Source organism: Apium graveolens, chromosome 7 (genome assembly GCF_009905375.1).
Source record: "Apium graveolens cultivar Ventura chromosome 7, ASM990537v1, whole genome shotgun sequence".
NCBI lineage: Eukaryota > Viridiplantae > Streptophyta > Magnoliopsida > Apiales > Apiaceae > Apium > Apium graveolens.
Genome location: NC_133653.1, coordinates 122,647,553 through 122,719,641, shown reverse-complemented (window position 1 = coordinate 122,719,641; position 72,089 = coordinate 122,647,553). Strand labels below are relative to the sequence as shown.

At 35.1% G+C, this 72,089-nt stretch overlaps 1 protein-coding gene and 1 non-coding gene across 4 annotated transcripts; one reads left to right on the top strand and one right to left on the bottom strand.

Moving 5' to 3' along the window:
* Nucleotides 1-30,642: 30,642 nt before the first annotated feature.
* LOC141671248 (phosphatidylinositol 4-kinase alpha 1) lies at nucleotides 30,643-58,860 on the bottom strand. 3 transcript variants are annotated; one of them, XM_074477413.1, is made up of 27 exons: nucleotides 58,713-58,859; nucleotides 57,515-58,514; nucleotides 57,063-57,404; nucleotides 56,800-56,967; nucleotides 54,585-54,755; nucleotides 54,201-54,359; nucleotides 53,711-53,838; nucleotides 52,900-53,206; nucleotides 50,882-51,050; nucleotides 50,457-50,674; nucleotides 49,585-49,743; nucleotides 49,286-49,468; nucleotides 48,368-48,907; nucleotides 47,924-48,283; nucleotides 46,901-47,115; nucleotides 46,084-46,267; nucleotides 45,796-45,932; nucleotides 45,529-45,682; nucleotides 44,378-44,644; nucleotides 42,746-42,823; nucleotides 42,518-42,583; nucleotides 36,523-36,695; nucleotides 36,092-36,287; nucleotides 33,619-33,759; nucleotides 32,667-32,875; nucleotides 31,532-31,693; nucleotides 30,643-31,147 (listed from the first exon to the last, which is right to left on the bottom strand). In XM_074477413.1, the coding sequence occupies exons 2-27, from the start codon at nucleotides 58,415-58,417 to the stop codon at nucleotides 30,889-30,891; spliced, it is 6,048 nt and encodes a 2,015-aa protein (XP_074333514.1). In that variant the 5' UTR covers nucleotides 58,418-58,514; nucleotides 58,713-58,859; the 3' UTR covers nucleotides 30,643-30,888. The 3 variants fall into 3 exon arrangements, with proteins under 3 accessions (XP_074333514.1, XP_074333515.1, XP_074333516.1); XM_074477414.1 differs by having other exon boundaries at nucleotides 52,900-53,203; XM_074477415.1 differs by lacking the exons at nucleotides 30,643-31,147; nucleotides 31,532-31,693; nucleotides 32,667-32,875; nucleotides 33,619-33,759; nucleotides 36,092-36,287 and having other exon boundaries at nucleotides 36,558-36,695; nucleotides 42,518-42,591; nucleotides 58,713-58,860.
* Nucleotides 58,861-70,334: 11,474 nt separating this feature from the next.
* Nucleotides 70,335-70,441, top strand: LOC141675740 (small nucleolar RNA R71). Its single transcript, XR_012556376.1, has one exon. It is a non-coding gene; the product is annotated as a small nucleolar RNA R71 (small nucleolar RNA).
* The last annotated feature ends 1,648 nt before the right edge of the window (nucleotides 70,442-72,089 follow it).

Genomic DNA, 72,089 nt, shown 5'->3' with positions numbered 1-72,089 from the left:
TATCAGAATTTGCGTCTTCATTTTCATATCTCAGCTGATCATGGTCAATAAAATCTTCAAGACCAGTAATTTTCTTGTCATCAAAAGAGACATTGATAGATTCCATGACCACTCTTGTTCTCAAATTATAAACTCTGAAGGCTTTTGTGGAAAGTGGATATCCAACAAAGATTCCTTCATCAGCTTTTAGATCAAATTTAGATAGCTGTTCAGGATGCGTCTTGAGAACAAAACACTTGCATCCAAATACATGAAAGTACTTCAGATTTGGCTTCTTTTTCTTCACCATCATATATGGTGTTTTTCCTTGCTTGTTAATGAGTGTTGCATTTTGAGTAAAACAAGCAGTCTGCACAACTTCAGCCCAGAAATAGGTTGAAAGCTTTGCTTCTTCAAGCATTGTATATGCAGCTTCAATGAGAGTTCTATTCTTCCTTTCAACAACTCCATTTTGCTGTGGAGTTCCCGGAGCAGAAAATTTCTGCTTAATTCCATGGTTTTTACAGAACTCTTCCATTATCAAATTCTTGAACTCAGTGCCATTATCACTCCTTATGGTTTTCACAGAATCTTTGACCAATTTATCCAGATGTTTGACATGATCAATCAAGATAGATGCAGTTTCACTTTTTGTGTGCAAGAAATACACCCATGTGTATCTGGTGAACTCATCCACTATGACCAACGCATATTTCTTCTTTGCAATAGACATGACATTCACTGGACCAAATAGATCAACATGTAGTAGATGATAAGGCTCAAGAATTGATGATTCAATCTTGCTCTTGAATGAAGATTTTATTTATTTGGCCTTCTGACAAGAATCACAAAGGCCATCAGGAGAAAATACTGACTTTGGCAGTCCTCTCACAAGATCTTTCTTGACTAGATCATTTATATTGTTGAAACTTAAATGAGAGAGTTTCTTGTGCCAATTCCAGCTTTCTTCAATTGATGCTCTACTCATCAGACAGATTGCAGAACCATCAGTACTTGTTGAAAGCTTAGCTTCATAAATGTTACCACACCTGTATCCTTTCAGAATAACTTTGCCTTTGGATTTACTCATAACTTCACAGTGTTCTTCAAAGAAATCAACATGATAACCTCTGTCATAGATTTGACTTATACTCAGCAGATTATGTTTAAGTCCTGAGACCAGAGCTACATCTTTAATGATGACATTCCCTAGATTGATATTGCCATATCCCAATGTTTTTCCAATGTTGCCATCTCCATAAGAAACATTTGGGCCAGCCTTTTCCACAAAGTCTGATAGCAGGGCTTTATTTCCAGTCATATGTCCTGAACATCCACTGTCCAGAACTAGAATATTTTTCATGTTGCCCTGCAATCACAAAGACCACTAATGATTAGTTTTAAGGACCCAGACTTGCTTGGATCCTTTGGCCTTATCAAGTTTGTTAACATTTGCAGCGGATTTAGCATCAGAGTTTATGTTAACATTTTTTTTATCAGAACTTACACTATCAGACTTTGAATCAGAATTTACACTAGTAGGAACAATGGAAACTTTCTTCAAAGAAGGTTTTAATTGATAATAATCATAGTACAAACTATGATATTCCTTACAAGTATAAATGGAATGCCATAAACTACCATAATGAAAACAAGGATTTTGTGGTTTATATCTAACAGACTGACTCTTAACTCCTGATTTTGAAGGTAAGGAGTCAATGTTCTAATTCTTCCTGCAAAAAGAAGCCAGATGGTTAGAACTTCCACAGTTATGACATGTTTTCCTAGGAGCATCAGGAACAGGTTTATAATCATTGCTTTAATTCACACCTTCCTTTCCATTCCTATTTTTCCTAGGTGATTTTACCTTGTTTACATTCTTAACATCTTTCAGCTTATGCTTAAGCTGCTTCTTAGTCATTAAGCCTATGTTTACTTCAGCTGTCTTTTCCTGTTTTAGTTTGTCAGAAGTTAATCCCTCTCTAACTTCTGATTTATCATTATCAGACTTTACAATTACAAACTTAACAGGTTTTAACTTTGGCTTTTGCTTAACAATAGGCTTAATTTCTATAGTCCCTTTATCATTCTTATCCTCTCCATAACCTAAGCCCTCTTTCCAATTTTCACTACTTAGCAAATTTTGAGTTGTTCTGCCAGAGTTAGTCCAAGTCCTGATTATCTCTCTTTCCTTTTCTAACTCGGTTTTTAGAGATTCATTCATTTTTAGCACTTCATCCCTAACATAAAAAGCATCATCTCTATCCTTCTGAGTTTGATGGAACATAACTAACTCTTTTTCTAAGAAATCATTTCTTTTCTTAAAAGCAAGATTTTCAGAAGTTAATCTTTCACATGTTAAAGTTTGATCTCTATAACTAACAAACATGGTTTTAAGATATCTTTTCAACTCATTAATATCATCAGTATGAAAAGCATAAGTAGTCTGAGGTACCTTTGTTTCAGCAGCTTCAGAACTGCTCTCAGCACTTTCTTTATCAGCATTTGCCATCAATGCATAGTTCTCCTCACTTTCAGAGTTGAGGTGTCTGTCCAGCTTTTCTGCTTTGTGACAAGAGCCTTGCCTTTGTCTCCCTTTACCTTCTTGCAATCAGGAGATATTTGGCCTTTCTCACCACAGTTATAGCATTTGACATTGGTATAATCTCCTCTATCAGAATTTCCTCCTCTGCCTTCAGATCTTCTGAAATTCTTCTTATCAGAACTTATGCCTTTCCTGGAAAACTTCTTTCCCTTCCTGAACTTCCTGTATGCAATCTTTGTGATCCCTTTCACCATAAGAGCACACAGCTTCATCATCTCCTCATCAGCATCAGTCTCAGGCAAGCTTTCAGAATCTGAGTCATCATCACTTTCAGAACTTGATGACTCAGTATCAAACTTTGTAAAAAGAGCTTTACCCTTGTCTTTCCTTGAGGTAGCTGCCTTGGGGGATTCTTCTTCAGCCTTAAGAGCAACTATCCTTGACTTTCCTCCTTTCCTCTTGCTTCTTTGTTCCATCTCAAGTTCATGAGTCTTGAGCATTCCATAAATTTCATCAAGAGTTGTTTCATCAAGACTGTAGTTGTCTCTTATTGTTGTTGCCTTCAAATCCCAACATTCAGGAAGAGCTAACAGGAATTTAAGGTTTGAATCTTCAAGACCATACTCCTTATTAACCAGTGACAGATCATTCAAGAGTTTGACAAATCTATCATATAAATCAGTCAATGATTCATTAGCCTTTGAGTCAAAGTGTTCATACTCTTGAGTGAGTATTGTCTTCCTGTTCTTCTTAATTGTATCAGTTCCCTGACACCTTATTTCCAAAGCATCCCATATCTCCTTAGCAGCCTTGTAGTTAATTACCCTATTTGACATTACATTATCAATGGCACTATGCAGTAAGTGTCGTACATTAGCATCCTTAGCAATTGATGCGATATCTTCAGCAGTATAATCACTCTTTTCCTTTGGTACGGCCTTTGCTGCTTCACCTGCAACTGCAACTGCAACAGCGAGCTTGGTTGGTTTGTGAGGCCCTTCCTTGATTCTATCAAGATATTCTGGATCTGTAGCTTCCAGAAACATGGGCATCCTCACCTTCCATATGGCATATTCAGATGGTCTCAGTATGGGAACTCTGATGGTTTCATACCGACTTTGAATTTGTGTCTTTGGAGGTTCTTCAGTTTTGGTAGGCTTAGTTGGAGTTTCTGTGTCAGACATGATTGTGTTTGGATCTTTAACTGTATGTGTGTTAACAGATAGGCTCTGATACCACTTGTTAGGTCACACACACTGTAGAGGGGGTGAATACAGTGTAAAATACAATCAAATCGAACTTTTAATATTTCAAGTAACAGAAAACAAACTTTATTGAAACAATAAACTCTGTTACAGTATGGAACTGTTACCTCTCAGTGATGAACAAATATCACGAGAGCTGCTAGGGTTACAATGAATAATCTTCTCAAATATGATAATACTTATAGTGTAAACCCTATGTCTGTGTTTATATACTACAAAGTTACAAGATAATCGCTAATTGATATGGAATATAATTCTGCTTCCTAAAAATTATCAATCAGATATCTTTTCTTCCAAGTATTCTATTCTTCATAGAATTCCTTATTCATGCATATCACTTCTTATGTTTATCTCGATCTTCTTTCCTTTAATCAGCTACTGTCCTTATTTGAACGTCCTTCAGCACCTAAGTTCTGATATCTATCTTCTGATGATTATTTCCTGATAATATAAGTACCGATATCCTTAAGTCCTGACTTCCAGTATAAGTACTGATTCCCAGTTAAGTACTGATTTGTCCTGTTAAGTAAGATCTGAAAACTAAACATAAATCATATTAGTCATGACATTATCAAATATATCTAACACAGAACTTAACGGTCATCAGAACATAATTTCTTAACTCGAAAAATGAATGCCTATATTAGTAAGTCCTCACACAAATTCTGATTTAGATTCTTCAGAACTTAATCATCAGAACTTGTCCTCGGAATTTGTGCAATATGACACAGAAACTGTTCATCTAAAATAACATAGATCACCACAGTTATTTTCATCATTCATATGGAGTGTTGAGTGTGTGCATTAAGCTAAATAGTAGACAAAGAGTAAAGTCTGATTCACTTCAGTACATCTTAGAAATAAGGCATAACTAAAACTTTACTAAAAACTTGTCATTATTCTGAAACCTACTGTTGAATGAGTTCATGCTGGAGTCCACCTCAACTATTTTGTGCTAATTTTGTGCATCTTTTTAAATTCCATTTTACAGTGGCTTCTCAGTATAAGTGAGTCACGACTGCTTATCAGAATTTTTGTTATTATCAGAGTATTTCTCCAGTAATCATAGAGTGTGAAAAGTCACCAAGAAAATATTTTGCTTTTCTGATGCATATTTACTTAATACCAGCAATGCACTTGGGTCGTTCCTTCCACATTTGTACTCTAGATCTCAAAGGAGTACCTGAATTTTAATCCTTGATTTTATTTCTTTTTCTTTTGATAAGTGAGGTTTATCAGCACTTAGTACATCCAAACAGATTTACTAGCATCAGAACTCAACAGATGAGAAGCATATTCTAGTTTGTGACTTAGTAATAAGATAGACAAAGTAAACTCAACTAAGCTCAATATCAGAATTTGCTTGTCAATGAATTTCCACAAGAATAATTACTTCTAACATGGGATCCCTTGTTTATTGAAGACTACTAGGTCAGCATCTAGCACAGGTATCCTCATAGGATTGAATAGTTACCTAAACAGACATATCATTATCAGATTTTAGAAAGTTACATCAGACAACAGTCAGTACTTAAGCAAGTTTTCAATTAAGCACAGAATACACAAAGAGAGTAATTTCTGAAAATACTGATCATAAAGTCTGATTCATCATAACAAAACTAAGCAAATTTAGAAAGAGAACCTGAAACCATTCCAAGTTCATTTACCAATCTTGTAAAAGTAGCTACACACAATGGTTTGGTGAAGATATCTGCTAGTTGTTGATCTGTTGGAACAAAGTGCAATTCCACTGTACCTTCATCCTCATGTTCCCTGATGAAGTGGTACCTGATGCTGATGTGCTTTGTCATAGTGGGTTGAACTGGATTACCTGTCATAGCAATAGCACTTTGATTATCACAGTAAATAGGGATTTTGAAATATGTTAACCCATAATCCAGTAACTGATTCTTCATCCAAAGAATCTGTGCACAACAGCTTCCTGCAGCAATGTACTCTGCTTCTGCAGTTGATGTGGAAATTGACTTTTGTTTCTTGCTAAACGAAGAAACCAATCTGCCTCCAAGAAATTGGCAGCTTCCACTTGTGCTTTTCCTGTCAATTTTGCAACCTGCAAAATCTGCATCTGAGTAACCTATTACTTTAAAATCTGATTCTCTGGGATACCACAATACCAGATCAGCTGTTCCTTTAAGATACTTGAAAATTCTTTTCACAGCTGTTAGGTGAGGTTCTTTTGGATCTGCTTGAAATTTTGCACAAAAACAGGTAGCATACATGATATCAGGTCTACTAGCAGTTAGATAGAGTAGAGAGCCAATCATACCTCTATAATCAGTAATATCTACTGATTTACCAGTATCCTTGTCCAGTTTTGTTGCAGTGGCCATGGGAGTGGATGCACTTGAACAATCTTGCATTCCAAATTTCTTCAGCAAGTTTCTGGTGTACTTAGTTTGACAAATAAAAGTTCCTTCTTCATCCTGCTTGACTTGAAGGCCCAGAAAATAGCTAAGTTCCCCCATCATACTCATCTGAAACCTTGACTGCATCAGTTTGGCAAACTTTTTGCAAAGTCTGTCATTTGTAGATCCAAAAATGATATCATTAACATAAATCTGGACCAGAAGTAAGTCCTTTCCATGGTTGAGGTAGAACAGTGTTTTGTCTATTGTTCCTCTGTTAAATCCACTTTCCAGAAGAAACTAAGCTAAAGTCTCATACCATGCTCTAGGAGCTTGCTTAAGTCCATAAAGTGCTTTATCTAGCCTGTAGACATAATCTGGAAATTTGGAATCTACAAAGCCTGGAGGTTGTTCAACATATACTTCTTCCTCCAATTCTCCATTGAGAAAAGCACTTTTTACATCCATTTGAAAGACAGTAAACTTTTTGTGAGCAGCATAAGCCAAAAATATTCTTATGGCTTCTAACCTAGCAACTGGTGCAAATGTTTCATCATAATTAATTCCCTCCTGTTGAGAATATCCTTTTGCAGCCAACCTTGCCTTATTCCTTGTAATTATGCCATCATTGTCAGTTTTGTTTCTGAATACCCACTTTGTACCAACAACAGATCTATTCTTTGGTCTTGGCACTAGGGTCCATACTTTGTTTCTTTCAAATTCATTTAACTCTTCCTGCATTACTTGCACCCAATTAGCATCTTGAAGAGCTTCTTCCACTTTCTTTGGCTCAGTCTGAGAGAGAAAAGAATTGTAAAGACATTCGTTTGAAGTACCTGTTCTAGTTCTGACACCTGCATCAAGATTTCTAATTATCAAATCAGGTGTATGTGATTTAGTCCACTTCCTTGCAGATGGAAGGTTTTCTCTAGAACTGGATACTCCCCCATGATCCATGCTGTCTTCATTTTCATTTTCTGATGATCCCCCTGAAATTATGCTCTCTGAGTTGGATTCTTCGGAATTTAGATTTTCAGAACTATCAGAACTTGGCTTATCAGAACTTGACGAATCAGAACTTGAAGAGCCAGATGTATGTTCTAATGCTTCTTAAAATATGGTAAGATCTTGAGTATGCTCCCCCTGCATAGATGCATCTTCCTTTGGCGTAGTCACCACAGTTTCAATAACATCAGAGTTTAATCCATCAGAGTTTACAGTATCAGGACTTAGACTGTCAGGATTTTCAGTATCAGAATTTGAGTCTTCATTTTCAAATCTCAGCAGATCATGATCAATAAAATCTTCAAGTCCAGTAATCTTCTTGTCATCAAAAGAGACATTGATAGATTCCATGACCACTCTTGTTCTCAGATTATAGACTGTGAAGGCTTTTGTGGAAAGTGGATATCCAAAAAAGATTCCTTCATCAGCTTTTAGATCAAATTTGGATAGCTGTTCAGGAGGAGTCTTGAGAACAAAACACTTGCATCCAAATACATGAAAATACTTCAGATTTGGCTTCTTTTTCTTTACCATCTCATATGGTGTCTTTCCTTGCTTGTTAATGAGTGTTGCATTTTGAGTAAAACAAGCAGTCTGCACAGCTTCAGCCCAGAAATAGGTTTGAAGCTTTGCTTCGTCAAGCATTGTACGTGCAGCTTCAATGAGAGTTCTATTCTTCCTTTCAACAACTCCATTTTTCTGTGGAGTTCCAGGAGCAGAGAATTCCTGCTTAATTCCATGCTTTTTGCAGAACTCTTCCATTATCAAATTCTTGAACTCAGTGCCATTATCACTCCTTATTGTCTTCACGGAATCTTTGACCAGTTTATCCAGTTGTTTGACATGATCAATCAAGATAGATGCAATTTCACTTTTTATGTGCAAGAAATACACCCATGTGTATCTGGTGAACTCATCCACTATGACCATAGCATATTTCTTCTTTGCAATAGACATGACATTTACTGGACCAAATAGATCAACATGTAGTAGGTGATAAGGCTCAAGAATTGATTATTCAGACTTGCTCTTGAATGAGGATTTTCTTTATTTAGCCATCTGACAAGAATCACAAAGGCCATCAGGAGCAAATACTGACTTTGGTAGTCCTCTCAAAAGATCTTTATTGACCAACTGATTTATATTGTTGAAATTTAAATGAGAGAGTTTCTTGTGCCAATTCCAGCTTTCTTCAATTGATGCTCTACTCATCAGACAGATTGCAGAACCATCAGTACTTGTTGAAAGCTTAGCTTCATAAATGTTACCACGCCTGTATCCTTTCAGAACAACTTTGCCTTTAGATTTACTCACAACTTCATAGTGTTCTTCAAAGAAATCAACATGATAACCTCTGTCACAGATTTGACTTATACTCAGCAGATTGTGTTTAAGTCCTGAGACCAGAGCTACTTGTTTAATGATGACATTCCCAAGATTGATATTGCCATATCCCAATGTTTTTCCAATGTTGCCATCTCCATAAGAAACACTTGGGCCAGCTTTCTCCATAAAGTCGGATAGCAGGGCTTTATTTCCAGTCATATGTCCTGAACATCCACTGTCCAGAACTAGGATATTTTTCTTGTTGCCCTGCAATCACAAAGACCACTAATGATTAGTTTTAAGGACCCAGACTTGCTTGGATCCTTTGGCCTTATCAAGTTTGTTAACATTTGCAGCGGATTTAGCATCAGAATTTACACTAGAAGGAACTATGGAAACTTTCTTTAAAGAAGGTTTTATTTGATAATAATCATAGTACAAACTATGATATTCCTTACAAGTATAAATGGAATGCCATAAACTATCACAATGAAAACAAGGATTTTGTGGCTTATATCTAATAGACTGACTCTTAACTCCTGACTTTGAAGGTAAGGAGTTTATGTTCTTATTCTTCCTGCAAAAAGAAGCCGGATGGTTAGAACTTCCACAGTTATGACATGTTTTCCTAGGAGCTTCAGGAACAGGCTTATAATAATTGCTTTTATTCACACCTTCCTTTTTATTCCTATTTTTCCTAGGTGATTTTACCTTGTTTGCATTCTTAACATCTTTCAGCTTATGCTTAAGCTGCTTCCTAGTCATTAAGCCTATGTTTTCTTCAGCTGTCTTTTCCTGTATTAGTTTGTCAGAAATTAATCCCTCTTTAACTTCTAATTTCTCATTATCAGACTTTACAGTTACAAACTTAACAGGTTTTAACTTTGGCTTTTGCTTAACAACAACAGGCTTAATTTCTACAGTTCCTTTATCATTCTTGTCCTCTCCATAACCTAAGCCCTCTTTCCAGTTTTCACTACTTAGAAAATTTTGAGTTGTTCTGCCAGAGTTAGTCCAAGTCCTGATAATCTCTCTTTCTTTTTCTAACTCAGTTTTTAGAGATTCATTCATTTTTAGCACTTCATCCCTAACATAAAAAGTATCATCTCTATCCTTCTGAGTTTGATGGAACATAACTAACTCTTTTTCTAAGAAATCATTTCTCTTCTTAAAAGCAAGATTTTTAGAAGTTAATCTTTCACATGTTAAAGTTTGATCTCTATAACTAACAAACATGGTTTTAAGATATCTTCTCAACTCATTAATATCATCAGTATGAAAAGCATAAGTAGTCTGAGGTACCTTTGATTCAGCAGCTTCAGAACTGCTTTCAGCACTTGCTTTATCAGCATTTGCCATCAAAGCATAATTCTCCTCACTTTCAGAGTCTGAGGTGTCTGTCCAGCTTTTCTTCTTTATGACAAGAGCCTTGCCTTTGTCACCCTTCTCTTTCTTGCAATCAGGAGATATGTGGCCTTTCTCACCACAGTTATAGCATTTGACATTGGTATAATCTCCTCTATCAGACTTTCCTCCTCTGCCCTCAGATCTTCTGAAATTCTTCTTATCAGAACTTGTGCCTTTCCTTGAAAACTTCTTTCCCTTCCTGAACTTCCTGTATACAATCTTTGTGATCCCTTTCACCATAAGAGCACACAGCTTCATCATCTCCTCATCAGCATCAGTCTCAGGCAAGTTTTCAGAATCTGAGTCATCATCACTTTCAGAACTTGATGACTCAGTATCAGACTTTGTGAAAAGAGCTTTACCCTTGTCTTTCCTTGAGGTAGCTGCCTTGGGGAAGTCTTCTTCAGCCTTAAGAGCAACTGTCCTTGACTTTCCTCCTTTCCTCTTGCTTCTTTGTTCCATCTCAAGTTCATGAGTCTTGAGCATTCCATAAATTTCATCAAGAGTTGTTTCATTCTTAATAGGTTGACTTTACAGTTACAAACTTAACAGGTTTTAACTTTGGCTTTTGCTTAACAACAAAAGGCTTAATTTCTACAGTTCCTTTATCATTCTTGTCCTCTCCATAACCTAAGCCCTCTTTCCAGTTTCCACTACTTAATAAATTCTGAGTTGTTCTGCCAGAGTTAGTCCAAGTCCTGATAATCTCTTTTTCCTTTTCTAACTCAGTTTTTAGAGATTTATTCAATTTTAGCAATTCATCTCTAACATAAAAAGCATCATCTCTCTCTTTCTGAGTTTGATGTAACATAACTAACTCCTTTTCTAAATAATCATTAATTTTCTTAAAAGCAAGATTTTCAGAAGTTAATCTTTCACATGTTAAAGTTTGATCTCTATAGCTAATAAACATGGTTTTAAGATATAATCTCAACTCAGTAATATCATCAGTATGAAAGGCATAAGTTGTTTGAGGTACCTTTAATTCAGCAGTTTCAGGGTTGCCATCAGCATTTGCCATCAAGGCATAGTTCACCTCATCTTCAGAATCTGAAGTGTTTGTCCAGCTTTTCTTCTTTGTGACAAGTGCTTTGCCTTTGTCACTTTTTCCTTTCTTGCAGTCAGGAGATATGTGGCATTTCTCACTATAATTATAGCATTTGACATTTGAGTAATCTCCTATGTCAGACTTTCCTCCTCTGCCTTCAGATTTTCTGAAATCCTTCTTATCAGTACTTCCACCTTTCTTGAAAAACTTCTTTCCCCTTTTGAATTTCCTGTAGGCTATCTTTGTGATACTCTTCACCATAAGAGCACACAATTTCATCATCTCTTCATCAGCATCTACTTCAGGTAAACTTTCAGTTTCTGAATCATCATCATCAGAACTTGATGATTCTGAATCAGACTTTGTGATGAGAGCTTTTCCTTTGCCTTTCTTTGAGACAGCCACTTTGGGGAATTCCTCCTCATCCTTAAGAGCAACTGTCCTTAACTTTCTCTCTTGTCTCTTGCTTCTTTGATCCATCTCAAGTTCATAAGTCTTGAGCATACCATAAATTTCATCAAGAGTAGTTTCATCAAGAGCATAGTTATCTCTTATAATAGTAGCCTTCAAATCCCAACTTTCAGGAAGAGCTAAAAGGAATTTTAGATTTGAATCTTCAAGATCATATTCCTTGTCCACCAGTGACAGATCATTCAAGAGTTTGAAAAACCTGTCATATAAGTCAGTTAATGACTTATCACTTTTTGAGTCAAAGTTCTCATACTCTTGAGTGAGTATAATCCTCCTGTTCTTCTTGATTGCATCAGTTCCCTGGCATCTTGTCTCCAAAGAATTCCATATCTCCTTTGCAGTGTTGCAGTGAATTACCCTGTTTGACATGACATTATCAATGGTACTATGCAGCAAATGCCTTACCTTTGCATCCTTAGAAATGGATGAGATATCTTCGTCTGTGTACTCACTTTTCTCCTTTGGTATGGTCTTTGCAGGCTGATCTGCAACTACAACAGAGAGCTTGGTTGGCTTATGCGGTCCTTCATTAATTCTGTCAAGGTATTCTGGATTTGTACCTTCCAGAAATATAGCCATCTTCACTTTCCATATGAGGTACTCAGAAGGTCTTAGTATGGGAACCCTTATAGTCTCATATCGACGGTGGATTTGAGTCTTTTGAGTTTCTTCAGTTTTGGCGGGCTTGGTTGGATTTTCTGCTTCTTCAGACATGATTATTTTGGATCTTTACTATATGTGTGTTAACAGATAGGCTCTGATACCACTTGTTAGGTCACACAATGTTAGATATATTTGATAATGTCATGGCTAATATGTTTTATATTTAGCTTTCAGATCTTACTTGAACAGGTTAAATCAGTACTTAACTGTTGATCAGTATTTATACTGGAATTCAGGACTTAAGGATATCAGTACTTATGTTATCAGGAGATAATCATCAGAAGATAGATATCAGAACTTAAGTGCTGAAGGACGATCAGATAAGGATAGTAGCTGATTAAAGGAAAGAAGATCAAGATAAACATAAGAAGAGATATGCATGAAGAAGGAATTCCGTGAAGAATGGAATACTTGGAAGAAAAGATATCTGATTGATATATTTTAGGAAGCAGAATTATATTCCATATCAATTAGCGATTATCTTGTAACTGTGTAGTATATAAACACAGACATAGGGTTTACACTATAAGTGTTATCATAATTCGAGAAGATTATTCATTGTAACCCTAGCAGCTCTCGTGATATTGTTCATCACTGAGAGGTAACAGTTCCATACTGTAACAGAGTTTATTGTTTCAATAAAGTTTGTTTTTAGTTACTTAAGTTCTTAAAGTTCGATTTGAGTGTACTATACACTGTATTCACCCCCTCTACAGTGTGTGTGTGACCTAATAAGTGGTATCAGAGCCTATCTGTTAACACACATACAGTTAAAGATCCAAACACAATCATGTCGGACACAGAAACTCCAACTAAGCCTACCAAAACTGAGGAACCACCAAAGACACAAATTCAGAGTCGGTATGAGACCATCAGAGTTCCCATACTGAGACCATCTGAATATCCCATATGGAAGGTAAGGATGACCATGTTCCTGGAAGCAACAGATCTAGAATACCTTGATAGAATCAAGGAAGGCCCTCACAAACTAACCAAGCTCGCTGTTGCAGTTGCAGGTGAAGCAGCAAAGACCGTACCAAAGGAGAAGAGTGATTATACTGCTGAAGATATAGCATCAATTGCTAAGGATGCCAAGGTACGACACTTACTACATAGTGCCATTGATAATGTAATGTCAAACAGGGTAATCAACTGCAAGACTGCTAAGGAGATATGGGATGCTCTGGAAACAAGGTATCAGGGAACGGAGACAATTAAGAAGAACAGGAAGACAATACTCACTCAAGAGTATGAACACTTTGACTCAAAGATTAATGAGTCATTGAATGATTTATATGATAGATTTGTCAAACTTTTGAATGATTTGTCATTGGTTGATAAAGAGTATGATCTTGAAGATTCAAACCTTAAGTTCATGTTAGCTCTTCCTGAATGCTGGGATTTGAAGGCAACGACAATAACAGGCAACTACAATCTTGATGAAATAACTCTTGACAAAATCTATGGAATGCTCAAGACTCATGAGCTTGAGATGGAACAAAGAAGCAAGAGGAAAGGAGGAAAGTCAAGGACAGTTGCTCTTAAGGCTGAAGAAGAATCCCCCAAAGCAGCTTCCTCAAAGAAAGACAAGGGTAAAGCTCTATTCATAAAGTCTGATACTGAGTCATCAAGTTCTGAGAGTGATGATGACTCAGATTCTGAAAGCTTGCCTGAGACTGATGCTGATGAGGAGATGATGAAGCTGTGTGCTCTTATGGTGAAAGGAATCACAAAGATTGCATACAGGAAGTTTAGGAAGGGAAAGAAGTTTTCCAGGAAAGGCATAAGTTCTGATAAGAAGAATTTCAGAAAATCTGAAGGCAGAGGAGGAAAGTCTGACAGAGGAGATTACACCAATGTTAAATGCTATAACTGCGGTGAGAAAGGCCACATATCTCCTGATTGCAAGAAGGTAAAGGGTGACAAAGGCAAGGCTCTTGTCACAAAGCAGAAAAGCTGGACAGACACCTCAGACTCTGAAAGTGAGGAAAACTATGCATTGATGGCAAATGCTGATAAAGAAAGTGCTGAGAGCAGTTCTGAAGCTGCTGAAACAAAGGTACCTCAGACTACTTATGCTTTTCATACTGATGATATTAATGAGTTGAGAAGATATCTTAAAACCATGTTTGTTAGTTATAGAGATCAAACTTTAACATGTGAAAGATTAACTTCTGAAAATCTTGCATTTAAGAAAAGAAATGATTTCATAGAAAAAGAGTTAGTCATGTTCCATCAAACTCAGAAGGATAGAGATGATGCTTTTTATGTTAGGGATGAAGTGCTAAAAATGAATGAATCTCTAAAAACTGAGTTAGAAAAGGAAAGAGAGATTATCAGGACTTGGACTAACTCTGGCAAAATAACTCAAAATTTGCTAAGTAGTGGAAACTGGAAAGAGGGCTTAGGTTATGGAGAATATAAGAATGATAAAGGAACTGAAGAAATTAAGCCTGTTGATAAGCAAAAGCCAAAGTTAAAACCTGTTAAGTTTGTAACTGTAAAGTCTGAAAATTAGAAATCAGAAGTTACAAAGGAATTAACTTCTGACAAACTAAAACAGGAAAAGACAGCTGAAGTGAACATAGGCTTAATGACAAAGAAGCAGCTTAAGTATAAGCTGAAAGATGTTAAGAATGCAAACAAGGTAAAATCACCTAGAAAAAATAGGAATGGAAAGGAAGGTGTGAATAAAAGCAATAATTATAAACCTGTTCCTGATGCTTCTAGGAAAATATGTCATAACTGTGGAAGTTCTAACCATCTGGCTTCTTTTTGCAGGAAGAATAAGAACATTAACTCCTTACCTTCAAAATCAGGAGTTAAGAGTCAGTCTGTTAGATACAAACCACAAAATCCTTGTTTTCATTGTGGTAGTTTATGGCATTCCATTTATACTTGTAAGGAATATCATAGCTTGTACTATGATTATTATCAAATAAAACCTTCTTTGAAGAAAGTTTCCATTGTTCCTTCTAGTGTAAATTCTGATTCAAAGTCTGATAGTGTAAGTTCTGATAAGAAAAATGTTAACATAAACTCTGATGCTAAATCCGCTGCAAATGTTAACAAACTTAATAAGGCCAAAGGATCCAAGCAAGTCTGGATGCTTAAAACTAATAATTAGTGGTATTTGTGATTGCAGGGCAACAGGAAAAATATTCTAGTTCTGGACAGTGGATGTTCAGGACATATGACTGGAAATAAGGCTCTGCTATCAGACTGTGTGGAGAAAGCTGGCCCAAGTGTTTCTTATGGAGATGGCAATATTGGAAAAACATTGGGATATGGCTATATCAATCTTGGAAATGTCATAATTAAAGAAGTAGCTCTGGTCTCAGGACTTAAACACAACCTACTGAGTATAAGTCAAATCTGTGACAGAGGTTATCATGTTGATTTCTTTGAAGAACACTGTAAAATTGTGAGTAAATCTAAAGGCAAAGTTGTTCTGAAAGGATACAGGCGTGGTAACATTTATGAAGCTAAGCTTTCAACAAGTACTGATGGTTCTGCAATCTGTCTGATGAGTAGAGCATCAATTGAAGAAAGTTGGAATTGGCATAAGAAACTCTCTCATTTAAATTTCAACAATATAAATGAACTAGTCAAGAAAAATCTTGTGAGAGGACTGCCAAAGTCAGTATTTGCTCCTGATGGTCTTTGTGATTCCTGTCAGAAGGCCAAACAAAGAAAATCTTCATTCAAGAGCAAGACTGAATCATCAATTCTTGAGCCTTATCATCTACTACATGTTGATCTATTTGGTCCAGTAAATGTCATGTCTATTGCAAAGAAGAAGTATGCGTTGGTCATAGTGGATGAGTTCACCAGATACACATGGGTGTATTTCTTGCACACAAAAAGTGAAACTGCATCTATCTTGATTGATCATGTCAAACAGCTGGATAAAATGGTCAAAGATTCTGTGAAAATTTTAAGGAGTGACAATGGCACTGAGTTCAAGAATTTGATAATGGAAGAGTTCTGCAAAAACCATGGAATAAAGCAGGAATTTTCTGCTCCTGGAACTCCACAGCAGAATGGAGTTGTTAAAAGAAAGAATTGGACTCTCATTGAAGCTGCACGTACAATGCTTGAAGAAGCAAAGCTTCCAACCTATTTCTGGGCTGAAACTGTGCAGACTGCTTGTTTTACTCAAAATGCAACACTCATTAACAAGCATGGAAAAACACCATATGAGATGGTGAAGAAAAAGAAGCCAAATCTGAAATACTTTTATGTATTTGGATGTAAGTGTTTTGTTCTCAAGACTCATCCTGAACAGCTATCAAAGTTTGATATAAAAGCTGATGAAGTAATCTTTGTTGGATATCCACTTTCCACAAAAGCCTTCAGAGTCTATAATTTGAGAACAAAAGTGGTCATGGAATCTATCAATGTCTCTTTTGATGACAAGAAGATTACTGGTCTTGAAGATTTCATTGACCATGATCAGCTGAGATTTGAAAATGAAGACTCAAATTCTGATACTGAAACTCCTGACAGTCTAAGTCCTGATACTGTAAACTCTGATGGATTAAACTCTGATGTTATTGAAACTGTGGTGGCTACGCCAAGGGAAGATGCACCTATGCAGGGGGAGCATACTCAAGATCCTACCACAGCTCAAGAAACATCAGAACATACATCTGGCTCTTCAAGTTCTGATTCGTCAAGTTCTGATACGCCAAGTTCTGATAATGCTGAAAATCTAAATACTGAAGACTCCAACTCAGAGAGCATAGTTTCAGGGGGAGCATCAGAAAATGAAAATGAAGATAGCATGGATAATGGGGGAGCATCCAGTTCTAGAGACAACCTTCCATCTGCAAGGAAGTGGACAAAATCACATACACCTGATTTGATAATTGGAAATCTTGATGCAGGTGTCAGAACTAGAACAGGTACTTCAAATGAATGTCTCTACAATTCTTTTCTCTCTCAGACTGAGCCAAAGAAAGTTGAAGAAGCTCTTCAAGATGCTGATTGGGTGCAAGCAATGCAGGAAGAGTTAAATGAATTTGAAAGAAACAAAGTCTGGACCCTAGTGCCAAGACCAAAGAATAGATCTGTTGTTGGTACAAAATGGGTATTCAGAAACAAAACTGACAGTGATGGCATAATTACAAGGAATAAGGCAAGACTGGTCGCAAAAGGATATTCTCAACAGGAGGGAATTGATTATGATGAAACATTTGCACCAGTTGCTAGGTTAGAAGCCATAAGGATATTTTTGGCTTATGTTGCTCACAAAAAGTTTACTGTCTTTCAAATGGATGTGAAAAGTGCTTTTCTCAATGGAGAATTGGAGGAGGAAGTATATGTTGAACAACCTTCAGGCTTTGTAGATTCCAAACATCCAGATTATGTCTACAGGCTTGATAAAGCACTTTATGGACTTAAGCAAGCTCCTAGAGCATGGTATGAGACTTTAGCTCAGTTTCTTCTAGAAAGTGGATTCAACAGAGGAACAATAGACAAAACACTATTCTACCTCAACCATGGAAAGGACTTACTTCTTGTCCAGATTTATGTTGATGATATCATCTTTGGATCTACAAATGACAGACTTTGCAAGAAGTTTGCCAAACTGATGCAGTCAAGATATCAGATGAGTATGATGGGGGAACTTAGCTACTTTCTGGGCCTTCAAGTCAAGCAGAATGAAGAAGGTACTTTCATTTGTCAATCTAAGTACACCAGAAACTTGCTGAAGAAATTTGGAATGCAAGATTGTTCAAGTGCATCCACTCCTATGGGCACTGCAACAAAACTGGATAAGGATACTGGTAAATCAGTAGATATTACTGATTACAGAGGTATGATTGGCTCTCTACTCTATCTAACTGCTAGTAGACCTGATATCATGTATGCTACCTGTCTTTGTGCAAGATTTCAAGCAGATCCAAGAGAACCTCACTTAACAGCTGTGAAAAGAATCTTTAAGTATCTTAAAGGAACAGCTGATCTGGGATTGTGGTATCCTAGAGAATCAGACTTTAAACTAATAGGTTACTCAGATGCAGATTTTGCAGGCTGTAAAATTGACAGGAAAAGCACAAGTGGAAGCTGCCAATTTCTTGGAGGCAGATTGGTTTCTTGGTTCAGCAAGAAATAAAAGTCAATTTCCACATCAACTGCAGAAGCAAAGTATATTGCTGTAGGAAGCTGTTGTGCACAGATTCTTTGGATGAAGAATCAGTTACTGGATTATGGGTTAACATATTTCAAAATCCCTATTTACTGTGATAATCAAAGTGCTATTGCTATGACAGGTAATCCAGTTCAACACTCTATGACAAAGCACATCAGCATCAGGTACCACTTCATCAGGGAACATGTGGATGAAGGTACAATGGAATTGCATTTTGTTCCCACAGATCAACAACTAGCAGATATCTTCACAAAACCACTGTGTGAAGCTACTTTTACAAGATTGGTAAATGAACTTGGAATGGTTTCAGGTTCTTTCTCTAAATCTGCTTAGTCTTGTTCTGTGTTATCAGACTTTATGCTCAGTATTTACAGAATTAATCTCATTGTGTATTTTGTGCTTAATTGATAGATGTTTTTAAGTACTGGCTGTTGTCTGATATATATTTCTCAACTTTGATAAGTGATATGTCTGTTTAAGTAATTATTCAATCCTATGAGGATAACTGTGCTAGATACTGACCTAGTAGTCTTCAATAAACAAATGATTCCATGTAAGAAGTAATTATTTCAGTGGAAATCTTATGACACTAGCAAATTCTGATAATTGAGCTTAGTTGAGTTTACTTTGTATATCTTATTACTAAGTCACAAATTAGAATAATGCTACTCATCTGTTAAGTTCTGATACTAGTAAAACTGCTGAATGTACTAAGTGCTGATAAACCTCACTTATCAAAAGAAAAAGCAAAAAGATCAAATAATAACATCAGGTACTCCTTTGAGATCTAGAGTAAAAATATGGAAGGGACGACCCAAGTGCATTGCTGGTATTAAGTAAATATGCATTAGAAAAGCAAATTATTTTCTTGGTGACTTTTCACACTCTATGATTACTGGAGAAATACACTGATAAAAGCATAAATTTTGATACGCAGTCGTGACTCACTTACACTGAGAAGCCACTGTAACATAGAATTTGAAAAGATGCATAAAATTAGCACAAAACAGTTGAGGTGGACTCATGCATGACCTCATTCATCAGTAGGTTTCAGGATAATGACAGCTCTTTAGCAAAATTTTAATTATGCCTTATTTCTAAGATGTACTGAAGTGAATCAGACTTTACTCTTTGTCTGTTATTTAGCTTAATACACACACTAATCACTCCATATGAATGATGAAAATTACTGTGGTGGTCTATGTTATTTTAGATAAACAGTCACTGTGTCACTTTGCACAAATTCTGAGGACAAGTTCTAGTTACACGTTCTGATGATTAAGTTCTGAAGTCTATAACTCAGAACTTGTATGAGGATTTACTAAGATGGGCATTCCTTTTTCGAGTTAAGAAATTATGTTCTGATGACTGTTAAGTTCTGGTATAGGTCTAAGTTCTGATTTCTCAGTCTAATCCTTTACTTGGCTTATCTGTGAATAAAATTTGATAACAGTCTCAGTTCGAACTAGAATATGTTGAAGTGGAAGATTAATAGTCACTATGATTACGATTAATGGTATTCGTACTTGAACAGTCCACTGTTTCTTGTTTCTTGTGCGTTTTAAACCATGATTAATCTTTCCAATGAATGTTATTCTTTTTCAAAGTCTAGGGAGACGAGGTAGAATTAATTCTACCTGTCAGCATTCAATTTCTTTGCGTCTCCTGGCATTCTCTTGCCTATATAAGCAACCACTTCACATCAGCCTTCCCATCACACTTTTATCACAAACTCACTCTCGTTTTTCATTTATCATCACAAATGGATGCATTTGGCTGGTTCTACAATTATGGTGATGAGACTGTGCATGTCTTTTTGAATGGAATTCCAACTCCATACCCTATCACCAACATTCCTCACAATCTCTGGATTCAATTTCCAGAGGTTATCAAACGTGATCTGGTGGCCATTCGAAGAGAACTTCAACTTCATCGTCTCCGCCAGCAAGAGCGAATCATCTGACTCGTCATTCTGTTTGTCGAGAGTAGGAAGAAGAAGATGACTTATCTCGTCTTCTTCCTGTTTTTCTTCATCATCAGCTTTGTCAGGCTTCTTAGCTAGGACTAAGGCTGTTGATGTTAGGTTTAGAAGCTTAGGGAAAATCTTGTATAAGTATTAATGTAATTTCCATTTCATGAATGTATTGTCTTGATATATTAATGAAAGTTGTTTTTACTTAAAGATTTTGTCTCTGAGTTATTTTATCTTGTGTTGATAAATCCTGATTGATATTCTGATGACCTTATAAATTTTGTTTTATATTAAGTTCTGATTCGTTTTCAGCACTTATCTAATTTATCTTGGTCATTTTCATGTGATTTATTTTCAGAATATTAATGATGCAGTGAAAAATAATTCAATCAGTGATAACGGTTTAAATTTTGAATTGAAACTGTTTCTCTTGATAAATGGAACGGCTTTTCCTTGAAACTAGGCAAATGGGTAAGTAATGATTCCTGTTTTCTCGAGCCCAGTAACTATCCGTTATTACTGCATGTCTGACAGGTGTCCAACGGTAACATTTTTGTTCAGAGTATAAGTACAACAGAGAGAGGATTTCTTTAATCTTTTATATCCTTCGTATTTTTTTCTCTTTACTTACTTTTACTCTCTTTCTTCTCACGTTGGTTTTTCATACAGCCATCTTATCAAACACCTAACAGGCACTTTTGAATCTCAATTTTTCACATGGCACCTAAGGATTTAATCATTGATGGAGCTAAGTTTGTTCCAAACAACTACGCTGCAATTCTTGATCATGCTGAAGCTCCATCTGAATTGCATTTTGTGCAAGATCTTCTTGCACACAGTGAGATTGGGTATGCATTAACTCAGCCTGAAGTCTTTTCAAGTCAACAAGTTCTGACGTTTTGGCGGACTGGGCACTTTGATGATGGTGGTAAATATGGCACTCCCAGTATTGTTTTTGAAGTGGGTGATTCATCTTATGCAGTCACTCCTGGTACAATACGCAAAGCTCTACATCTCCCAGACAATTGTACTTTTTCAACTCCAGAGGAATCAGCACTTCAGGAGTTAATGGCTGATTTGGGATATGAAAAGACTTTGGCAAAGCTTGGGCAGTTAAAAAGGGCTAATATCAGAAGAGAATGGAGTTTCTTCTTTGACTGCATCACCAAAGCTTTTGGGAACAAATGTTCGAATTTTGATGTTATCCCAATTCTGAGTCAGCACATAGGGTATGCTATTATCCATCAAACTCATTTTGATTTTGCAACTGGAATAATTGGTTCTATTGGGGATAGGATGACAGAGGATAGAAATGTTGTCTATTTTGCTAGATTCTGTCAACTTATATATACTTTTGTACTGATGAACCTCAATTAGTCAGTTCCTCAACCCCACCTTTTAGAGTTGCAAAATGATATTTTAATAATCTGGTAAATGTTGATACTAAGAAAACAGTGGTTAGACCATTACAGATTCCTCAGTCTGTAAAACAGATCCTAGTAAATGCTGATCCTGATACTTATAGATCTGTTTACTCTGATGTCCAACCAACCACAAACACCCAACAACCATCATCCTCAGCACCTACCACTCATTCTACTCAACCTACCCTCAGAACATATCTCAAATCCTATCTCTCCACTTCACAGACTGCTCAACCTTCATCTTCAGCACCTACTGTGAAGCCTTCATCTTCCAAGCCAAAGAGGACAAAGAATGTTCCTCAAACACCTCAAAAGAGAAGGAGGATTGCATTGAGAGATGAATCTGATTCTGAGGAACCGGTTCCTTCTAGAGAACCTGTTGTTTGTGAAGCTGAGAAAGTGACTTCTCAAAAGGATTCTGGAATTGGGGGATCTAGGCTTCTCAAACGGCTTAGAAGAATGACAGTTCCTGAAACTCCCAAGGAATCCAAATCAACAACGAGATACAAGAAACAGAGGGCAAAAAGGCCAGTTTCAGATGATGAAGAGGAAGCAGCTAAGGAAGGGGATCAGGAATCTCTGATCTCACAAGACAAGGAATTTGCTCCAGTCACTTCTTCTCCATCAACTCCATCTCAGGAAGCTGTTTATGAAAAGGCTAACACACCCTCTGTGTCTTCTGTTGATCCAGGCACAAGTGCTGATATTGATGTTCAAAACTTGGTTGTGCCTGCAGTAATTCTCTTAGAAGCTCCAACAACAAATATTCCTTCCACAACACCTGTTACTGATGTTGTTCAAACTCCAGAGTTATCAACAACACCTTCTCTGCATCAAGATGCTGATGATCAGAATTTAGGTGAGCATCAGGATATGGCTGTTGATCAGAACTTAGAACAAGATCAGAAATTAGAGGATGATGAAGCCTCCATTGCTACTCATACTGTTGTCTTATCAGAAGATACTGATTCTTTAAGTTCTGATGCTGCACATGCTGGAGATACTGGTGATGCTGCTCCAACTGCTCATGTTGTAGATACTGATGCAGCAGGTCCTTCCGGACATACTCCTCAACAGACTCTTCCTAAGTCTGAATTGGTTAAGCAGTTTATTATCGGGGAAGCACCAGTATCTTGGAGTGAAACTCCTGCAGGTCAGGAGTGGACTAAGGAATGGAACTCAGTTTCATGTGTTCCAACTGAAAAACATCTTGCTGAGCACTTGACTAAAGCTGATGCAATGTTAAATTCTGATAATTTTAAAACCCAGCTTAGGGTCACTGCATTGAGTACTAAACATCTACAAGGTCTTCATTCAACTACTCATGCAGAGCTACACAAGATTCAGTAGAACTTTATCAAACAAGAACAAGTTTGGAAAATTGATAAGAAAAAGTTCTTCCAACCTACCATTGACAGGATTGCTTATATTGAGAAGACTCAAGATCATCAACAAGCTCAGATTGATGAAATTCTGACAAATCAAGCTTCTCAGCAATCACAACTTACTGAAATCCAATCCTCAGTGGAATTACTTATCTCTCTTTTACTACCTGCTGATGCCAAAAAGGGTGAGAAGGTAATTAAGTCCAAATGCAAAACTAACAAGACACTGCAAGGAAAGGATGATGGAAATGATGACCAAGGATACTCTGGAATGGGTAGCGGTCATAGTCAAGGTAGAAGGTTTACATCAAGACAAGCTAGTCACAGGACAAGTTCTGATACTGGGAAAAGAATAAGTTCTGCTGCTGGTAAAAAGTTAAGTTCTGATGAACTTTTAGATCTTGATGAGGAAATGTCAAGACGGTTATTTCTTCAAGAAAATCCAGGAATGGAGTTGGAAAGTTTAAAGGAAGAAGAAGCCAGACTTAAATCAGAGAAAGTCACATCCAAATCTGAAGCTTCTGGTAAAAAGTCACTTCCAAAACTCAAAGGCATTGTGATCAAAGAAAGGACACATACTGAAGCAACATTGGCTAGATCACAACCACAGATAGATCCAAGATCCAAGGGTAAAGAAAAGGTTGGTGAACCTATCAAGGTTTATGTACCTCCTAAGGATGAAGAAATTACTGATGAAAAGGATGATCTTGCTCTGACTTCAAGAAAAGTTCTCAAAACAACCTCTAACATGGCTCAAGTTGTTCAGAGTCAAGAAATTGTAAGTTCTGATATTCAAAAGAAGCAAGTAACCTCTGACACAGCTCAAGTTAACTTGATATCAAAAGATAGACCAAAGACACTCCTACCAGGATTCACTAAAGCAAAACAGACTCAATCTTTGAAGACTACTGCAAGTGGTTTTGAAGTAAGAGTAGTTACTGGAAAGGAAGCAAGAGATAAAACTGGATTGGGAAGTGCTGATGAAAGAAGAGTACACAACACTACCAATGATCCAACTTCCTTGAGTGAATCAGGTATTGGAGCAACTCCTGAGAGATTGAATCAACTGGAATCTGTACAGATGGTTTACCATACCTACTTGAAAGAATACATCATGTTGTATTTCATGACAGATGGTAGGGTTTATCATATAAGACAAAATGCCATTCCATTGAAGTATTTTGAAGAATTGGAGCATGTACTTTTCTTACTTCAAGTGGATGACAGAATAACAGGGACTGCTGCAAACTACTTAAAAGAACAGATTCAGAGACAGAAAAGGCTTTATTCTGTTAAGTCTGACAGCACATATGTTCCAAAGTACAGAGATCACAATGGTGATATTGTTGATATGAAGCCTAATACTGCACAAATCAGAACATATCTTGGTATTAAGGGACTTGAATTCAATCTGGAGTCTGACAAAGCTTATGTCATAAGACTAGATCAGGAGTTGAGAAAAGCAAAGATCAATGATCTCAGAGCTGCAATCTTTCAAACTGGTAAAGATACTGCAGAGCTTAAAGATGTCAAAAGGAGAATGATTGACGAACTCAGATATGCTGAGAAATGTTTGTTGAAGAACTATCTCAGAACAACTCCTGACATCAGAGAGATCAGATGATGAAGCCAAGTCGAAGATCTACAACTGCTTAAATTCTGATATTTGTACAGACTGAAGTTGTTATCAGAAGTTGAATATTGGTAAAGCTTTAAGGACTGTAAGTTGTAGTTATCTAGTCTAATTCTCATGCATTTGTACTTAATGTTTTTGACATCATTAAATATCTGTTAAACTTGTATATTATGCTAATTTACAAGTTGGGGGAGATTGTTAGATATATTTGATAATGTCATGGCTAATATGTTTTATGTTTAGCTTTCAGATCTTACTTGAACAGGATAAATCAGTACTTAACTGTTGATCAGTATTTATACTGGAATTCAGGACTTAAGGATATCAGTACTTATGTTATCAGGAGATAATCATCAGAAGATAGATATCAAAACTTAAGTGCTGAAGGACGATCAGATAAGGACAGTAGCTGATTAAAGGAAAGAAGATCAAGATAAACATAAGAAGAGATATGCATGAAGAAGGAATTCTGTGAAGAATGGAATACTTGGAAGAAAAGATATCCGATTGATATATTTTAGAAAGCAGAATTATATTCCATATCAATTAGCGATTATCTTGTAACTGTGTAGTATATAAATACAGACATAGGGTTTACACTATAAGTGTTATCATAATTCGAGAAGATTATTCATTATAACCCTAGCAGCTCTCGTGATATTGTTCATCACTGAGAGGTAACAGTTCAATACTGTAACAGAGTTTATTGTTTCAATAAAGTTTGTTTTCTGTTACTTAAGTTCTTAAAGTTCGATTTGAGTGTACTATACACTGTATTCACCCCCTCTACAGTGTGTGTGTGACCTAACACACAACAATGTAGAAGGGGGTTGAATACAGTGTAGAATACAATCAAATTGATTTCAAACACAAGTAACAGTAAACAGATATATTCGATATAATAAACTCTGTTACAATGGAACTGTTCTCTCTCAGTGATGAACAAATATCATGAGAGCTACTAGGTTACAATGTATAATCTTCTCGATAATGATAACACATATAGTGTAAACCTATGTATGTGTTTATATAGTACACAGTTACAAGATAACTTCTAATTGATATGGAATATAATTCTGTATCCTAAATTATATCAATCAGATATCTTATACAATTCTTTCAGTCCTCTAACTCTTTCCATGCATATCTTATTTTTTGTATTAGTCTCGATCTTCTTTCCTGTAAATTAGCTTCCTTCCTTAACTGTTAGTCCTCCAGTACTTAAGTTCTAATATTCATCTTCTGATATTATCTTCTGATAATCTAAGTCCTAATATCCTTAAGTTCTGACTTCCAGCAAGTTCTGATTCCAGCAAGTACTGATATTTCCTGTTTGTTAAGATCTGAAAACTAAATATGAAACATATTATACATGACATCACAAATATATCTAACACTGCTCAAATTAATAAAGAAGCAATTCTTGATGTTCAACCGATTACAACCTCTAATACTACTCAAGTTGTGATTCTCTAAACCCAGTTGTTGAAACATATTAGACCTGGAATCACAAGTGGTCTAGGAAGGTTAAATGTTGATCCGTCTGTTGGTGATGCTTTGATTCTAAAGAAGCATGAAATTGAAGATAATGTGATGCTTGAAGACTTACAGAAGATCATATCAGTACAATTTTTTATTGATCTTGTTGGAGAAAAATTGAATTATTTTATGGAGTCTGGGAAAAGGTTGAGATTAACACAAGAATAGTTAAGAGACAAATCATGGCAGGAATTGGAACTCATTGCTACAATTCTCATGGTAACCAATCTTGTAACTACTAGATGGTCTGCATTTATAAAGAACCTGACATAGTTAAAGCATAGAGGAATGTCTTATAAATCTAACTATATTTCAAAGTATATTGATGAAACTGAATATGTTGTTGATATGCCCATTGGAGGAGCTAAGGTGATTATGTCTCTAGGAAGAGAAGTTCTTACTTTTAATCCTGATGGAAAGATCATTGGATTTTTAGAACTGGATGATTTATCACTTGGAAATTCAAAGCTACATGATCTCAGGGCAGCCATCTATCAAAATAATGAATCTATAGATGAGCTAAAAGATATCAAACAGAGGATGCAATGGTATTTGGATGTAATGGAAGAAAATCTGCTGAGAAAGTTTCTTGAAGATTTTTCATACTGTGTTAGAGTTCAGAATGAAGAGTAAAGTCTGATATTCACTGAAGTAAGAATGAATATGTTTACTTGATTTCCGCATTTAGATAGTTTTGACATCATCAATTGAAACTTTTACATATTTTCATAATGCACAAGTTGGGGGAGATTGTTAGATATAATTGATAATATCATGACAGAAACTATCAGGAGTTCTTATCAGGATTTAATATCAGTATTTATTGAAGAGTGACGTCATAAATACTTGATGATCAGCAGTTGATGTCATCGGGATTTGATCACTTCAGTAGATATTCGAGGAGGAAAATGAAAGCAGAAATTTAAGGCGGTGAAGGACTTTATCTCAGAAGCAATCATATAAGGATTTGTAATAGGTTTCCTTATTATAATAGAATAGGCTTACTTATTGATTGTGTAAATGTGCTCTATATAAAGCACATGTTAGGTTTACTTTATATGAGTTGCGAAACATATTGATATATCTCTCGTGTAACTTAACAACTCTCAAGTATAATTGTTCATCCTTTGAGAGAGTACTTGTGTAACAGTTTTTATCAGATTAATATAAAAACTGATTGATTCTGTTAAAATTTTGTCGAATTGATTGAATAAACTAAACTGTATTCACCCCCACTACAGTTGATTACGGACCTAACAAAGGATGCCTTGTCAATTTTAGTTAATGGATTATGATATAGATAATGATTTAATATTAACCTAGACGTTAAATCTTTAAAACTAACAGTTTTCATTAAAATTCAATTTATATTAACTGTAGTGTAAATTTTACTTTATTAAATATATCAATGGCAGTTTTTTAACTTTTGTTAGGCATTTTTAATCTTTTCAAATCGAGGATCATTACTCGTGGATTATTTGACCAAAATTCAAATTTGTTGCTTAATTTTGCATTCAGCATATGTGTTAATTTTTAGTTTATTTTTTGTGAACAGACTGGCAGAATTCTATGAATTGGTTTAAATCTATTTTAAATGTACAATGATTACCCTACTTGTATTCTTTAAGTAAATACAAATTACACGGTACAAACAACAAAACATAAAATTTGTTTAATGAGCTATATTAGAAACGTTACTTATGTTATTAATATTTTTCACGAAAATCATATACATTGATAAACAATTCACTTATACTTGATATATTTGAGACGATACATAAAATTTTTATTAATAAGAAAACAATCAAAATGTTATAATTGTTGGTGAAAAAAAATTAGAAAATGACATGTGCCTTTCACGGGTTATTATGCTAGTTATTTTTTAATACCGTAATAGGGTACAATTGATTTAGAACAAATTTAAAATGCGCTTTCTACTGTGTCCTAAATAAATATGTAGGGTTTTTGATAGTTTTTTTTTTGAAATTCTGAATGATAACATTGGAGAAGAACATTGGCTTCTTCTAATTTTTTGTACGATTTCCTTGCCGAAAATCTCGATTCTAAAACAATCTCCAATAAACTTTGCTTCGCAGCGGACTTGTAACCTTAAGTTTTAGCGTCTTATTCCCGTTATTCATCAATTTTATTAACATGCGTGTTAGCTGTGTATTTTTATCAAATTAACCAATAAATATTATAACAAACATAAAAATAGAACAATAATTCTAATTTTTAATTCTACACATATATACTTACTCAAACAAATATATATATAAATACTGAGGGAGGCGGCTCACCATTGTTATAGCTGCTCTTGATATACTCCTTGTTTTATAATTTTATATTTTTATGTAAATCAATTTTTTAAATTTTATTTGTTTAATCATATATTAATTTTAACATATAAATTTATAATAATTATAGATTTATAATCAATACTATATTAAAGAGTTAGAAAGAAACTTAATAATAATAGCAATTTAGTAGTTTAACATGTTTATAATATTATTTATTTGTACTTTTAATAATCAAAATAGGGGATAAAATTTGAACCAAAATATACCCCTAGACTATTATTATATTAGAGTATAAATTTTCAAAATACAGAACGTTAGATTATAGGGCGACTTAAAGTGGTATTAGGAGACAAAATACTATATTATCTTGTGTTTTGCATAAAATTTTCTAAATAGATTCAAAAATCAAATGGAAATAGCGGAATCCTAAAATAGTAAAAATTATTTAATTTAGCGTTTAAGCGATTTTGGCTTTAGGTTTAAGATCCTTGAATCCTAAATGTTAAGTATTTTACTCAATTTTAACTAAAGAATTTTTTTACTGTAAAATATTAAAAATTATTAAATTAGGGTCTAAAATTTTATTAATATTAGGTTTCTACGGTTAAGTTCTGCGGTTTAGGACCTCCTAAACCAATCGGGGTGTATCTATTATTATTATTTTTTTAAAAATTTCTAAAATCCAAAATGGGATTGATAAATAGTAAAATGTTAAAAAATATTAATTTATTATTTTTTTATTCAGTTTTTTAATATTTTTAAAATTCAAAGCTAATTATTGAAACCTAAAAAATTAAAAATTGATAAATTAGGTTACACCCTTAAATTTTAAAAAATTAATTTAAAAAATTATAGTTGAAAATATAATATTAAATAATATTTTCAGCCCAGAAAGTGTACACAACATATAAATTTAAAAATAGAAAATACCAGAATACTAATGATATAGCGTGGTGTATATAATTAAAAATAAATAATAGGGGCAAATGGTTTTCAATTCACTACGAATGCTATTTTGAACCATTTCTAGGTTATGTCATTTGGGCATTTTATCACAATATTTTGTCATTTGGAACTCTTTCTAGCAATATCTTTTTGTCAAAGGGAGTGGTGGGTGCTATTTTTAACATATTATTTATTTAAAGTAGAACATAGATAAATGAATAAACTCAACAAATTAATAATATTTCTGGTCCCGAATTTAACAAATGGGCTTAATGATTTATCTCACTAAATGCATTATTGAATATAATAAATTAAGTCATTATAGTACTTATTTAAATATAAATGAATAATTATAATAGTTCAAATAATGTATTTATATAAATATATGAAAACATTTAATTTTATAAAAAAAATCACTTAATTGATCATTGTTAGTTTATAACAGAGATATTAAAATAAGATCTGAAATGTTCATGCGATTATGAATGAATTTAAAAATATCCTAAATTTTAATTTTTAACAAACATTAAACATAATATCTAAGTACTATGTACCCGTACATATAATTGTACATATTTCATGTATACATTTATGTAAAATTAATTTATAATGTTAAAAAATTAATGTAATTAAATATTACATAAATATTAGTACTTTTTTCATAAATACCCAATATTAGAACCATAATAAATTTTAGGTACATTTGAATATGAAATGTAGTCAAGAAATTATAAAAAAAATCTGAAAAAATATAAATGAATATATATTGACTTATTAATAAATATAAAAAAAAATATTAATTGATAAAAAAAATTTCTCTCTAAATAAATATATATTTTTGGATGTAAGGTATTCATTCTAAGTCTATCAGGGCTCTCAACCACAGGAGAGTGACAGATTCTAGAGAAAGATGGCTAAAAAAATAACAAAATTGAATAAAATTCATAAATTAACAAATCGATATTTTATAGTTCAAATTCACTGTAAATCATAAAGTAACAAAACTGATATGTTTAGATATGTAAACTATACAATATAAATTTTCAGAGAAATAAACTAGACATTATAGAGAAGAAACGCTCATTTTATTTCGGACGAGAACTGCTGCTGTGGAATTTTTATGTGTAACTTTCATCATTCTGAACCTTTTTATGAAAGGAGTTTCCTTAACTTTTATTCGTCTTGATTCGTAATATAAGTACGAAAGGATGTCTCAAAGCTCGCAAATTTCACTTCAATAAATGCACATTTTACTGATAATTATGATCTACAAACTATATCTTTACCACAGCGAACAGGGAATCCACTGGCCACTAACAAGAAGCTCATTTACCTATTTTCTAGCTTTCAATAGTTTCACAACAAAAGTGGGCAGTTCCTCCGAAAATTGTGCCTACTGTGTATAAAGAATAGCAAATCAAATAATACAGATACACATACATATCAGATATGTGCTCATTTTTCGATGCCCTGCTGCAAGTATTGTATCAAATCATAGCCAGCAGTGGTCCACTTGTTGTAGGCATCAGTGCACGTCCGAATCATAAAATTAGCTGCCTCACGCTCACTCATCTCAGGATGGAACCTCTTTCGAAGATTTCCGATAGGGTCACCCCTACTGAAGCAAGGTAATCCACTGTCTATCATCATCAATACTGTGTTAATAATGCCATCCATATGACTACGAGCGGCAAGGTAACCTTTTACACACAAGCTGAGAATAAACAACGACACAAAAAGGTGAACACATTGCACTATCGTTTGGCTATAAAGAGCAAGTGGATTATGAAATGGAAATTTGTATAGTACTATTTGTAGATAATTTATCCATTATTTATATTCCTTTAATGCATTCCCACAAATCTACTAATTAAGGTCAAGTCCCTCCTATTAAGGTCCATGGCAAATCTTACAATCATAGTTGATATTCTATCTTTCTTCTCGGTTCCCTTTTTCATCCTTTTGTACTCCTAATTTATTTACATTTTGTTTGTTTACATCTCCTCCACATTTGAAACGACACCTAAATGGCAGATTTTATCCAAAATTTGAAACAAAATTTATTTAAAGAAAAATGAAGTAAAAATTATTTCTGTACCTCACAAAATGGTACCAAGTCTCACTTTTCATCACTCCAGATGGATCCAGTAATTGAGTCATCTCATGACTTAGCTTAAAGTGGGCACTTTCAAAACGCATGTTTCCACCGGGTGAAGTTTCCAGAATGAAACCAAAATCAATGTGAACAAGCCTACCAACACTTTAGTGATAAAACAAGCATATTAGTAACTTATGAGATCAGATATTAAAAAAAACAAGCTTATGGTTGTACGAACTAGATTTAAATTCCTCAAAAAAGTCATCTGCAATACAAGTTCTGAATCATATTATTTTACCAAGTATTGTTCGAGATAGGTCTACATTTATTCACATAGCAAGTCACGGCCATATAATCTAATTGAAGTATTTCAATTATTGATGCATATAAATCTGGAAAGCAGGGGTGCGGCACCTACCCAGCATACTGAGCACCCGAGACTTCGGGTACAGGGTGCACGGGGGTGCGACCAGATACGTACGGGATCGCCACCTGGTGTGTCACCGTATTTCACTGCTCCGATTCGTAGGGGGTGCGAGAATGGCATAAATTGTAATTGAAGGATAAGATTGAGACGAGAGAAAGAGGGTCATCATCACCGTTAGTCGTCTCAGGTCGTTTTTGTTGCCGTTTTCCGGCGTTCAATCATTGCCAATGTAGATTCACTGAGATGTGTAATATATGTGTGTACATATGTGTGTGTATATGTTGGGTGTACCGGTCAGACTCGTCTTGACTGATTGGATGGTTGTTTGTGTGTGTGTGTTAGTCATGTGAACCGAGTCACCTATTTTTCTTTTCCATATAAATTGTTTGTTAGTATTATTTTAACAAATAAGATAAAACTTGTGCTGGTTACTTCTAGGCACATTATCACTTTTTGCTATGTCTTTTAAGTAATTGTTTTTTTGACAATCCAACTAAAATGTAATTATTAAATTCTTTATAATATATATTGAAATATATAAAACATTTTAATATTTTACGTATCCCCCGTACCCGAATCCCGATATTTTGAAGTTTGCCGAATTCCCGTATCCCTGTACCCCCGTACCGTGCACCCGCACTCGTGCTTCCTAGAAATAAGTCTATATATTTTGTAGACATCAAGCATGCATGAAGAAGTAAACCTTACTTGTCAAACAATAAGTTTCCATTGTGCCTGTCTTTTGGTTGTAGCAATAGGCTGGCAACAGCGTAACCTGCACTGCTGATGACGAAGTTCTCGCGTGCAGCTTCAAAACTGGGAGAACCGACGGTCCCATAATCCTGTTGAAAAATCTCATATAGACCACCATCGGTTGTCTCGCCCATCTGACTTCTGCTTCGTGTGTTCGGCACAACCTGCAGAAAAAATCTCGTATTATATACTAAAGTATATGCATGTAATAGCATGAAAGAAATGCATATAACAGCATAAAACAAAATAAGACCCAAAGCTATAACTGAGAGAATGTAATGTTATTGCTTAGCATGTAAAACTTTTGGTTTTTAGTAATTCCTCTTCTATGAGGTTCATTATTTGAAACACGATGCAGTAGAGGAGATCTTAACCAGTGGCAGATCTAGCCCATCAATCCAGAAGGCTAAATTACTGATAGGTTGAAAAACCATAAAAATATTTAAATAAATAAAACATATGGCTTAATATTTACGTATAATAATTTCATTATATATACTATAGTTAAGACTTTCTAGTGAGAAGAAAATAAACGTATGATAGACATGAAAAACATTTGACTTCTAATAAAGGGTAAAAGAATATAACTTTATAAATTTTCAGAGACCAAGAGAAAAAAAATTAAGCAATAATGTGAAATTAAAGCAGAAAAAGGACCATTGAATATTTAACATAAGATGAGTTTTAATGTGTATGTACTTGTAAGTGATTACTCAAATAGCTTGGTTCTTGCTTTGCTCCAAGCAAACTTTAGCATTACAACTAATATGTAAATACATTACACTTGCATATACATGTTAATCGGTATATTCTACTACCAAATACATAAAATGAAAAGATCAACATCCAAAGGGAATTTGAGCCTTCTGTGACAACGTACACTAGTGTATAAAATAGTGAATATCACCTCAATGATCCCTCTTTCAGGCCCAGTTGGGAGAACACCATAAGGAAATAAATATAGATTGAGTCCAACAGCTTCAAAAATGTCCTTCAGAAGAGAAATAACTTGTAAAGCCAGTACATCTTGTCGACAATCATCTCCAACCTACGTCATTATTAACTAAATTAGTAACAAAAAGAAGGTGATGAAATTACTCTTTTTCAATAGCAACTTCAAAAAGAAAATCTGCGGAAAACTGATCAACTAGTAAGGGAAAAAAGGGAGCTTTCATTTTAATGATAATACCAACTCCCACGCTCCTACAAATTGTGAGATAAAATTTCTTCAGTTTTTCATTTGCAAATTGAAAATATAGATCTGTGGACAAATACATATAACACAATAACAACAAAATATTTAACAAATACCCCAGATAGAATACTTTCGCGTCCTTGTAAAAAACTATAAAATACTTTTTTCCTATCTAATAAGACAGATACAAACAAGTAGTAATACTGTCCCGATGACTAAAAGACCAGATCTTCCCACTATACCAACGTGCTTTTGTCAGGGTGCAAGTATTAGTCTAATAGAACAATATAGTCGTAAGGTCAGTTATATCATATATGCCAATATAGGTCACTTCAGAAGTTACAGACACAGAGCTTTGCTAAGTCTGGTAATTTCAAATATGCAATAAAACGAAACGAAATTTATTCCACTAATCTTCTCTTAATATATCTCTATAGAACTGATTCTCCCATTCTCACTGTAGGTTTCTTACTCTCTACTCTATCTCTCTCTGCTCAATCTCTCTGGTTTCACTCTCAATCCTCTTTTATATTTCTGTTTATCTCCTTAAATCCATCTCCATCTCTGCTAAATACTCTCTTAATTTAGATCTTGTTTGCTACTTTATACCACTCAAACCTAGAAAAACACCAAAAATATACTTACAGGACCTTCAGCTCAAGACAGTTTTTACAAATATAAACTGCAGAAGAAAACGATTTGGTGCAGCTTCAAATCTAATAATCTGACCAAATTCAACCACGATGGTGGAATTTTGACAAAGTTTGGGTTCTTGGTTATTTAAAACATTTTACGGTATCACACAGGTTCAACAGAATTTACTTCGGTCCTTGCATAGTTTAAGATTATTTAGTACATCTGTACATGCTATGACACTCACAAGCACGAACTGAGTAACCAACAGGCAATATTTTTCACTAGGAGGTTTGATGCACTCTTGAGTGTGTATAAATGTTCTTGTTCACCTTAGTACAATTGGGATGTTCAAGTAAAAATCCATAGCGGAATAAGCAGTTACTCAGACAGATTTAGATGAGCACTTATCTAAACATTATATGATAAACAATGGTCTCTCTAAATCGTAACAGAACTCAAGAAATTCTAAACATACTGTATAATACAGCAGTAGTAACCAAGACTGTGCCATTACACGTGCAGAATTGTGAAGGATTAGAATTGAAAGAATTCAAAATTCATGAAACAAAAGTTCCCTTCAAAATGTGTGAGATCAGGTAACAATGCATAATTTATTACAATCCAAATGGGAAAGCATGTGCGCGTAGATGAGTCACTAAAATTCAAATGGGAGTCTAAATAAGTAATAATAAACTGAATTGAGATTCTTCTCCAGATATGCTTAAATCAACGGTTTTAGAAAAAAAAAACTCCCTCCACTCTTTTTCAATTGGAAGTTTATGCATGAATTGATATTTTAAATCACTTGCATTCTCATTTATCTAGAAAAATTTTGTGTGCATGTACCTATTGTCCACTAAACGGAAACTCAATGAGAAGTAAAATCTAAACACACAGCCCACAGGGATATTATGTTTGAAGCATTAATTTCTTCAATAATTTCAGGAATAAAAGTGAACAGTCGCATCAAATATAAATCATTTACGATAATCACATTTAAAAATTTTAGCAAAGATTACGGGACAGCTCAGTAAGGTCTATCTCTATCCCATGAGAGATCATGGGTTCAAATCCTTACGCGGTATGTCGGGATTTCATTTTCTAGAACAGCCTCTATACTTTCTTGGGTGGAGGTAGAGGCTGCGTACATCATACCCTACCCATACTCTGCTTCAAGCGGAACGTACTCGTTACGCTCATACTTCTCATATATTTATTAATTTATTAATTTTAGCACACATTAAAAGTCAAGTAACGGAGGCAGTAATTGGAAGTGAAAGATAGATTAGACTAGAAGGATACACCTCATCTTTTAATCTTCACGTTCAACAAACATGAGTGTTCATAGATGGTTATCTGCTCTATGTTTGCGGACTTCAGATAAGAGGTATATGTACTTTATCAAAAGGAACATGAAGTAACAAATTAACCAAATATTCACTTTATCAAACAAAACCATATTTACCAAAAAAGGAAACTGATGTCAATGGTACACAACTCATATTAACTCTCTTAGAGAAGCAAATGATAGAATAACTAGTAAGGCTACCTTGAAAATGCAAGCTTGTGGCTTAATATCATTAGGATCACCATCTTTATCCACCACATTGAATGTGATCATAATAGGAACTTTTGCTGCTGATTGTAATGGTATTCCACTATCAACTTGAATGCCCCTAACATATTTATTAGTTGCTGTAGGCAAATAAAGATCATCTCCATTCGGTTCAATTTTCTCCAACTCCCTGTTCCACCCAAAAAAAATGAGAGATATCTTCGATGGAAGTTTTCTTTTTCTTGTACTTATGTTAAATAAATCAATCATGCAGCTGTAAAAGCTTGGAGCAGAATTTTGTTCTGAAATTCTCAGAGGTTCTGCCTGTACACTAAGTTTCCCACTAGGGGACCTACAAGAAAGAACATCAACAAAACACATCTAAAACAATAGCAGTTTCATCATTCAAGAAAATAGAGATATACCTTCGAATACCAGCTCTCCGTTCTTCCTTCGGAACTGGAAAGAGTACTCCAGATATAGATGTGACTTTGTCAAAGAAATCGAATTCTCTTTGAAACACGTCGAGGGCCTTGGGGGTAAAACTGTCAATAATTCGTTGCCTAACCAGGGGTAGTAGTTCTTGAAAAGAGCTATTCTGAATCAAAAAAAGACAACACTTAAGCTATGTTACTCTAACTCGGGTACGGAGTGTCGGACACGACACATATCCGAGTGTCGGACTTTAGAAGTCTAAAAACTGGGGACACGGGGACACTGTCCTATTTTTGGACATGGGTACGGGGACACGACATATTTTACTAATAAACAAGTATGTTAAGTCAGACATCTAAGAATAAAGTAACAACACGACTTAGATTAAAGTTAATTTTCTAAAGAACTATACGAATTTGGGATCTTCTCAACTTTTACAAAATTATAGCTTCTTTCATTCTTCTTACATATTTATTTTGAATATTAAGTGTGACTAATATTTGCTCAGTAAATTGGTCAAAATGTCCATGTTTCAGTCAAAGGATCCGACACAGAATAAGTGTCGTGTCCGAGTGTCCAAGTATCCAACACGGGTATGGCAACCTAAACGGAAGAGTCGGAGTAACTTAGCACTTAAGTGAATACAAAAGCAGGGTGTTAGACAAAATTTGTGTGTGTAAGTAGTTACCTTAAACGGGGTAAAGCTAGACTACAGTACACCACTCATTCTGTCATCAAGTGTTTAAACCAATTAGGAAGGAGCACATATATAAATGACAATGTAAAAAAGAAAAGTTGAGTGCAAGGAAGAAAGTCAGAATTTTAATCCGACACTTGAAACTCGTCCCTAAAGGGTGCAATTGAGGGTGTGCGTAAAATTCAGAAAATTCTAAAATATAGGAATTAGGGTGCGGGGGACACAAAAAATATTGTGGATGTATGGTAAATAACTTACATACATACATATATACATCTATACTATAATAGACGGAACATTGAAAGTTTGGTAGCCGGTCGGCGGTCGGCCGGTACTTGCTGAACTTACTTAATTGCCCTTACTTAAAATTTATATTAAATTCATATTCTAATTCAAATTACAATAAAGTATAAGAGAAGTCTAATTAATTAAATTATAATAACAATTAGTTTTATTAACATCAACATAAAGACATACACAACACAACAATGGTCTATTATCTGCTTTAGTTCAACTTCACTTTAATTCAACTTCCCTTTAGTTCAACTTCTTCTGTGAGTAATTTGATTTTAAATACGGTAACTAGGCCGACACAATAAATAATAAATTGTACAAGTACAAAATTTTGTACTTTCATCCTAACATGAACGAGAAAGTCAGGGCTATCCAACGATTTATTATACTATTTTATATTATAATGCGTAAAATAAAGATTATAAGAAATTACCGGAACATTTTTTTAAAACCCGCTACAACAAAATTTATAATCGAAAAATAATTCGTTAATGTTATAACGATTTCTGGAAAAAATAAAATAATAGATACTATTGATCAGGTATAAAAGAAAAAAAATGAACATTAAAATTCGAGGTAACCAAACTGGTTATAAAGTGTAGTTTGGTTAACCGTTAATTTTGATTAAAAAAATTTACAAAAATAATATAATATTATATAGGTAATATTAATGAATAAAAAATCTATATAATATCTATCAATCTATCTATCATCTATATTTGCTATATTATAATAGACGAAACATTAAAAACTTGGTTGGTTGGTCAGTCATTCTAATTTCAATTGATATTGAAGCCAGTTTCATGTACAAATTCAAATTCAAATTCATATCCAACTGTATATCATTCTAATCGATATTAAAGTCGACCTCTTCTTCCAATTAAACTTTAATTCATATTGAGGTCAAGTTCCTCTACCAATATAAATTTTAATTAATATCGAACTGTATATTATTCTAATCGATATTTAAGTTAACCTCTTATACCAATTTAAATTCTAATTCATATCGAGCTCTATATTATTCAAATTACTATTCAAAATCAACTTATTCTACTAATTTAATTTTTATTTAATTAAATTCTAAAAATGATATTTACTATAATAACCAATTTAATTATCATTATTCCAAAATAATCTACACTATTAATCCGAGTTAATACAAAATAATATTTTTGATCCGAGGTAAAATAAAATTTAAAACAAACTAAATATAGTTAGTTGGATTTGGTTGGTTAATGTGTCTGGAGCTAAAACAGAATAATTAATACTATTAATCCTGCTACTAAAATTATACTATTGAATTAAGCTAAAATAAAATAATTATACAATTCATCTGGCCTAAAAGCACATTATAAAAAACTAAATATAGTTAGTTGGATTTAGTTGGTTAATGTGTCTGGAGCTAAAACAAAATAACAAATACTATTAATCCTGCTACTAAAATTATACTATTCAATTAAGCTAAAATAAAATAATTATACAATTCATCTGGGCTAAAAGCACATTATATAGTTGATCCAAACTAAAACAAAATTAAAATCAAAATATAATGCTACCAACTATAATAAAATTCTTCCGGACTAAAACAAAATTATCCTATTGATCCGGGTTTTAAAACAAAATTACAATGATTTGGTCAGTGTAATGAATCTCTGGTTAAAACAAAATAAGGAAAACTATTAATTCAAAGATGAAGAGAAGTTAATATCAGACTAAACATAATTTGTATACTATTAATCTAAACTGCTCAACTTTTATTTAAAAAAATTGTTATCACACGTAGTAATATCACTAAAAATATATCATTGAATGGGTAACATTACTTTTTTCACATAAGACTTCTTAAAAAAGTCATGAACATAGAATAATATATTATCATTAAATCATGTCATTTAGATATATTAAATGAACAAATTTAAGAATACAATTCAGATTAAAATTTTAAAAAAATTATGTAAGATTATAAAAAGCCCGTGCATCGGACGAATTTAAGTCAGTATATTATAATATATATATATATATATTAAATCATTATACATAAATATTAATCTATATATATTAAAATATCTACCAATTTTGATAGGCCTATTATTATTAATCTATATTAAGGGGCCTAATTATATAAAACAACTACCTTAATTAAAACACGTAAAATATTCTAATAAAACACATATTTGGGGTCTATTTATTATTATAACCTTTTAACGGACCTAACCTTTATATATAAGCCCGTACAACTCTTTTAAATCTAAATATCAACTTCAAAATTAAATGAACTACAGATAAATAAAATAAAATATTAAATACAAATAATATGATAACAAATATAAAAACAAATAACCCATGTACTGAACAGAATATAAGATCGCAATTATTAAAATATAAATATATTAAAAACCTAACAAGACACTAAATGGGGCTTTGTACTTTTGTATTCCATATACAAAAAATCAATCCCCATATCCGGAATTTTAATGTCATGTACAAAATTTTAGTATCTAACAAATGCCAAAACAAGAATTTCTAAACATCCGAAATATCTAGCTCTATCCAAGTCAAACGTTGAAAACAGGTAATTTAAGTTTCTTTTCACTATGTTGTCCTCACCCATGGTTTAACCAATTATTCTTGTTTAGAACCCATGCGATGCACGGAATGTATTTATAATTATATAATTTTGTTTAAAATTTACTCTTAATTAAAAAATTTTAAGATATAAAATTTGTTCAGATTTTATTATTTATCTTAACCCTTTATTATTTATCTTAACCCTGATAAGAACAAATATTCTCTTGTTTTAGTTGTTCTAATTATTTTATTTTAATTTTAACTTTGTTTATCTTAAATTAATCATACAATTTTTTAGCCGAGATGAGTAGTTTATGTTGTTTTGTTCTAGTACGGTGTTATTATACAAACTAAAGAATTATTGATGATTCCGTTTTAATAAAATAATATGAATATTGCGAACATTAAAAAAACCCGTAATTATATAAACCCGTTATATCAACAAGATCCAAATAATTGTATTTAGTTTGTTTTTAGTTTTATTTTAGCCCGCGTTGAAAATCCTTTTGTTTTAGCTCATATGAGAAGTATATATTATTTCATTTTAAAAAGATATCATCATATCGACCAACGAATTATCTTCCAATTTAATTTTTGTTTTAGTATGGCCCAATAGTATAATTTTTTTAAACCGCGTCAGTAGTATTTATTATTTGTTTTATCCCGTTACAACAAATCGCGCTAATTATATCTAGTTTTTTTTTAACTTTTTAACTCGGATCAATATTATAATTTCTTTTAAGTTCAAATGAATAATTTATAGCATATTATAGGCTCCCATTTATTTATCAATATTTACTGTTCTAATTGTTTTCTTATTTATTTTTCGGTATTTGTTTTGACCTTAACGATTTTAATATGGAATAATTTGAATTAGAATATACTTTAAATTAAATAAAGACAATTTAGGTAACGTGTTTTACTTGAAAATGTTAATTAATTTATAAATTTATTAAATAAGGGTAATTAAGTAAGAATGATAAAAATAAGTGAGTAACAGTATTGAAGTAAATTCATTAGGTACCGACCGACCGACCACCAAACTTTTAATGTTTCATCTATCCAGTGTGATGTTTTACTTGAAAAGGATAATTTGTTTATAAAATAATTAAGGGTAATTAAGTAAGAATGATAAAAATAATTGAGTAAGAGCATTCATTAAGGTAAATTCAGCTAAGTACCGACCAACCGACTACTAAATGCACGGATTTCTATTTAATATATATCCAGTGCGATGCATGGATTTCTATAATTTTATATAATGTTATAATTTAACTTAAACTTAAATAAAATAGAATTATTGTGTTATTTAGGAAACAGAGCAAATTTGTTATTTAAAATAGAAAAGATAATGTGCTTTAGCTGAAAATTCTATTTCGTTAGTTATTAGTAATTATAATATTTTATTTTATTTTACAAAACACATTTTCCCTTGATATTTTTTGAATAAAGAGGTGTTTAAATTGAGCAAAAAAAAAGGTAACGTGGTTCAGTTAAAAAAGGTAATTGATATATATATTAATTAAGATTAAAATATGAACTACTAGTAATTCTAAATTTTATTTTATAAATTTGAATGGTTTGTGATATTAAAAGGAGGTGTTATAGTTAGAAAAAATAAAAAAATAAAAAGTTTAATTTGAAATAAAATAGGTTTAAACTAAATATGTCTTAAATGTAATTAAATAATAATAATAATTAATAGGAATTTTCGAGATACCGCCGGGTTTGCTGGGTGTATGCTTGTAACTTTATACTCTCATCCTTTAGTATTGGGTATGAAATTGTTATTCTGTCCGAATAATTTTTTGTTATTGGTACATATAAATGTTTTTATGTCTTTTCAGTCATCTAAAATGAACATGAGTTAGGACTTTTAAACTTGACAACAATGCTTGTACATGAAAGTGTTATATAAAAAAAGTAAGGGTAATTAAGTAAAAATAACATGAATAATTAGTAAGGGTAATTAGGTAATTTAAGCAACGACCGACTACCAAATTTTTAATATTTCTTCTATTATAATATAGTATTATGTCATGTACAAAATTTTAGGATCTAGCAAATGCCAAACAAGAATCTCTAAACATCCGATATATCTTCCCCCATCCAAGTTGAACCTGAAAACAGGTGATTTAAGATTATTTTCACTATGTTGTCCTCACCCATGGTTTAACCAATTATTCTGTCTTTAAAAAATTTGAAAAAGTGTCGGGGACCTCTATTGCAAGAAAAGAAAAGCAGGAGAACCAAATATAGGGATCGAGCATATCATGTATATTTTTTTTCTCCTTTATTCATATATATGGATTGATAAGTTGACTTCTGGAGCAAATGGACTTGCATAAATTTACGCCAAATAATAAACAATTAACAATTAATTTTCTTAGCGAGTATGAGAACGTTGATTTTTCATACAAGTATACCTTTAAGGCAACTGCTGTATCCTTCTCCTTTGACTCTTTCCCAGTCTCTGGTTCACAAGACTCCCCCTGCCATTCTTAAATATAATAGTTAAGCTTTAAAACTCTGAATAAACTGAAATTAAATAATTAAAGATAATAAAAAATATTAATCAATATTATTATAAAAATCAATATGGTAAACCAGTGAGTTTAATAAAATGGGGAAAATAACCAAAAAGCAACTCCCACCTGTAAATGCCATATCAGAATATGCGCGAATATGTCACTCCTGTGAGCAGCCCTAAGCAAGTATCCTTCAACTAATTTCTGCAAGTGAGGAAAACTGTCATTTACGCAGAACGTATTAAACCCTATTCAGACAGCTTTATACACTGCTTAGACAGAGCCCTCTTAAAACAACTTACCAAACGCATCATGATTTTTCCAAATTATCTTTTCTGGAAATTAATTCTAAGTTATGTTAAAAAGTCTAAATTATCTTTAGTTTGTTAAGATAAGAAATTGGCTTCTATTCTAGTGGATGTAGTTTATCACTTAGTAGTTAGTAGTACTAGATAGAGTTTGAGTTAGCTAAATGTTAGGAAAGTAGTTTGAAATTTGCCTATATAGGGCTTATTAGTAATTTCAAATTCACAATGCAGAAAGAATAAATATAGTGTTTCATTGACATATTTTTTCTTTCTGCATCACATAATATTCTATTTTTACACATTATACATAAATTTAACATCTTTCATTCTTTTTTTATATGAATGCATTAAATAAAAACGCACAAAAATTACGTATAGGTCACGAAGATATTATCAATTAGAGACTAGGTTTTGTCTATGATAATATACAGGAACCCTATTTCAGATCACAGACAACACCCAGGAACTTCCATTTATAGGGGAAGAGGCGACAAATGCATCATTAACGCATCTTAAAATTCAGCTTTAAGGTAAAACTTGGATAATTAAGATACTTGCTTTGCGAGTATGGACAAGATTTGGAATAAAAAATTGAGGTTTGAATAGGCAACAGAGCATGCTTGGCGAGAAAAAACCATGCAATCTCTAAAAAGACTAGATTGCCCTTAATAAGGAAACAAAGAACAAAATCTAAACCCATACTGATGATAATGATATACTCCCTACGTCCCTTCAGGCTCTTTACATTGGGGGGCGGGGGATTGGCACGTATTTTAAGGCTCCCGTAAAGTATGGTTCCTTAAATAATTTTAAATATTTTTTCTTTTAAATAAAAATATACTGTTTGAATTTTTATACAGAAAAAGAAAATTTTAAACATAAATTAGAGAATTATAATTTATAGTAGCCTTAAAATCGTGCCAAGCATGAAAAACATGGAGTAGGTAGCAATTATGTGAATGAATGAGAGACTTCGTTGGGAATATGTATAGTGCTTCCGGTGTCAAAGAATTGCTTCATTGTACTAGCATCTTAAAAATAACAAATCCACTCAATGCAACCCATATTGTCTTTAACTCACATAGAGGCAGTGATGAAGGAACATAGAAAGAGTTTGAGAGCCCCGAAATCCAACTAGAAGATTTTAAAACATTTAAGTCGTTGAACATGGTTAGATAATGTTGTGCAAGCTAAAAGTGGACTTTAGCTCAAATTTTTTAGCCCAAGTACTGTTTGCAGGGAGGGTGCAGTCAGATATATGCTGCAACACTACCATCAGCACAAGGATCTGTTAACCTCATAAGTTCTCTTTAAGTTCCATTAGGTATTTCGGCCAAGTACCTTTAGAGGTACTTACTGAAACCTGGAAGAAGTTCATCGGGGAATCTAAACATACTCATTTTACAAAATACGTTACGAGTATAAACATGATCTCCAATCAAGTACCTACCTCTTCATCGTATCTTAAAGCCTGTACCAGTTGGGGCATGAAGAACGTGACTCGCTCAGGAGGATAAGATTCCAACACTCTAAGAATATAAGCCATAACACGTGGGTGGCCCTTGTAAGCTGGTGTGAGAAACTCCAATGCTTGTGTAATTGAACAGGCAGCCCAGTGAGGCAATTGTTGAAGTAAAGTAGAATTCTCATCAACAGCCTTTGGATTAACAAAATATGGCAAAGCCTCGGGAATGCTGCGGATTTCTAATATATGCGACTGAAACAGAAAGAAGAAGTTTAAGAACCATGAACCTTGAGATGAGAATCGAGGGAAGATATAATTATCAAAGCAACAAGCAAAACTAAACAAACAACAACAAAGTTATTAACTAATTGCCCCAAGTATTTTTTATCCAAATCATATATGAAGGAAAACAATGTCATTTTAACCAGAACACGCTATTAAACCATAAAAGCAGCAAGGTTCATGGTTATTAACTTACAATTATTAACTAAATCACTTTAGACAGACATCGTCAATAATACTTGAAGACTCTTTCTGAGGCATACACATCCAACAAATAAAATTGTTATATGACTATATGAGACAAAAGTTAACACCAGTATCGGAACTGGTTATAGTCATAATTAAGATGAACTCGGAAAATTAAAGAGATGGTAACTAAATTTATATACAGTATAAAACATTGAAGGATCAAGTACCTGAAGAGCTACTTTATTTTCAGGACAGTTAACAAAAAAATTAGCAAAACACAATCCCCCCCAAAAAAAAAATTGTATTGCCCACATTTCCAATTTCATTGGGGCCTACCAACCTTTGGTCACATTCAAATTGAAATGCAGTCAAGATTGTGGATCCTTTTAAACTGTTTCCCCTTAATAAGTTCACAATAACAGATAAGACATAAGAGAACAAATGAAATATACATTGAAACTATGCTATTATTAAAGCTGAATTTGGAAATAATATACATATAAGTACATTTAGTAGTTATTAGTTGAATTAATTAATGTGGGTTTTGATCGATGGGTAACAGAAGTGGAACTGAAGGAGTACATGGTAGTAGATTCTACCCATTTATATATTCTGATCTACAAATTGCAAAATGAGACTGGGCATACAAGATGTGAATAGCACACCTGAACTAGTTGAGTAACTTCGCCTTTCAACGAGGAGTTTATCGGAAACCTTGCAACTGTAGAAAAAGCAATTCGAGGATCTACAGAAAATGCTGTTCTTGCATATTCAATCCATTTCTCAGAGCTGATTTTTGACCTAGAAGAAGTATTGTCCCTGGAACAACTTTTCTGAGTTAGTAATCAAACAAACCATTTCTATAATATTAAGAGAGACAATTCAACGCCTAATAGAAATGAAACATTTATTTTATATCTGTAAGGAATTACTTTGAGTTAATAGGCTGAGCCCAAACTTCTAGCCTATCAGCCTCATGCTGGCATAGCATCAGGAGTAGCTGCTTCCTCTTTTCTCTCCCCAACACATAATTCTCCATTGGTCCCCAGACTGGGTGGTGGTGATCATTCTGTTGATAACCATTAAAATTAGATATTAAAAGCACAGATAGCATTGGCTTAGCAAGCTATGTCTGGCAGGATGACCCATAAGTGGTCCAACCACATAAAATATTATTTATAGCAGAAGATTTAAATAGTTGCAAGATGTTGCAATCTTACCGTATCAATCAAAGAGCTCCCGTTTTCATTTCCCCTTCCTTTTGCATCAAGATGAGGAGGATCTACTCGGTCATTTAAGAGATGTTGAACAAATACACTAACAGACTGGGCTTCACTTGGTGCAAAATTTGTGTTACTTGTGTCGTACCATTCTGGCTCATGCGCGAACCATCCTAAGGATGTTCTGTCATTTGCACAACCACATACTATTAGTTTCTACACAAGATGTCAGTTACAAGGGCAGCAGATAGCTTTACTAAGAAAACTTGAGATCATGTATTCTACATAAAATTCAAATAGCACGGTGCTTACAAATAATAATACAAACTGTTGCCTAAATACAAGGGTATAATATCCTTATTAAAGTAAACTTGTGCGTCTTGTGTGTAAAAAAGAAAAAAAAAATTCTAGGAATAGAAAATATTGGGACAGGAATCTAGATTCATTTACAGAAATTTATATATTTATATATTCTTAAAACATGCAGGACAGTAGTGTAATTATATGAGATATGCACTCGTAAAGTCTAAAAACCCCTAATGCTAGCGTTTTTACCTGTTAAGAGAAGGAGAGGCTACTTTAGAGAAGCCAACACCAAGAATATACCATACATCAGAATACAGAAGTCTTCCTATTCTCTATATATTCTCTCTATTTTCTTTTTCTCAAATGTCACGGATTCTTGATAATGGTATGATTAAGTTTAATAGAAAACAAGTAAGAAGACATAGTGGACAAGTATCAAGCTGGAAATTATATAAGTAATGATTCAGTAACATAGATGCACAAAACAGTATAAGAAACTGAATCTGCATACCTATAAATTCGATCTTCCAACAACTGAAGCCCCGGTTTGAATTTATGAAGATGGCCCTGTGACTGGCATGCACAAAACTTGAGCCCGAGAAGCATTAGAGTGAAAAAAGTTCCGGTGGCAGCTGGATGGCGTGAAAATTTCCAAGGAAGCTTTGTTGTTCCCTGTAACATCCGACCAAGAAGCAACAGTTGCTCAACACTATCATGACGGATTACCTGAAGAGGGGTGGGGGGAAGAGACGGGTTTAACAAATGTCAGATTAGGTCAAACACGTTACATAATAAATAAAAATAAAAAAATTGCCTTCCTAGATGAATGTGTTCCTCATTTTGAGCCTCTTCATCTCAGTTCCTTCCATGTGTAAGGAAAATAATATATAAAAAAATATATAAATAACTATGACAGATAATGAACAGAACGGAAATATGGCGAGGCCCGAAACGTCACAAGACATATGTGCCAGGCCTGCAAAATCAGCATAGCTTTCAAGAAATTGGGAGTTCATTCCTAATTCCCTCCATTCCCACACATTCCTATATAAACTTCTCTGTACTGCCAACAGACATTTATTGAGTATTTGAATGTAACAACTACTAATATTATTATTTGAATTGCCATATAATTAATAATAGTAGTAATAAAAACCTACATTCCAACTAAAACGATAGCAATGACAAGTATAAACCATTGACTGCAAAGCAATATATAAAAGAACAATTGGAACTGTACTCTAAGAGCTAAAGTAGATAAATTAAGGATTCATGCTAGGAAGTTATATTAAATCGATGGTCACTGATTCTCATATATTAAATCGATGATCACTGAATCTCATATACAGCTACATGTTGGCATAATCTATTAGTTCATAGAAGATTTACAGAGGAGCATTTACAATTCAACCAAGATGCATGAATTACCAGCCAACATACTATATAAATTAGCAATATCAACTACAATATTCATCACATAAACAGTGGGAGAACATCTAATAATGATTCAAACAAGCAATAGAAACTTCCTCACCTCAAAACGATCTATCAGAAAACCAAGCCAAAGCCTGTGAGCAATTATCTGATCAATAGGATTCTTCTCAGGCTGCATTTCTGGTTCCCCGGGTGTCAGGTGAGGCCTTAATTTGGCAGTAGGTCCAAAGTACCTCACTTCTGATGCAAAAATACCTCGCTTGGTATCGATTGTCCACAACCACGCATCAACTAGCTCGGCAAGCACCAGAGAGCCCAATTGAGGAGCAGCAGACACTAACCATGTCCAGATAAATACACCAGTTTCCATTGCATCGGGCGTGGAAATATAAGCTGGACACCAGCAAAGAAGACGTAGGAGTTGAGAGAAACTCTCGACTTTAGATTTGGAATCTGAAGCCTGCACATACATTCCACTCCTTTTATTATATCAATTGACATGTGTGGGTTTAGTTACTAAAAGGAAGAGTTTGACAATTTTTACCAGATTTGAAAGAAGCAATGCAGTCGCCTGGGAACAAGTCTCGCGAAATGATGACTTGTCAACTTCTCCACCTTTTTCAGCTGTGTAAACAATTTTCTGCAGGAGACGAACGAACCTGGTAAGCAGTAATTCATCAAACGAATCCTTTCTGGGTTGCGTTTGTTCAGAATATGCTCCAGGTGTAATCCTTGGACCACTGGAACTGATGCCAGAGCTTATAGAAGATTCTGAATCCTGTCCATTAACACTCTCCATGTTCTCATATAATCTTCTCATGCCAGCAATTTCTCCTGCATAATTACACTTCCCTGTCGCACTGACTACACCAGTGCCAAGGACTTCCAAATTAAAAGCTTCCGTCAGTTTAAAATTGGCTCCGGATGCAGCAGCAGCAGCAGCCATAACTGCAGGTATATTTGCAGTTCTGGTCCCAGACCAAATATCAGTTTTACCGGTACCGATTCTTATTTCAGAAAGAAGAGAAACTACATCTGTAGTAGGCTGAGCTCTTTGCCATGTATTTGCTTTACAAAGATTTTCCTGCGAGTAAGAACATAAAATATTGTATATACTCATAGAAAAAAGCAAAAAAAAACGCAGAAGAGGTTGAAGAAATGAGTTCAAGGGTACAATCAGAACTGTTTATTCAAGAAGATACTTTCTATTTTTTGGAAGAGAATGTGATGTACCGAAAAGAGTCTTTATTGAAAAAAAACAGCAAAACATCAGGCTGCAGTTTTTGAACAAAAACAACCAACAAAGTGATAATTAGAACTATAAAGATAAATACGAATGCAGCATTGCTCGTGTCAAACAAGGTCAGTTTCATTGCAAAATTTTACAGACAAATAACAAACACAGAAAGAAAACAAGCGTAAGGCCTCAGAATGATGAGACCCATGTAGCAGAGACAAAAACCTGAAGAAGACCCTGGCTTGTGCATGGAGCATAAGATAGTGAAACAATGATCCACTCCCTAACAATCTTCTGGTATAAAGAGCGTACAGTAGCCACATAAGCAGGATCATTGACAAGAGCCGAAGGCGGGTCATTATGCACTGATAATAGGAGGAGATCTAGACAAGAAGAATTCCATAATATCTGCACAATATACAAGGAGAAGTTTTTTAGTCAAACATGAATGGAAAAAGTAAATAAATAAGAAACAAAGAGACACTTACATTTAACATGGACAATATGATAAACGATGTACATACCTGTGGAAACTTCTCTCTAATTTGATTTAACAAACTGACAGAAGAATCTCGGATATGCTCTTCCCTTTGAGACATACTTTTTATAAGAAAGCAGGCATGCACACAAAGAACAGACTCTCGAAGCTCCGCCACATTTCCCGTTTCTGATACCCGATCTTCCTATACACACCATAATCAAAAACTATGTATGACATATTGACCGGCATCAAAAAATTATACGTTCATCGGCATACATACAGACGTAACAGATAGAAACACATTCATTTTACCAATATTACTGACATGCCCATTTTTTTATCTTAAATATGGATAAAACATTGTATGATAAAATGACTGAAGAATTTATCAGTATTGTTAATTTGTACGCAAATAACAATATTTTTCAATCTGAAAATAAAATTCCATGCAAGAAAAGGGAAAAAATTTCAATGGATCAATGCTGTTTACGAAATTAGAATGAAGATTAAGGCCCTGTTTGTTTTAGTTTCATAAGACTTTCAAACAAACTTGTGAGTCCTAATCACATAATTAGTCTATTTGTCAAAAAAGCACTTCAAAGTTATGCCATAAAAACAGAAATATAAGTAATACTTAGGAGAGGGTTCCAATATATAAGTTACCAGTTGGACTTGATAAAACTCAAAAAAAATCTTCACATGCAACTTTTAGTACTTCTTATCTTTTTGTTTTGATAACTAAAAGTTATACATTACTGTCCAAACTAAAAAATAAATTATAAATAAAATATTACTTCTACCTTTAAGTATTAACAGTAAATTTAAGCAAGTAACTTTTTTTATGCTAAACCAGACAGACACTAGCTAAAATGAAAGAAATGGCTAAATTCGAATATATTATGAGCATATAAATACCAGCCATGATAAAGCTGTATCAAAAGCTCTGTTGACAATTGCACTCAAACATTGGAAGACTGCTGGCATAAGGTTCGGACTCTTAAGGTATTCAAAGACACAGCTGAAGGCACTCCTTGAAGCGGTCGAACTGGGGCCACAATTCAGGATACCACCATTGCTGCTAAATCTTATTATTTCCAGAAAGGCTACAGCCAATAAATAAGTTGCCTTAACACCTGTACTCAACAACAGACAAACTAGTTCAGCTTTGGAGTAAATATGAAATAAAGAACGGAGGACAATATATACATATCCCACATTTATGCTAAAACACTTCAGCACAAAAGAATTTGAATTTAAAAAAGTAGCTAAGTACCCTAGGTAACCACAACATACCAATTCACCCAATTTTACCATAAAGATTTTAAAAAACTTAGCTAGACCTGAGATTGTGCTCATAGCAGAAACCTCTACCCGGCCTCCTAAAGCAGCTGAAAGAGCAGTTCTTTGAGTTACCGCAGCCTTATCATTGCCACTCCCTCGACGACTCTGAGGGTTATGAAGAGCATTTAGTTCTAGTTCATCTTCAAGCCATTTCACCGAACTGACAACCTGGAAGACATCAAGTTGTATTCCAAATATTACTTACACTTTCACTCCCATAATCTTGTTGCACTTATACGATACATATAAACATCACATGAATAAAAGCATTCTGACAAAGTTCTATACGATAAAATAGGATACCAGATGAAGTGATGAATATCATGTAAATATGATGGGGATACATGATAGATACACAGACCACTTTCCAACCAGAATCAAACCACACACTTATCATGTCAACTATGTTTTTCTCTTCTTTTCTAGCAGAACATTTTTCCCTAAACTAAGTTCAAACTGAGACTACAAAAAAAATTACGAGAAAAATTCACGAAAACAAAAAAAAAAAGATATATGTTACCAGATTACAGCTTTGATTATTTATTAAAAATTAGTCTATACAATAAACACAGAAAATTGTTAAATAAACACTTTTCATCCCAACGTCAAGTGAATATTATTATTGTTACTTCTCCTTTGTTTCTTACTTTCTTTATTTCCATCCTCCACAATTTGTTTTAAAAATTCGCACCTGCAGAACAGCAGCAACTGATTCATATTCTTTTGTCTGGCTTCTTTTCCATGTTAACGAAAATAATAACATTTGTGACTCTTAAATTCCAATAGAGTTAGATGATATGGTAATAACCAAAAGTTTTTACATATCATACAGCACACTCCCAGCCACCTCACTCACACCCAGCATACTATGTATGAAGTATGTCTTCTTATATCAGCACCTCTACTTGGGGGTACTAATACATCGCATTGATAAGTAACATCATGTTCTCTTGCTATTTCTCACTTGCCTTTACATTCATTATGCCACATAGTTTTATCGCATGTAAACATATACATAATCCCAGATGACTTTGCTTTCCACTTTATAATTGGAGGATTCATTTCACTCTAGCTTTTCCTCATACATTTTATACATTGATGTTAAGGTTAGTTATACTACTAACTAAGAGTTCGTAAGCTATACATACAATATTTACATTTGCACTATACTTGTTCTACTATTTATAAAAAGTTCCTAGTACATAGATAATTGAATTTTTTAAAAATTGGTCATTCCTGATTTTATATACTTAAACACTTATGCCACCACTGATACTTGAACTATAAACAATTAACCACTTATTAACAAGAACTTCTTGCTAGATTCTTTAGATGAACTTCTATAACTGTTTCTTTATATGAGAAGGATATAATTGTGATTGAATTATTCATTACACGCTTTCCTTTTTTTTAAGTTTCATCTACTTTCCTTCCTAAGCACACTGGGAAGCAAAGGTAAAGTTCTTGAAATGACCAAACCCCATATTAAATCCCCCACAATGCTATGATAAGCAAAGTATTAGATTGTGTTGGATTACACAGTTATTTGTGCTTGACAAAATTTAGTAGTTCCTAAGGATTACAGCTGTCTTATAAGTTAACAGAAAATATTATTATATCCGAATCCTAACCACAACCTGATTCAACCTTCGCCGCAAAACTAATCGAATCAGTTACATGAACAATGCTACCATATCAAACATACAGATTCCTCTCTAGTCTGTACTACAGACCAAGTACAGGCCTCTTACTCCTATTTAGTCCAGTAAGATGGTACAAATGGTTGTTTTCCTGACATGAATTAAAAAAAACTATATTTTTATATTAACACATCCTCCATGAAAGCATAATGGTTAAAGAAATTATAGTTTTTAGTTTTTACCAGCACCTACTAATCAATCTTTTAACAAAAAAGAACAGCATCTGTTGCATATGCATGAGCCCAGTGTTATACACTACGAAGTACATTTACATTTTAATTTCAAGACCAACAAAGACAGTACTTAATTAAACTTACAAGTGGCGGAGTTCCTTGGGATATGCGTTGAACAGCAGAAGACCATTCCATATTCCACATGTATGGTCCAGCCACAGCCTGAAAAGCAACAGAACCCACACTTCCCGCACTGTTAAGTGAAGTAGAAACATACTTTGTAGGAGCTGCTGCTGTCAGTATAGGAGGCGCCAGTCCAAAGAGAGCAATGTAAAACCACAAGTTGCGAAATAGTTTTAGAAGTGAAGGCTCCACATCCATAGTAGGATCAAAGTCTGAACATATTTCAGCTACAGAAGGAAGTAATGGCCCAAGAAAATCTGCCCCGCTGCTGCAAATGTTCACATTATTTTGTTAGATACACTTTCTAAGCACAAAATATTGTCGATTGTTAAACTTCAATTCAAAGCATGGCACATCAAGTCAAACACACACACAGATACACACACACACATGTATATATGGTCTGTTTTGAATAAAAACCAAAAAAAAACAGGAAGCATGAGAACCATTAAGGTTCAACACATATGTAACTATTAACCAAGGTTCAATACGATACATGTGGTGAGCCTTAATTATATTTGTCTTGTTATATACCGCTAATAAAACAAATTAACCAAGTAATAGACACTTTTATACCCACATTCTGGAATAATAACCCCCAATGGACCATTGCAATTGAAATGAAACTAGCAGGTTTTATACACAGAAACGTTGAACCTCGGTTATGTGAACTTAAGTAGTTCTCAGAGTTCTCATTTCACTGGACCTTTATATGTATATTTGTGTTTGTGTGTGTGTGTGTGTGTTTCAATATCTGGGAGCAGACTTTTACCTTCCACTTTTGGACTCGGCAGCCAAACCTACATCCGAGCACAAAGATAACAAACGGTTCCGGTAGTCCAACCTCAATTTTGTATTGGTGAGACCACCAGCAATCGTGAGAAATCCTCTGGGAAGAGTCTAGAGTGTAAATGAACAAGTAAGCATCTGTGTGATAACAATTTTATAATATAAATTTGCATATAAAACCATATAAAAAGTGAAGTAGTTAACATATGCCCGACACTCCTCGCATGTGGTCAAAATAATTTATAAAGATGACCTAAATAGTTGTCTACCTCTAAAACTTAATTGATAGCAAAGGTTAATATAGGTGTTTATCAGGGTCTGTGGTAATTATGATATATGGAGACCTGACCTCAACTCCTAAATATCGAGAGGCGGGAATGGTATCATATGGTTCATTTCTTAATTATCAAACTCAAAATCTTAAGCTCTAATAGTGTGTACAACCACATTATGTAAATACTTAGTACACATACCTCAACTCGTTCTGTAGTGGCTTCTGCCACCATGGTTTTACTTTCAGCAGATCCGATACTCGAGAGCTTGCCTAAATAACTTCGTGTAAGCAGAACAACAGCTTCACGATAGGACTTTTCAAAACCTAAACTCGCCATGCGAGAAACAGCATCAAGAAGCTGCAGTCAGTCAACATAGAGAAGTTGAGAAAAATGCACGATATCGAAAAGAGCAGCGTTCTGTAAAAAGTTACATATTAGACAAATGAGAACTTATAGGGAAAATATTTTGCAACAAAGTGTCAAAAGATCAATTATAGTTCAGAGTCAGGTACAATGTTCGAGTATGGAAATGTGAATATAATATAAATTTATAATAATTGCTTTAAATATGAAGATTCATACTCGGAGACGTAATAAGCCAGGTGTTGAAGCATCACCCTCCTCCAAACTTTCTATGAACAAAGGCAACATAGTGTCTATGACTTCGGGTTTGTTTACACAAACAGTCAAATCAGCTAGCAAGCGTATGATATTTAGCTTCACTGTGGGAACGGCATGTCTATCTCTACCAGCCTGAAAGAAGCACATAATAATATCTCAACTTAAATTTAATTGTAAAATCTTTTTGCTGCCTTTCTCCATTTATGAAGCAAAATAAACACATAAAGGCAACAATACTGTAATACAAAATAAGTGTCAGATGAATATTATTGATATTAGACGCTTAATTTATCCGTATTTTGGTGAAGAATGAAGATGTCTGATTTAGTTACAACAAGTAGTTCCTTCGATGCCTGAATCTAAATATATTTAAGACAAATATACACATGTTGTCCACTAAGTCCATCCAAGGGATGGAACATTCTGTTACCTTGCACTTTGGCTGATATTTTGATCACTCATTACATGTTAGAAGAAGTTGGAATCTACAGAATACAATTACTTAAACTTTCTCTAGTTCTAAGACTGTCCAAAGAGTTCCTGAAATGTCTTCAAGAACCGTAAGCTACATCAGGGTATGCAAGAGACCGTACATTGGGGAAACATAGGTCGAGTTCACTTTAGATTTAAATCAGCGTGGGTCTTAGTAAGATACATTGATGGTTTCACAATGTGCTACAATCAGTTTAATAAAAGGTGATAGATGCACCCAGGCGCAAGACCCTCCTAAAGCCTAAGTGCAGGCACCCACCTCAATCGAAGTGAGACACATAAGTTGTAGACATACTGACAAGTACACACATACAAATGACAAATTAAACTGAGGCGCGTCTTGCGCCTCGCAGCTCATTGGGTGAGACGGCGCCTCGTAAGCCATTGTGCCTTGGGAAAAACAAGGCACAAGGCTAGCACCTCAGCGCAACTAACAACAGTGGTTACAATAATAACATGGAACAGGTAATTTAACAGCAATCTACTCCTTTAATTCAGAATTGTTTATAAAAGCACGTTTGCATGTATACACTGGTAAGGTACTTGCTATGGTTATTTATTTTTCTAAAATAGATTATTGGTCTCATCTGCAGTAAATCTGTGAAGACAAAGATTTAAAGCTTTCCTCGAGAGATGTGTTCACACTTAAAGCTTCAGCCATAGAGGCAACTCGCAGACTATTCATATGTTCCAGGAAATTAAGAGGAAGAAAAGTGATATCAAGTACTTGCTGACAGACTAGTATTAAATTGAGCATTGTGTATGCAATATAGCAATAAACTGCAAGACAACATATCCAGAACTCAGTACAAACTCAAGGAATGGCAATCTAAAGAGATGGGGAACACAAGTTAAACATAGAAGTAAAAAATTTCGGGCCTTTGTTAATTAGAATTTATTCGAGTAAGGTACTTGCTATGGTTAATAATTTTTCTAAAACAGATTATTGGTCTCATCTGCAGTAAATCTGTGAAGACAAAGATTGAAAACTTTCCTCGAGAGACGTGTTCACACTTAAAGCTTCAGCCATAGAGGCAACTCGCAGACTATTCATATGTTCCAGGAAATTAAGAGGAAGAAAAGTGATATCAAGTATTTGCTGACAGACTAGTATTAAATTGAGCATTGCGTATGCAATATAGCAATAAACTGCAAGACAACATATCCAGAACTCGGTACAAACTCAAGGAATTGCAATCTAAAGAGATGGGGAACACAAGTTAAACATAGAAGTAAAAAACTTCGGGCCTTTGTTAATTAGGATTTATTTACCGCTATGCTACATGTTTAGTTTACAGTTCTACGATCGATTATACATGTATGTAGACTGTGATCTACTTGGGATGGAGATTGTTTTGCAGAATCAATCTCCAAGGTCGGTACTGAATCTTTGCTTTTATTTATTGTCTTCATTATTAATGATGGAAGACCTACCCAAGTAAGAAAATCCTGGTGTAAATATTGTCTGGAAAACAGAGAAGTCAATAAACTTGATTTCAAGGGATCAAAAAGGTCAAAATATCATTCAGATAGTTTTGATCATAAACAAGTGTTTACCATCTAAAAAACGTGTATAACTGCCAACGTATAGGATAAAATGTGCTTTTTTGTGTAGTTTTCTGTGTTTTCTGACCAATAAACTAGTACAAGAGTTAGTCTTGAGAAGCAACAGCGCACAACAAACCTCTTCCTCATAATCGTTCCGTTCACGAATGCTTGTTGCCAATCCCATAATAAATGTGTCAATTGGTGACCTGTCCTTGCTCCATCCAAATTCAATTATCTCACAACTTGTCTTCAAGACACTCTCATACATGACTCCTCGATTGCTGCCCCAAGTGTCAGTCTGCGCCTGCTTGAGCATAATGCACAAAGAACAGAGGCCATCACATATATAAGCTGACTACAGAAGATAACTGATAACCTAGACTCAATCAAGTGCTTTACCTGAGCACATATAGTAAGAACAAGAGGTTTGAAACGAATGAGAAGTACACGCAGCAGCTGACCTCCACGGGTAACAGCAATCTGGGAGATCCCAGCAAGCAATGAGCTAAAGAGCTCTTCACAGACTCTTAGCTTTCGCCAAACAGAGAATAAACATGCTTCAGCAGCTTCTATCAACAGTGCAAGAGTTCCATGTAATAATCTCTTTGATGACTTTCCATCAGAATCAATAGATATGAGACTCTTAATTTGTAACGTAGCTGCCGCTTGGTAAACTGAAAGTTTTGTATTGATTCTAACTTTCAACGAAGACTTTGGCTCTGACCAATCAAACTTCTGTATCTGCACGAGTATATGAACAATAGATGTTAGATTTTTCCTTTCAACAACAATTCTAGTGACAAGATACTCGAATTTGAAAGGAAAACAATAACAGAGAAAGATATTTTTACTTTTAAAAAAGCCAGCATTGACTGAATTTGCTCCCTTGCAATATTCCTCACTTGTTCCAAAAGCTTTTGATCAATTTGGGATTTATTCAATATGTGCCCAATTAGTTTAAAGGCCGTTTCTTGTTTCTCAAGGTTATCCACAGACTCCTTCTCGAAAGAGGCAATCAATTTTTGGGACGAGGCTTGTCCTCCCTCATTGGCCCCAACAGCAGTACCCAGCATATCAACAGTACTCTTCCACGCATAGTTGCTGCCATTAACCCCTGAGCCCTTGGACGTAGCATCATCTACTATCCCCGAAGTCGTACCACTAGAAGAGGAACTAGGCGGTGAGCTCTGAGAGGGAGAACCATCAGGGAAATCTACTGGAGAACTCGAGAAAGTGGTATCATAAGAATTAATCAGAATTCTAACTAACTTATCAGCATCAGAAGGAAGAACAGGAGGGAAGTTTTTAGACAAAGCATTCAAGAAAGCTTTAATAATCCCTATATCTCCATCTTTTTTTCTATATACCAAGACCAAAATATCTCCTATTAATCCCGCAACCTCACTGCTTAATTCAGAAGATGCATCAGTTGCTTTACACACGTAACTCAAAAAATCACTGTAAAAGGAAGTAACCGCCGCAACATTATACGATTGTGGCCAAAATGAGGAATTAAACGACAATGGAATTGACTTAATAAACTCAATAACAAGAAGTTTGGGACGAGACTCTTGGTAATTAGGACATTTTGAAAGGAACACAGCAACGGCAAGCACAGCATTGAGCTGAGAGCGTGTAACCTTAAGCAATTGACCATCAAAAGTAGGACATCGGCCACAAATCCAAGAAAGTTTATCGGAAAATTTGACAGGATTCTGAGAAATCAAGTCACAGAGCTCGATCAAAGAGTCCATGAGGATACGAAAAATGATACAATACCCGACCAAATCAAACAATCTTCTCAAAATTCAGGTAGATCAATGAATGAATTATGTAAATCATACTCCAAATCTACACATAAAAAAAGGAGGACATAATCAGAATAATATACATTGCTAACAAAAACGATCCGCAATTAGATGTAAATTAAACCTACGGAAAAAAAAGGTGGATAAATAATTGAGATGAATGTACAGAAAACTAGGGATTGTGAAGAATGAAAACGACAGATAATATAATATAATATTAGAGACAGAAATTAGGGTTTACGGATGGTCGACGGTGAGTCTGATGCGTAATTACGTCGCTGTTGGTTTTCCATTACCCCATTCTTTTCTGAGACGCCCAGAAAAGCTTTCCAAAATTAATGTGGCCTCAGAGTATTTATTTATGTCCTTTGTATATGATTTCAGATTTATCTACACTTCCTTCAATTGGATCACCAAATTCAAAAAAAAACAAACAAAAATTCTAATAAAAACTAGCTGTAATAAATTAGATTTGCACTCAAAGGACACTCCTTTTTATTAAAAAAACAAAGAAAAGAAATTGGCCTTATACTGATATTTTTTTAAAATGAAGAAAGTAAGTGATAAGAAGTTAAATACTTTAATCCCATTTTTCAAATGAAAATTTTGATGTGAAATTATGTCAAATTTGTATTTATTACTACTACAAATAGTAGAAGTTTCTACTAAATACGATATTGGTATTTAGATATCGGCTTATAATGCAGCTGATGTTAAAAGTCTGTTTAACATTGATTTATAAATAAACGATGTTGAATAGAATGCTGATATCGGTTTCCTATATTAGTCGTTGTCTATGTTCAAAAATAAAAAAAAAAGCCAAATATATGTTTTGAAATTTGACATCGACTGATTTTGTTAACCGTTATCTATCGCACTTTTAAAAAAATAAAAAATGACTTATCTTTTCCCCCCGGTTTCTGTACACCTCCCCCCCTTAATTTTAACAAATTATTTCCCCTTTTCTTATTCCCCCTTTTCCAAAATATCTCTCACCTATTTCCCCTATTTTTCTCCCACCACCCTCATTTCTCTCACCGTCTCTTTCACGTCTCTCTCACCTCTCAACTCTCTTTCATCACTCATCTCTTCCCTCTTTCTTTCGTACTTTAAAAATCTCTCTCACATCTTTCTCTCCTTTCGCATAAATTCTAATTTAAGCCCCAATTCAAATCCAAGCTTTGGAGCTTCAAATTGAGTTTTGAACTAGTAATATATACTTAAGTAGAAGTTTTAGAGCTTGAAAGGAGTTTTGGAACTTTGAGATTTTGGAGCATCTGGAGGTTCACAGATATTTGGAGTTTGGAGCTTTTCTGGAGGTATATTCTCCTTTTTATATTTTTTCTTTTGTGCATGTATATAAGAAACGTTATGCTTGTTTTTTTGGGGTTTTATGTTTTATTTTTGGGGTTTGGTGAGTTTTTTGGGTGTTTTATGTTTTGTTTTTTGGAGGTTTGGTGACAAATAAGAGAAACATATTGCTTGTTTGTGTTTACATTAATGTATATATATATATATATATCTCATTTTGTTTGGTATTTGTTTGGTGATAGCTGTTCACATTGTTTGTGTATGTGAAATCTCGGTTTGAATATCTTGGTTTAATTTTAAAGTAGCTTGTGTTTGTGTTTATAAAATTTAGTCTAGTTTTGTAATTGGGTATATGCGTAGGATCTTAGAGTAATAAATTAGTATTATAAATTATTAGGATATCAAGGTATTTATTACATTTCTAAGTGTATAATTAATCCCAATGGTAATCAACACAAATTTGATATACCTTTTATTCAATAATTATAATTATAAATAAGTTAGGTACGTGTTGGATGTTTAATGTTTATAGTGGTTGTCAGGCAGGGAAATTCTGGTCATACAAACAAATTTGATGGATAAGACATGGATTTTGCAAGATAGGGATTCTTTAGCATTTGAAATGGGGGTGAAAAACTTCTTGATATATATCGAAGAAAATTGTGAAGATCTTAACAAAATTCCTTGCCCATACGGACGATACGCCAATTTTAAAAAAAACCTGTAAATACAATTAGGGGCCATATATATGACAATGGCTTTTGTCTAGGTTATGTCTATTGGGTCTGGCACGGGGAGACTACTTCTACGGGTCCTAAATCTTCGAGTGCTAGTTGTCCAGCTCAAGAGCAAGCTTCAGACCCAGCTCCTGAGCAAGCTTATGATGAAGCGTCAAAGCAAGATCAGGAGCATGTCGCTGCTTCGGAAATTGTTGATGTTTATGAAGCGGCATATAACTCGGGTCAATATGATAATGATTCGTATCAGTTTAGGAGGTTCGTAACCGATGCTAAGCAACCTCTATATGAGGGTAGTGACTGCACTAAATTAGAGTCGATGTTGAAGTTGCATAACTGGAAATCGAGGTTTGGTATTACTGATAGCGCCTTCACTGACCTCCTCTCTTCTGTTGGGTCTCTACTTTCCAAAGATAATGTGTTACCTAGTAATGCATATGAAGCAAAAAAACTTGTCCAATTTAGGTCTTGAATATGTACGGGCTGAATTCACATGATTGCCACATCCTTCTCCAATTATTACTCCCGGTTGCAATTCGCTCCGTTCTTCCGAAGCATGTTAGGGTCACAATTATTAGATTGTGTTTCTTTTTTAATGCTTTGTGCAACAAAGTAGTAGACGTGTCAAAATTGGATAAGCTGCAGTCAGATGTCATACCGACCTTGTGTGATCTTAGAAAAGGTTTTCCATTGTTAGTCGCTAAATACGCGCTAATAATACACGCAAGTATACGAGTTCGCAAGTAATATAGAATCTTTTCTAGTTCGTTCCCACAAAGACTGTATTGGTTAACTGTTTAATTTATGCACCTAAGCAACAATGTATGGTTATAATCCAATGCTAGGACGATAACAAATTGAGATTATTTATAACTAAGAATTAACTAATAATTATAACTACGAGAATAAGATTGACTGAATTAATATATATGACTAACATGGGATTCTAACTTCATTAAATACTTCATTCAATAGCCTTATTATTCTTAACCTTAACATGCAATGGTGATGACACTAATCAGATAACACGAAACTGATAAATGCCAACTTTCGTTGCATGAGTACCATTCTACCACAAAAGAGATAGAAGCTGAATAGGCACCAATTATACTGAGACCCTATATGTCTATAGAATTTGACAACATAACGTTTTAAGCACAAGTTATCTATCTTGATTACATAGGGCAAGTAAGATGGTTAAAATTACCTACGAATCATGCATGACACATACATGAAGCTATGCTAGCATAGAAAGTTTTAAATCCTTAAATTCATTTTCGCTTCATTAAAAATTAACACACTATCTTATAAATTCGCGACGCTCATAAGACGAATACTCACAACCAATACTAGAATATCATACAATCACCATATACTAAAGCATCAAACAATTTAACTAAAAAAATCCATAAATAAATCCGCTAGAACCCCACGATAACGATTAGCCCATGATCGGACTCATCATCAACGTGGGTTCCGATGAAAACATGATATAGCAAATGTAGTCTTTATACGAATAATTTAAACCAAGTACAAACAAGAGTATAGATTCAGCAAAACAAGAAACAAGCATCCAAATTACAACTCAAAACAAAGATTCACAAGAATAAACTAGATCATCTTCGCCTTTCTTGAATTATGTTAAAGGTCTCTTGTCATATTCTCCTTGCACTATGGTCCGTCTCTTTATTAAAACGACCTAATATGAATATATATATAGCAGCCCTCAACAATCTGGAAGCCTTCCCTTTTAGAATTGTATTAGAAACATGATTCTTGAATTCGGCATCGGCGCGACCGCGCGCTATCACAGCGCTGGCGCGCTGTATTTCTGGAACCCCGGCGCGGCCACGCGCTATCAAGTGCGGGTGCGCCGTCCTTTTGGGAAAAACTCAGATTTCTTCTTAAATCTTGCTGTTTCGAGCCGGCTTTCCACGAGCTTTTATTCCAACACCACCTGGACACCAAATTAGCACCAAAACAATGATAATTCACCTGATTACCTGAATAATGCCTGAAATGCAAAAACACTAGAAAATACATTAAAATATTTAACAACTTGAGTACAAATGCATCAATTCATCAAAGCTTATTAGAGCATAAATAAGTGTCATAAATGCCACTCAACATACCCCCAAACTTGAATCGATGCTTGTCCTCAAGCATAAACAGACTCAAAGAACAAGAAACAAAAATGCATGAATGCAACTATATGAATGCAACGATCCCAATAGAATAACTCAACCAATCAACAAGCAACATATCAACAAATGCAGTTACTCGCATGAAGATCAATCAAATCATACGAATCAACTTACAAACTAGAGACGTGCGTGTGTGAAGATGCTTACAGATGTACTATCGCAACTAGATCAATAATCATGACTCACTACTCATCAAGGCAATCGCAAGATTATAAATAAAATAAAAAGCTAGACTCAAAATAACTTATAACACTTCAATTCTTATATTGGAGTTTTATATGGATTCATGCTTTTATTCACAACAAAACAACAAAACTGTCCTTATTTGATCGTGCAATGAGTAAGGTCCACAAAAGACTTATACAATAACACCCATGTAGCGAGAGTTAGGTTAGCGGATCCCAGACCATAAAAGCCTTAGGTCACTAGGCACAAAGTCCCCTAAGAACTTAATAACTCGAGTACTAAAGAGCCCACTCGTGATCAATTATACATAACACTTATTCTTTTTTTTTCCTTTTCTTTTCTTTTTTTTTCTTTTTTTTACTATTTCTGAATGAGTGCGTTTCGCTCCATCTCATTCAACCCTAGACTACTCATAAAAATATGAGCCGGCTACCAGCCATTTGACACCTAGCCACACAACTAGCAATAAAATCCAATTTCTCCAATTTTTAAATATCCATGTCTTTTATTATTAAGAGAATGCCCTAAATTCTAAATATAAACAAGCGATTAAACCTTGACAAATCAACAAACCATGATCATGATCTAGCACTCTAGCAACCTATAAGACTTAGTGAAATACAAGTGTCTCTAGCATGCAAATCAACTTAATACGACTTAACATCTCTAAACACGACATCACTACACTAGCATCAATATCGCAAGTCAATCGGAAAATTATCTAAGGGATCATATCATGTTATAATGCAAATGCATGAAACTACATGAACAAAATATCATAAAACTACCAAAATAAAAAAAACATGGAAAAACATGCAACTATATGAACTAAACTATCATGAATATGCAACTATATGAGACGCACACAAACATATTCCTTCAACTACTACCCCCAAACTTAAAATATTCAATGTACTCAGTGAAGGTAATAGTAAAGAATCAGGCATACCTACTCTGAATCAGAATCCTCACCCTCAAGGGGTGGAGTGTTAGGCGTGTCAGGAGGCGGATACACAGAGTCCTCACCAAATATTGGCCACTGAATTCAACTCCGGTGGCTCTAAATGCAGTCCCAAGTGCCTGGGTGAGATCGTGTGTAAAACGACTATAGATGTCGTTCATCGCATCAATCCTCCTCAAGATGCCTATACTGCGTCAAACTCAAACCAGCTCCCATCTCTGCTCCGGCTGCCTGATGCTGTCACGATGGTCCTCCTTCATCTCCTAACTGAGATTTACATGCAGTCCTGCTCGCCTGACCAACAGCTGGCCTCCCACTAGGTAGGTGGTCAAAAGAATACCCAAGCCCCATTAGATCGGGCTTGCCTCCATCCCATTCCTGCATCGTAGCCAAAGTAGTGTTATCGATCAGAGCACTCGGAATCTGCAACTAATCATGTGCAGGCCAATGCACACCAACTGCCACGTACAACTTTGTCACCACGGACGTATACGGAATAGACCCCATAGTGCTCCCCCTCAAGAACTTCAAAATCCCCTGAAAGATAACCATCCCCAAATCTATATAATCACCCTGCAGAATGCCCCATAACAGCCGTGCACGCTCCACAGTAACCTCATGCACATACGAAGATGGCATGATATTAGCACTTATAAAAGCGTTCCATGCACGGGCAAACCTGTTCATGCTGGACACCGGGAACGTAGAATACTCGGCGACTGTGCCCCTCTTGATCTTCTAGTGATTGTCAGGCCGACACAGAGTAGATACAATGAGATCCAGATCAAAGTCCTCTGGAGTCTTATCGTTCCAGGTATCCTGCCCAGGCTTCCTCGCGAGCTGCTCAATCACAGTCCTGATAGCCTCTGTACTATACTCTACCGTCCTTCCTCGCACTACAGTTAAGCCATTCTTCTTGGTCTTGGCGTTCACATAAAACTCGCGAACCACACTCATAGGCACAATAGCTGGTGCCTCGTAAAAAAGAACCCAACCCATCTCAAGAATCATCTCCAAAAGCTTACCATCGTTCCCTGATGGCAGAAAACCTCGCATATTGACGATTGGCTTCGAAAGAAGCCTCGTGTACTCCTCCAACTTGTGTTCTTTGTCTCTTGGGTTCCATGGAAATTGATTAGAGAGAATAAAAGTTGTGTTTGAGAGAGAATTTGTGTTTGCGAGTTTGTGAATTGGTGAAGAAGTTTGTGTATGGGGTGTATGTATATATAGGTGGTGAAAAGAGAATTAGATATGGGATAGAAGTGGGATTTGATTATGGGAATAATGGGAGTAATGGGTTTGATCTGGAGAGGGAATTATGGGATGTGGGGGAGTAAAATCCGGTTGGGAATTGATTTTGGGACAAAATTCCCGTTTTCCCCCTTAAACTGCCTTTTATTTTTTTCCAGAGTTAGGACACGCCACGGCCGCGCTGGGACGGCGCGGGCGCGCGCTGGGACGGCGCGGGCGCGCGCTGGGACGGCGCGAGCGCGCGCTGGGACGGCGCGAGCGCGCGCTGGGACGGCGCGAGCGCGCGCTACTTCTGCCAAACCGGCGTGCCTGCGCTGTTACAGCGCGCGGGCGTGCCGTGTTTCTGTGTAAATGGCTCGGGCGCGCCAGGCTTCTGTAGTCAGACCTGAATTTTTTCCATTTTTTATTTTTTTATGATTTTCTCTTTTCTTCTTGCTTTCTCTACTTACTTATGTACAACAAACTTGGGTCGCCTCCCAAGAAGCGCTTATTTTACGTCGCTAGCTCGACGTAGAATCTTGAGATCAAGTGGACAATAAAATGACACTAACCACCTCGCGGGTTGCCGTGTGACCATAATAATACTTCAACCGTTGACCATTTACCTTGAATGCTTGGCCCGGATCATTCTCAAAAATTTCCACCGCTCCATGTGGAAACACAATTTTGATTATGAAGGGCCCTGACCATCTTGACTTCAACTTTCCAGGAAAAAGACAGAGACGAGAGTTGAATAAAAGAACTTGTTGTCCTGGCACAAATTTCTTGAGCACTAGACCCCGATCGTGCCACCTCTTGACTTTCTCCTTATACATCTTGTTGTTCTCATAAGCTTGAAGTCGAAACTCGTCAAGTTCATTCAACTGAAGCATCCTCTTCTTTCCAGCTGCATCCAAGTCCAGATTCAATTTCATCAAAGCCCAATATGCTTTATGCTCGAGCTCTACAGGCAAATGACACCCCTTACCATACACCAACTGAAACGGCGACATTCCCAATGGAGTCTTATATATAGTTCTATATGCCCAAACAGCTTCATCAAGCTTCAAAGACCAATCATTCCTTGATGGACATACCATTTTCTCCAAAATGCGCTTGATCTCTCTGTTAGATACCTCAGCTTGACCATTTGTCTGAGGATGATAAGCCATAGCAATGCGATGATTCACATTATACCTTTTCATCATGGCAGTGAACTTGTGATTACAAAAATACGACCCCTCATCACTGATTATGACTCTTGGAGTTCCAAAACTTGTGAATATTTATTTATGAAGAAAATTAAGCACCACTTTTGCATCGTTTGTTGGCAATGCCTTAACTTCAACCCATTTCGACACATAATCAACCGCCAACAAGATATACTGATTGTTACAAGATGAGACAAATGGCCCCATGAAGTCAATTCCCCAAACATCGAAGACCTCAACTTCGAGAAGCACATTAAGAGGCATATCATCCTTCTTAGACATATTACCCACACGTTGACATCGATCACATTTCAAAACGAACTGATGAGCATCTTTAAACAATGTTGGCCAAAAGAAACCTGCTTGAAGAACATGAGCTGCTATCTTTTCTCCACCATAATTTCTCCATAAGCCGTTAAGTGGCAATCTCGCAAGATCCCCCCCCCCCCGTTTCGTTGTAAGGAATACATCTCCTGATGATTTGGTCAGCTCCTTGGCAAAAAAGAAACGGCTCATCCCATATATACCACTTCACTTTATGAAGAAACTTCTTCCTTTGAGCATAAGATAAGTCGGGAGGCATGATGTTACTCACAAGGTAGTTCACAATATCTACTAACCACGGCTCTTCTTCTTGCACTCCAAACAACTGCTCGTCGGGAAAAGTCTCATTTATCAATGTCTTATCCAATGAAGTAGCATTAGGATTCTCTAAACGTGAGAGATGATCAGCAACTTGATTTTCAGTTCCTTTTCTGTCCTTGATCTCTAGTTCAAATTCTTGGAGCAAAAGAACCCATCAAATCAATCTAGGCTTCGAGTCCTTCTTTGAGACGAGATATCGAATGGCGGCGTGATCAGTGAAAACTGTCACCTTAGTCCCAAGTAGATAAGATCAAAATTATCAAAACCGTAGACAATAGCCAAAAGTTCTTTTTCCGTAGTAGTGTAATTCAGTTGAGCACCATTTAGAGTCTTACCAGCATAGTAGACCACATGAAATATGTTATTCTTCCTCTGCCCAAGAACTGCTCCAACTGCATAGTCACTTGCATCGCACATCATCTCAAAAGGCTCATTCCAATCAGGTGCAGTTATGACAGGTGTCGTGATTAAACTCTTCTTCAATGTCTCAAAAGCTGCAAGACACTCATCGTCAAATTTAAAAGGAACATCTTTCTCTAACAGACTGCACAAAGGCTTTGAAATTTTCGAGAAATCTTTGATGAAACGCCTGTAGAAACCCGTATGACCAAGAAAACTGTGAATTCCCTTAACATACATTGGTGGATGAAGATTCCCAATGACCCCCACCTTGGGCTTGTCCACCTCCAGGCCTTTATTAGAAACCTTTTGCCCGAGAATAATGCCCTGACGCACCATAAAATGTCATTTCTCCCAATTGAGAACCAGATTAGTCTCAACACACCTCTTGAGAACGTGTCCCAGATTCTGCAAGCATTCATCAAAAGAATCGCCAAAGACTGAGAAGTCGTCCATGAACACCTCCACATTCTGGCCAATCATGTCAGAAAAGATGGCTATCATACATCTCTGAAATGTGGTTGGTGCACTACACAGACCAAAAGAAATGCGTCTAAACGCGAAAGTACCAAATGGACAAGTGAATGTAGTCTTCTCCTGATCTTCTGGAGCGATACAAATCTGATTGTAACCCGAATAGCCATCTAGAAGACAGTAATACTCATGACCGACCAACATGTCAAGCATCTGATCAATGAAGGGCAATGGAAAGTGGTCCTTCCTAGTGGCTTTGTTCAGCTTCCGATAGTCCATGTAGACTCTCCACCCCTTGACTGTCCGTGTAGGAATAAGCTCATTCTTCTCATTTTCTACCACAGTATATCCACCTTTCTTTGGCACACATTGAACCGGGCTTACCCATGAACTGTCAGAGATAGGATAGATGATCCCTGCATCTAGCCACTTCATAATTTCCTTCTTCACTACTTCCTTAATGATTGGATTAAGTCTTCTTTGCTGCTCGACTATAGGCTTGCTACCTTCCTCTAGCAGAATTTTATGCATACGGTAAGAAGGGCTGATCCCCTTGATATCTGCTATAGTTCATCCAATTGCCGAACTCTCTCAGAATCATCAAAAGCTTTTCCTCATCACTACCTGAAATGTCAAATACAATAATAATAGGAAGAGTAGATGCATCACCTAAAAATGCATACTTCAAATGCTCAGGTAAAGGCTTAAGCTCAAGAGAGGGGGCTTCCTCAATAGAAGGCTTGAGACATTTAGGAGCTTTGTTCAATTCCTCCATTCCAAGAGATTCAAAAGGCATACCAATCTTCCTCTTCCAGAGAGAAGCATTCAAATACTGTAATTGTTCTTCACCTTCGTCATCTTCACTATCTTAATCCCTAATAAGGCTTTTTCTAAGGCATCAGACCTTAGCAATTGATCAAGTTCCAATGTGACCACCGAATCGACCAACTCCACTTTTAAGCACTCCTCATTATCAGTAGGAAATTTCATAGCATTGAACACATTAAAAGTCACATCCTGATCCAGCACTCGCATTGTAAGCTCACCCTTCTGCACATCTATCAAGGTCCGGCCAGTGGCCAAGAAAGGTCTTCCCAAGATTATGGGAATCTTCTTATCCTCCTCGAAAACAAGAATTACAAAATCAGCAGGAAATATGTGTTTATCAATCTTGACCAAGACATCTTCCACAATACCTCGCGGATATGTAATAGAATGGTCGGCCAACTGTAAGGTCATATAAATTGGTTTGAGATCAGGTAAGTCCAACTGCTTGAAGATTGACAAGGGCATCAGATTGATGCTAGCTCCCAAGTCACATAAGCATCTATCAAAAGACACTTTTCCAATAGTACATGGAATAGTGAAGCTTCTTGGATCTTTAAGATTCGGAGGTAACTTTTGCTGCAGCACAACACTGCATTCCTCCGTGAGAGCGACAATCTCTAAATTATCTAGCTTCACCTTCCGAGAGAGAATACCTTTCATAAACCTTGCATAACTAGGCATCTGCTCGAGAGCCTTGGCGAAAGGTATGTTGATATGAAGTTTCTTGAACACCTCCAGAAACTTCTCAAATTGCTTGTCCAGCTTTTTCTTCTACAGCCGCTTAGGAAAAGACGGTGGAGGATAGATCTGTTTCTCCCCTGTATTACCCTTGGTTCCACTTTTTCATCCTGCTGCTTCGCTTCTTTTTCAGCTCTAGCTTCTTCAGTTAACTCTTAAGTTTGTTCAGGTTTCGCAACCTTCCCAGACCTCAAAGTGATTGCCTTTACCTGCTCCTTAGCTTCCCTCTTTCCTGGCACTTCAGTGTCACTAGGCCATATACCAGGTTGATTGAGCAAGGCATTGGCAATTTGCCCAATCTAATTTTCTAAGGTCTTGATAGAAACAGCTTGACTCTTGCACATAAGCTTTAACTCCTCTAATTCAGATTTTTCATTAGCTTGTTGCAGCTGGAGTTGTTGTCTTGGTGCATACTGTGATTGCTAAAAACCAGGGGGGTTGTACTGTTTAGCTGGATACTACTGATAAGGCTGTTAAACCACATTCTGAGCGTTGCTCCAACTGAAATTCGGATGATTGCGGTTGTTAGGATGATAGGTGGTTGGCACAGGTTGCTGCGATCGTTGGAAATTGCTCATGAACTGAGCTAATTCACTAGAAATTGCGCACTGATCAGTCTCATGGGCACCAGCACAAAGCTCACAGACACTAGTGATTTGATTAACTCCATAATTCGCCAAAGTGTCAACCTTCATTGTCAAAGCCTTAAGTTGGGCAGCGATAACAGTTGCTGCGTCCAACTCTATAATTCCTGCTACTTTTCCCTAAGTCAGTCTCTGGGAAGGATTCTGGTACTCATTAGCAGCCATCAGTTCAATAAGTTCATAAGCTTCATCGTAGCTCTTAGCCCACAAGGCTCCTCTTGATGCTGCATCAAGCATGGGTCTAGAAGTAGCACCCAATTCATTATAGAAACAGTTGATAATCATACAATCAGGCATGCCATGATGTGGGCACTTCCTTAGCATCTCCTTATATCGATCCCAAGCCTCACACAGAGATTCGTCAGTTTGCTGCGTAAAATGGGTAAGAGCATTCCTGATTGCAGCAGTCTTCGCCATGGGGAAAAATTTAGTGAGAAACTTTTGAGCAAGATCTTCCCAAGTGGTGATAGACCCTGCTGGTAGAGAATGCAACCAGCACTTAGCTTTGTTCCTCAGAGAAAATGGGAAGAGTCGCAGCTTGATAACATCTTCAGTCACATCATTGAACTTGAAAGTGTCACAGATCTCGATGAAATCCCTGATGTGCATGTTGGGGTCTTCAGTTGGAGAACCCCCAAACTGAACTGAGTTCTGTATCATCTGGATCATGCTTGAATTGATCTCAAAAGTGTTAGCCCTGATGGCTGGTCTGATGATGCTAGACTGAATGTCATTAATCTTAGGCTTAGAATGGTCCATCAAAGCCTTCAGATTTTCTGCTTGATCACCCATAGCTACTACAATTGGCTCTTCAACTTTCTCTTCTTCCTCTAACTTCTCTTTATCCTCAAAAACTTCCCTACAAACTACCACAAGTTCTTCTTCGGCTTTATCTAGTGTTCTCTTACGAGTACGCGAACGCGTATGCATACACCTCGCTAGAGTACGTGAAACCAAACAAGAAACAAATAAGTAACAATGTCCGAGTCAATGAACTTTAATGACCACTGATAGAAAGCACATAAACTATAAATTAACACTGCAGTCCCTGGCAGCGGTGCCAAAAAATTGTTAGTCACTAAACACGCGCTAATAATATACGCAAGTATACGAGTTCGCAAGTAGTATAGAATCTTTTCTAGTTCGTTCTCACAGAGACTGTATTGGTTAACTGTTTAATTTATGCACCTAAGCAACAATGTATGGCTATTATCCAATGCTAGGACGATAACAAATTGAGATTTTTTATAAGTAAGAATTAACTAATAATTATAACTACGAGAATAAGATTGACTGAATTAATATATATGACAAAAATGGGATTCTAACTTCATTAAATACTTCATTCAATAGCCTTATTATTCTTAAACTTAGCATGCAATGGTGATGACACTAATCAGATAACATGAAACTGATAAACACTAACTTTCATTGCACGAGTACCATTCTACCAGACATCCATAAAAGAGATAGAAGCTGAATAGGCACCAATTATATTGAGACCCTATATGTCTATAGAATTTGACAACATAACGGTTTAAGCACAAGTTATCTATCTTGATTACATAGGGCAAGTAAGATGGTTAAAATTACCTACGAATCATGCATGACACATACATGAACCTATGCTAGCATGGCAAGTTCTAAATCCTTAAATTCACTTTCGCTTCATTAAGAATTAACACACTATCTTATAAGTTCGCGACACTCATAAGATGAATATGCACAACCAATACTAGGATATCATAAAATCACCACATACTAAAGCATCAAACAATTTAACTAAAGAAATCCATAAATAAATCCGCTAGAACCCCACGATAACGATTAGCCCATGATTGGACTTATCATCAATGTCGGTTCTGATGAAAACATGATATAGCAAATGTAGTCTTTATACGAATAATTTAAACCAAGTACAAACAAGAGTATAGGTTCAGCAAAACAAGAAACAAGAATCCAAATTACAACTCAAAATAAAGATTCAGAAGAATAAACTAGATTGTCTTCGCCTTTGTTGAATTGTGCTAAAGGTCTCTTGTCGTCTTCT

Coding starts and splice junctions, on each gene's coding strand:
- LOC141671248 (XM_074477413.1), bottom strand. CDS start 58,417: ATGGACTCTTTGATCGAGCTCTGTGACTTGATTTCTCAGAATCCTGTC. Junction 57,405..57,514: donor CAATGCTGGCTTTTTTAAAA/GTAAAAATATCT, acceptor ATACTCGTGCAG/ATACAGAAGTTTGATTGGTC. Junction 48,284..48,367: donor CATTGCTTCTTTCAAATCTG/GTAAAAATTGTC, acceptor ATGTATGTGCAG/GCTTCAGATTCCAAATCTAA.